Source organism: Stegostoma tigrinum, chromosome 45 (assembly GCF_030684315.1).
Source record: "Stegostoma tigrinum isolate sSteTig4 chromosome 45, sSteTig4.hap1, whole genome shotgun sequence".
Taxonomy (NCBI): domain Eukaryota; kingdom Metazoa; phylum Chordata; class Chondrichthyes; order Orectolobiformes; family Stegostomatidae; genus Stegostoma; species Stegostoma tigrinum.
In genome coordinates, this window is record NC_081398.1 from 3,395,133 (window position 1) to 3,454,564 (window position 59,432).

At 42.3% G+C, this 59,432-nt stretch overlaps 1 protein-coding gene across 1 annotated transcript; it reads left to right on the forward strand.

Annotated features, from left to right (window-relative positions):
• The first annotated feature begins 2,481 nt into the window (after positions 1-2,481).
• Positions 2,482-54,462, forward strand: LOC125448816 (eukaryotic translation initiation factor 4E type 2-like). The gene is made up of 7 exons (XM_048524364.2): positions 2,482-2,680; positions 14,926-15,040; positions 32,608-32,742; positions 38,892-38,996; positions 39,092-39,244; positions 44,680-44,816; positions 48,637-54,462. Exons 1-7 carry the CDS (start codon positions 2,661-2,663, stop codon positions 48,674-48,676), a joined length of 705 nt encoding a protein of 234 aa, XP_048380321.1. The 5' UTR covers positions 2,482-2,660; the 3' UTR covers positions 48,677-54,462.
• Positions 54,463-59,432: the final 4,970 nt, after the last annotated feature.

A 59,432-nucleotide genomic window follows, 5' to 3' on the forward strand; every position in this document is an offset into this window, starting at 1 on the left:
TGCAGGGATGGCAGTGGAACAACAATGGCAGGTATTTCTGGATATAATGCAGAAGGTGCAGGATCAGATCATTCCAAAGAGGAAGAAAGATCCTAAGGAGAGGCAGGGGCAGCCGTGGCTGACGAGGGAAGTTAAGGACTGTATAAAGATAAAAGAGAAGAAGTATAACAATAGCAAAGATGAGCGGGAAGTCGGAGGACTGGGAAGCTTTTAAAGAGCAACAGCAGATAACTAAAAAGGCAATACGCAGAGAAAAAATGAGCTATGAAGGAAAACTGACCAAAAATATAAAGGAGGATAGTAAAAGCTTTTTTAGGTACGTGAAAAGAAAAAATGGTTAAGACTAAAATTGGGCCCTTGAAGCCAGAAATGGATGAATTTATTATGGGGAACAAGGAAATGGCAGAAGAGTTGAATAGGTACTTTGGATCTGTCTTCACTGGGGAAGACACAAGCAATCTCCCAGATGTAATAGTGGCTGAAGGACCAAGGGTAATGGATGAACTGAAAGGAATTTATATTAGGCAGGAAATGGTGTTGGGTAGACTGTTAGGTCTGAAGGCTGATAATTCCCCAAGACCTGATGGTCTGCATCCCAGGGTACTTAAGGAGGTGGCTCTAGAAATCGTGGACGCATTGGTAATCATTTTCCAAGGTTCTATAGATTCAGGATCAGTTCCTGTGGATTGGAGGGTGGCTAATGTTGTCCCACTTTTCAAGAAAGGAGGGAGAGAGAAAACAGGAAATTATAGGCCAGTTAGCCTGACGTCAGTGGTGGGAAAGATGCTGGAGTCAATTATAAAAGATGAAATTACGTCTCAATTGGATAGCAGTAACAGGATAGGACAGAGTCAGCATGGATTTACAAAGGGGAAATCGTGCTTGACTAATCTTATGGAATTTTTTGAGGATGTATCTATGAAGATGGACAAGGGAGAACCAGTAGATGTAGTGTACCTGGACTTTCAGAATACCCCCATGGCAGATGGTGGAATTTGAATTCCTGATTAAAGAAATAAATATCTGAAATTAACAATCCAATCATGATTGTGAATCAATTGTCAGTTGTCAGAAAAACCCATCTGGTTCACTTAATGTACTTTAGGGAAGCAACTGCCATCCTTATCTGGTCTGGCCTGCATGTGACTCCACAGCAATGTGTTTGACTCTTAATTGCCCTTTGGACAATTAGGGGTTGACAATAAATGCTACCTAGCCAGTGACACTCTTATCCCATGAATGAGTAAATAAAGAAAAAAGGAACTCAGAAACCTAGGACTCGGCTCCCCTGTCTGCAACGGGATTCTTGACTTCCTGACTCTCAGCCTGCAATCTGTGTAAGGATAGATGACAACACCTCCTCCACAATAATCGTCAACGGCAGTGCTGGCAAGACTGGGTACTGAGCCCCTTATTATATTCATTACACACTCACAATGGGTCCCTTTCGGAATGGCAGGCGGTGACCAGGCCAAGTAGCTCAGGTTGAGGTTCTGGATGTGAGTTTGCTCGCTGAGCTGGAAGGTTAGTTTTCAGACATTTCGTCACCATTCTAGGTAACATCATCAGTGAGCCTCCAATGAAGCGCTGGTGTTATGTCCCGCTTTCTATTTATCTGGTTAGGTTTCCTTGGGTTGGTGATGTCATTTCCTGCATTAGTGATGTCATTTCCTGTTTTTTTCTCAGGGGGTGGTAGATGGGCTCCCAATCAATGTGTTTGTTGATGGAGTTCCGGCTGGAATGCCATGCTTCTAGGAATTCTCGTGCGTGTCTCTGTTTGGCTTGTCCTAGGATGGATGTGTTGTCCCAATCAAAGTGGTGTCCTTCCTCATCTGTGTGTAAGGATACGAGTGATAGTGGGTCATGTCGTTTTGTGGCGAGTTGATGTTCATGTATCCTGGTGGCTAGCTTTCTGCCTGTCTGCTGTGTTCATCCAGCCTCACGTTTTATTATCAAGGAAGGGGCTGGGGCTGGGTGGGACGTTCTTCAGAAAATCGGCGCAGACTCGATAGGCCGAATGACATCTTTCCAGAATACAGGGTTTTTACAGTTATATAAAAACAGGTGGTGGGGAAACCCAGCAGCATCTGCGGAGAGTAAACCAAGTTAACGTTTCAAATCCATGTCCTTTTCTCAGAACTGGACTCCAAACACGAACTATGTTTTATCTCCACAGATATTACCAGACCTGCAGAGTTTCTCCAACAGTTTTTCCTTCTCGTCCCCAACGGTTAAGGCCTAATATTGGAGTCCTGAAGACTGCAAGACCCCCCCCCCCCCCCGAAAGCGCGAAGCAGTGATGTACGTGTACTTTCCTCAATATAATCTTAACTGTATCAACTAGCCACGATGCGGTCTCCTCTACAAAGGAGACAAAACGCAGCTCGCTCCGACTGTAAAAGTAACCCCGAACCTCCCACGTTAGTGAAGATTTCGAAATCGCAATCTTTATCCTGTCCGCGTTTGACTCGAGGAGACCGCCGTAGCTCCGGCGCACGCGCAACTGACGGGACTGCCAGGGAGACGGCTTTCCCGTCACGAGTCTGGTATATGTTTTATTTTTTTTAAAAAACTATCCGATTTATTTCTTTGGAACATCCGGCAATTTAAAGAATTAGTCGTTTTCGTCATCTTGCTTTCTGTGGTAACTCCTTGGAGAAATGAACAATAAATTCCAAGCGTAAGTTTACCATCAGTTAACCGAGTAAAGAACTTTCCTGCGAGCGGTTGGCCGCTCGAGCTGAGGGAGCGGGGCAAGCGCCAGGAAGTCCCGCCCATCATCCTTCCGTTGATTGGCGAAGTGGCACAATGGTGGGCGGGATGATGGAGGCCCCTATGATTGGTCGGCAGCACGTCACTCGTCGTGTGCATGCTAAAGCGGCATGTTTGGTGTTGGGTGTGGCTGGAGTGAGAGGAGGGGTGTGAGGGAATGGGTTTGACTTGGAGATAGCGGGAACTGCAGAATCTGAGATAACAAGGTGCAGAGCTGGATGAGCACAGCAGGCCAAGCAGCATCAGTGGAGCAGGTAGGCTGACGTTTGTTTCTGAAGAAGGGTCTAGGACGGAAACATCAGCCTTCCTGCTCCTCTGATGCTGCTTGGCCTGCTGTGCTCATCCAGCTCTGCACCTTGTTATCACTTGATTTGCTTTATTATTGCCTTGTATACCTAGGTACAGGGAAATGTGTTTTGCATATAGTACAGGCAGATCGTACCGTGCAAAGTGCATAGAGTAATAGCACAGAGTGAAGAATATAATTTTACGGTTGCAGAGAAGGTTTGCAAAGAGGAAGGTCAACGGTAAATTTAAAATTTAAGAAGTCCATTCAGAAGTCTAAATAACAGCAGGGAAGAAGCTGTTATTAAATCTTTTGCTCCATTTATTTAAGTCTTTGTATCTTCTGCCTAATGGTAGAAGTTGGAAGATAGTATAACCAGGTTGGGAAAGGTATCTGAATATGTTGACTGCTTTTCCTGAGGTAGCGATAAGTATAGATGAAGTCACTGAATGGAAGGTTAGCTGTGTTTGCAAGTTTCTTACAGTTCTGGGTAGAGCAGTTTCCATAGCTAGCAGTGACGCATTGGGAGGGAGAAGAGAGAAGGGGCTGAGGTGGGCGAAGGGGGAGGGAGAAGAGAGAAGGGGCTGAGGTGGGCGAAGGGTGTTGGAGAAGAGAACGGGAGAGCATGAGCAGGCGAGGGATGAGGAGGAGGAAGAGGGAAGTGAAGGAACGGGGCTGATCTTATTGAAATATGCAAGAATCTGAGGAGATTTGACAGGGCAGATGAAACGATAGCTCCCTTGTAATATGAGATGAGAACTAGGGATAGAACATAGAACACTACAGGCTCTTCTGCCCTCGATATTGCACCGACCTGTGAAAACAAACGGAAGCCCATCTAACCTACACTATTCCATTATTATCCATATGTTTATCCAATGACCATTTAAATGCCCTTAAATTTTGGCAAATCTACTACTGTTGCAGGCAGGGCATTCCATGCCCTTACTACTCTCTGAGTAAAGAACCTACCTCTGACATCTGTCCTATATCTATCACCCCTCAATTTAAAGCTATGCCCCCTCGTGCTAGCCATCTCCATCCGAGGGGGAAAAAGGCTCTCACTGTCCAACCTATCTAATCCCCTGATCATCTTGTATGTCTCTATTAGGTCACCTCTTAACCTTCTCTCGAACGAAAACAGCCTCAAGTCCCTCCGCTTTTCCTCATAACACCTTCCCTCCATCCAGGCAACATCCTGGTAGATCTTCTCTGCACCCTTTCCAGTGCTTCCACATCCTTCCTATAATGCGGCGACCAGAACTGTATGCAATACTCCAAGTGTGGCCACACTGGAGTTTTGTACAGCTGCAACATGACCTCATGGCTCCGGAACTCAATCTTTCTCCCAATAAAACCTAACACACTGTACACCTCCTTAACAACCCTATCAACCTAGGTGGCAACTTTCAGGGATCTATGCACATGGACACTGCTCATCCACACTACCAAAAATCTTGCCGTTAGCCCAGCACTCCACCCAAAGTGAATCATCTCACACTTGTCCGCATCAAACTCCATTTGCCACCTCTCAGCCCATCTCTGCAGCTTATCTGTGTCCCTCTGTAACCTGCAACATCCTTCCGCACTATCCACAACTCCACTGACTTTAGTATCATCTGCAAATTTACTAACCCATCCTTCTACGCCCTCATCCAGGTCATTTATAAAAACGACAAACAGTAGTGGCCCCAAAACAGATCCTTGCGGTATACCACTAGTAACTGAACTACAGGATGAACATTTCCCATCAATGACCCCCCTGTGTCTTCTTCCAACTAGCCAATTTTTTTCCAAACCACTAAATCACCCTCAATCCCATGACTCTGTATTTTATGCAATAGCGTACCTTGGGGAACCTTATCAAATGCTTTACTAAAATCCATACACACCACATCAACCACTTTACCCTCATCCACCTGTTTGGTCACCTTCTCAAAGAACTCAATAAGGTTTGTGAGGCACGACCTAACCTTCACAAAACTGTGTTAACTATCCCTAATCAAATTATTCCTTTCTAGATGATTATAAATCCTATCTGTTATAATTCTTTCCAAGACTTTGCCCACAACTGAAGTAAGACTCACTGGTCTGTAATTACCAGGATTGTCCCTCCTCCCCTTCTTGAACAAGGGGACAACATTTGCTATCCTCCAGTCTTCTGGCACTATTCCCGAACATAATGATGACGTAAAGATCAAAGCCAAAGGCTCTGCAATCTCGTCCCTAGCTTCCCAGAGAATCCTAGGATACATCCCATCCGGCCCAGGGGACTTACCTATTTTCACACCTTCCAGAATTGCTAACGCCTCCTCCTTGTGAACCTCAATCCCATCTAATTTAATAGCCTCTATCTCAGTATTCTCCTCGACAACATTGTCTTTTTCCTGCATGAATACTGACGAAAAATATTCATTTAGCGCCTCTCCTATCTCTTCGGACTCCACACACAACTTCCCACTACTGTCCTTGACCGGCCCTAATCTTACCCCAGTCATTCTTTTGTTCCTGACATACCTATGGAAAGCATTAGGGTTTTCCTTGATCCTACCTTCCAAAGACTTCTCATGTCCCCTCCTGGCTCTTCTTAGCTCTCTCTTTAGGTCCTTGCTGGCTAACTTGTAATCCTCAAGCGCTCTAACTGAACCTTCATGCTTCATCTTTACATAAGCCTCCCTCTTCCTCTTGACAAGAGTTTCAAATTCTTTACTAAACGACGGTGCCCTCACTTGACCACTTCCTCCCTGCCTGAAAGGCACATGCTTATCAAGGACATGCATTAGCTGTTCCTTGAACAAGGTCCACATTTCAATTGTGCCCAACCCCTGTACTTTCCTTCTCCATCTTATGCATCCTAAATCTTGCCTAATTGCCTTTCCCCCAGCCATAACTCTTGCCCTGCAGTATATACCTATCCCTTTCCATTGCTAAAGTAAATGTAACCAAACAGTGGTCACTATCACCAAAGTGCACACCTATCTCCAAATCTAACACCTGCCTGATTCATTACCCAGAACCAAATCCAGAGTGGTCTCACCTCTTGTTGGCCTATCCACGTACTGTGTCAGGAAACTCTCCTGCACACATTGAACAAAAATTGACCCATCTAACGTACTCGACCTATTGCATTTCCAGTCAATGTTTCAAAAGTTAAAGTCCCCCATAACAACTACCCTGTTACCATCACTCCTTTCCAGAATCATCTTGGCAATCCTTGGATCACAATTTAAAAATAAGCGTGTTGTGTTTTAGAAGCAGACAAGGACTTTTCCCTCTCTGAGAGTCACGACTCTTTGAAACCAGCTTTCCCTGAAAGTGTTGGTGGCAACCAGCCTTTCAGAATCACAGAAGTCTTCTGGCACGGAAAAGAGACTATTCAGTTTGTCATAAGTCAACCAGCTCTTCTAATTATCTGGTTCTAATCTCTGTTGTTGGCTGAGGAGTGATGGATGGAGGTTAACTTAGATAAATATGAGGTGTTGCATTTCGGAAAAGAAAATCAAGCAGGACTAATGCACTTAATGATAAGGTTCAGGAGGGTGACTGAACAAAAAGACCTTGGAGTACAGATTCATAGTTTCTTGAAAATGGAGTCACACTGCCTTTATTGGTCAGTGCATTGAATATAGGAGTTGGAAGGCCATGTTGCGGCTACGTGGGACATTGGTTAGACTGCCATTGGAATACTGCGTGCAATTCTGGTCTCCCTGCTATAAGAAGGATGCTATGAAACTCCAAAGGGTTCAGAAAAGATTTACAAGGATGTTGCCAGAACTGGAGGGTTTGAGCTACAGGGAGAGGCTGAATAGACTGCGGCTGTTTTCCCTGAAACATCGGAGGCTGAGGGTTGATCTTATAGAGGTTTGTAAAATCATGATGGGCATGTACAGGGTAAATAGACACAGCCTTTTTCCTGGGTGCAGGGAGTTCAAACCTAGAGGGCATAAGTTCAAAGTGAGAGGAGAAAGATTTAAAAGGGACCTAAGGGGCAATTTTTTCACGCAGAAGATGGTGCATGTATAGAATGAGCTGCCAGAGGAAGTGGCGGAGACAAGTACAATTACAACATTTAAAATGCATCTGGATGGGTATATGAATAGGAAGGGGCGAGAGGAATATAGGCCAAATGCTGGCAAATGGGCCCACTTTTATTTAGGGTAGCTGATTGGCATAGAGGAGTTAGACTGAAGGGTCTGTTTCCGTGCTGCATATCTCTATGACTGTATGTCGTTATTTTTATCTAAATAATTGTTCAATGCCCTCTTGAACGCCCCAATTCAACATGTCTCCACTAGTGATCGCAACAATGTCAGTCGGGTGCAATTCATTAGAATATGAGTTCCCTAATTGACACTGTTAATCTGGTCCAATCAGGAAGTCTTGGCGGACAGATATCATGTGTCAGAAGTCCTGTTCTCTCTGAGAAACGTGGGTCAGTGTCAAGGACTCTCCACATGGAAATAAAGGGTGACTTGATGATGGGATACTGGCCTCTATGGAGTTATTTCATCCACTGCACTGCCAACAAGTACATTCTACACCCTAATGATTCAGTGAAAATGTTTTTTCTCATATTACCCTTGCTTTTATAAATTCCCTCTTGTTCGTGTTCCTTTTACAAGTGGAAACAGTTTACCCATTTTAGTTAATACTTTTAAGGCAAAAGTAGAAAATTCTTGACTAACAAGAAAGTCAGAGGGTGTTATGTAAGGGGCCATGTGTGGAAATGTAGGTTTGAGACTATAAGGAGTATAGCCTTGATCTTTCTGAATAGCAGAGCAGACTGGAGGGGCCAAATGGCTGCTCAGCCCTCCTAATTTTTATGTTCAAATCTGAGGTAACGAGTCATCTTCAGGTTCTGCCATATGCAGAGGAGATGGTGTTTTAAAGATTGAATAAATGGGTATTTTGGAGGTTTGTGATTTGTGCATAACCTGCACACCTGGATTCTGCCCCTACACATTCTGGACTAAATTCCATCTGCTTGGTGGAAGAGACACATTTTGCATCAGTCACGATCCAGTGTCTCCATCAACTGCTGGGTTTGTTTGACTTCTTCCTGAATATTTAGAGGGTGTAGCACTTGTAAGCCATTCAGATCTTCGGGCTTGCTGGTTGATTCAATAAGGTCATTGCTGATCTGCTTATGGTGTCCTGCAATGACTTGTTTCAGAGTAGGGCAGTTGCTCTAGTAGTCTACAAGTATGTCACCAAATAAGGCATGCTTGGATTTGGCTCCTGCAACATAGATTAATTTGTTTCCCCTTCTGAGCTATTATATGTTACGCAGGGGTAAAGGAATTTGTGAGAATCAAAGATTTATTTTAGAAACCCTTAGGTAAAATGTCAACAGAGTTCAGGCTATCACTCTGAATAGGGATAAGTTGACATTCGAGCAGAACTGAATGAATGCTGCATTGATGCCAGTGAACGAGGTGTCTTGTTTGGGTGAAGATCAGAAGATTTGCACAGCTTAAATCCATGTGATTACTCTTTGATTTGCAGTTGTTGGTTATGTAGGTGTAGATGTGAGTTCTTTCTCATTAACTTATATTGATCAAGCTGGTGAGGGGTTACATTATGTCCTGTTGGAGTGCAGTTAGTCATTAAATAGTTTCTGTATGAAAGAAGTCATTTGGTCCAGGTCAAAAAATAAGGTGTACGATTTTATTATCTTACAGCTCAGGCTAAGGTAATCTTAGATCAACAAATGAGAAAGCACGAATGTGACAGCTACTTCCTCTACAATCATATTATAATTATACACTTCAACTCTGACCAGCCGTGTTCTACATCAGCAAAGTAGACATTTTTCCAGTTAGTACTTAAAGTTGGCATTTTTTAAATTAGATTTTTTTCCTCAAATGAGTTTTGTGTGACATTATCTGTTTTTGGTTGTCTTACATCTTTTCTCCAACATTGTGGTAGAATTTGTTTTAGGTATCATTTATCATCTTGTGACTAAGCTCGCAGACACCTCCTTTTTCTGAAGAAGGGTCTAGGCCTGAAACATCAGCTTTCCTGCTCCTGAGATGCTGCTGGGCCTGCTGTGCTCATCCAGCACTATACCTTGTTATCTCATCATCTCTACACTGACCTTTTTTGGCTTGACATGCCTCAGGCCATTACAAAGCACCTACAGTGAAGGAGCCACATAAAACAAAATATTTGATTCTGACATTTGACACTACAACCAGACTCTTGTCACACACCACCATGATGCTTTTTCCTTCAGCTTCAGCTATTTATCCTATTTTATCCACATGAAAAATATCATGGTATGTTATGTGGATAAAATAGGATAAATAGCTGAAGCTGAAGGAAAAAGCATCATGGTGGTGTGTGACAAGAGTCTGGTTGTAGTGTCAAAACAAAATATTTGATTCTGACATTTATGTGGCTTCTTCACTGTAGGTGCTTTGTAGTGGCCTGAGACATGTCAAGCCAAAAAAGGTCAGTGTAGAGACGACAAGATAACAAGGTGTAGAGCTGGATGAACACAGCAGGCCCAGCAGCATCTCAGGAGCACGAAAGCTGATGTTTCAGGCCTAGGCTGTCTGATGAAGGGTCTAGGCCTGAAACGTCAGCTTTTGTGCTCCTGAGATGCTGCTGGGCCTGCTGTGTTCATCCAGCCTCATTTTATTTTCTTGGATTCTACAGCATCTGCAGTTCCCATTATCACTGTCTCCTAACTATAGTTTTGTTTCCCTGATATTATTCTGGTGAACCTAAACTGTATATTCTGTATGGCTTTTAGTCTACCTTCTGTAATGGTGCATCAGTACTACAGACTGTACTCTAACTGTGGTGTATCAAAATGTTTTGTACAAATTTATCATTAATTCTTTACCCTTGTACTCAGCACCCCTATTTATAAAGATCAAAACATCTTTAGATGTTTTTACGACTTAATGAAACTGATGCTTTGAAAAAGTGAAATATTTGAATCCCTACTGATTCTAGTGATCTGAGTATTCTGCTAGCTTCATCTGCATGTGAGATCTCATCTTTGCTAAGATTTAGATTCACAGATGTCTGCAACTATTTGACATTTTGCTCCATGCATCTGTTGTCTATGTATGCAGTTTGTTCCTGAAACCCTAAAACTAAGTCAGCTGCTAACTTCGTGATAACTGCCATTTTCAGCAGTGATTCATGAGTAAGGGTTAGGTATGTGAAGCCTGTGTGATTTGAAGATTTTAGCTGAAAAGGGTGGAGAGAGTCATGTCAATACTCCCATGCCAGCTCACCATCCAGGGACCCTACTAGAAAACATGCATGTACACACATTGGGCGAGGACAGGATCAGGCACTGTAATGAAACTTTGCATGTACCATACAAACCCGTATAATTGAAAGATCCCAGATGAAACAGAGTAGCCACGCGATATATTGTACAAGAGAATGAATGCCTTATGGAAGAAAGCTAGCAGATTATTCAGATTCAACACAAAGTCTGGGATGTTAGTCTATCATTGGCCCTTTTAATTGAAGGCATGGAAGCAAGTTCTCGAATGTATCTTCAAATGAAAGCAAAATACTGTATGTGCTGGGAATCTGAAGGTTTTTTGATTTGATAAGGTGCTGCACGAAAGGTTAGTATGCAAAGCAAGACCACATGCGATTAGAGGTAATTTACCTGCTTGGATAAAGGATTGACTAATAAACACAAAGCAGAGTTGGGATAAAGAACTCTTTCTGGTTGGCATGATGTTAAAAGTGGTGTTCATCAGGATTTAGCCCTGGGGGCCACAGTTATTGATAATCTATGTTAATGACTTTGATGTAGGGATGGAAGGTACTATAGTCAGATTTTTAATTAAAATAAAATAAATAGGAAAGTAAGTTGAGTTTCTTAGTTCTTTAATGCAAGTGGATATAGATAGGCTAGGTGAATGGATTAAAATTTGGCACGTGGGATTTAACATGGATAAGTAGGAGGGTATGCATTTGGTCAGAAGAATAGAAAGGAAACTTATTAACTGAATTAAAATCTTGACTGCTTTGGTGCAGAGGGATCTGGATTTTCTTGTCCATGAACTGCTGAAAACTAGTATGCAGGTACAGCAGGTAATGGAATTTTGGCATATATTACTAAAGAATATAAGGGTATAAAATCAGGAAAGCGTAGCAGCAACTGTACAAGGCTGCATCTTGCCTGCTGAGTTTTTCCAGCAATTTCTGTTTTTGTTTCAAGCAAGCCAAGCCTCTGTGGCGTTGAGGGAAGAATGTAAAAGAAATGGAGAACAAACACAATAAGATCATTTTCTGAAGTTGTGGGATTCGATGTTGAGACCTTGAGGCTGTAAAGCACCTAAGTGGAAAATGAGTTGTTGTTACCTGAATTTCTGTTACGCTTCATTGGAACATTGCAACAGGGCCAGGACAGGAATGCATTCTTGCTCTCATGCTAACACAGCAGTGACACAAATGTGCTTTGAGTGGAGGATTTCAATGTCCATTGCCAAAAATAGCTTGGCAATGCCACCACTGACTGAGCAGGCCAAATCCTAAAGATCATAGCTACTAGACTGGTCTGTGGCAGACAGTAAGGGAAGTAACTCAGGGGAGAAACGTACTTGACCTCACCAGTTTACTTGAGAGAGGTATCTAGTGATGACAGTATCGGTAAGAATGATTATGGCACAGTCATTGTGAAAAAATAAGTGCCATTGATTTGTGGCACTACGCCAAGCTACATGGGACAGACCTACTAACTCAAAACAGGTCCATGAGGCACTGGGCTACCAGTATTCAACCACATCTGTGAAGCCTGGCCTATTTGTGACACTTCCATTACTATCATGTTGGGACATGAACCCTGGTTCAATGAAGAGTGCAGAAGGGTGTGTCTGGAGCAACATGAGACTTACCAAAAAATGAGCTATCAACCTGGTGAATTTACAATGCAGGACTACTTGCATGCCTAACAGTGCAAGCAGTTGATATTAGACATGGCTAAACAATTTCAAAACCAACAGAACAGACTGAAGCTCCGTGCTTTTTCTACGGTCATGAATGGTGGTGGACAATTAACCAAATAACAAGGAGAGGCTCCACCAGGGTTCCCATCCTTAATGATGGCTGAGCCGTTACAGTGCAAAAGACAAGGCTAAACCATTTGCAATCAGCTTTAGCCAGAGCTGCAAAGTGGATGACATTTCTTGTGTCCTATACATCATGGATCCCAGTCTGCTGTCAATTTGATTCTTTTCCTGTGCCATCAAGAAATGGCTGATCGCTTTGGATACTACGAACACTATTGTCCATGACAACGTTTTCACAATATTACTGAAGATGGGCACTCTGGAACTAACTGATCTCTAAGCAAGCAGTCCTAATACACTTACAACACTGGCATCTATCCAACAATGTGGAATTTGCCCAGGGATGTCTTGCACACAAAAGGCAAGAAAAACCTGATTCGCCAGTTGCCTCCCCATCAGTCTGCCCCTGAACATCAAAGTAATGAAAGAGGTCATTGACAGAGCTGTCAAGCATTACTTAAAAAGAAATAAAATGCTTATTGGCTTTTATTTGGGATTATAGCCGTGCCATTCAGCTCTTGACTTCATAACAGCCTTGGTCCAAGCACAGACAAAAGAACTGAACTCCAGAGGTGAGGTGAGGTGAGGTGAGAGTCACTGCCCTTAAAATCAAGGTCGCATTTAACCAAGTGTGACATCAAGGAGCTGCATTGGAATCGGAAAACTCTTTACTGGGTTTGTAGTCATATGTAGCACAAAGATAGATGCTTCTAGTTAAGAATAGTTTCATAGGCTCAGTAATCTTCATATGCTTCATTGATGACGTTTCCTCCACCTCAGAAATAGTGATCCATGCTGAACATAATTATGCAACACTCAGCACCATTTGCGATTCCTCAGTTACTTAAGCATCTGGTGCAGTTTTGGTTACATCTGGAATATTGTATGCAGTTTTGGCCTCCTTAACTGAAGAAAGATGTTCCTGTTTGCGGAGAGAGTGCGGCGAAGGTTTAACAAGTTGATTCTGAGATAGCGGGACTGACCTATGAGAAGGGATTGAGTCAGTTAGGATTGTATACATTGGAGTTTAACAGAATGGAACCTAGAAAATTCTACCAACTAGACAAGTTAAACACATGAATGACATTCTGATCGTGAAGAAGTCCAAACTAACTCACTGAGCTGGCTTGTTCTTGTTCAAACATTTCATCACCATGCAAGATGACATCATCAGTGGAGCCTCCAATGAAGTGATGTTATTCTACCCCACTTGGAATTTAAACTGTCTAGTTTGTTATGGTGAGTAGTGTCATTCCTCATTTTAGCCTTATGGGTTTGTATATAGGGTCCAATTCTGTATGGAGGACAATGCCTCGCGGAATTTCTGCGCATGTCAATGTTTGGCTTGGGTTTCTATAGTTACCTTGTCCCAGTTAAGCTAATGGCCTTCATTGTCTGATTGTACCAATATTAAGGAGAGTTCATTGCATCGTATTCTGATGGCAAGTTTTCTTCCTGTCTGTTTGATGTAATGTTTGCGGCAGTCATTGCATGGTATTTTGTAAATCACATTGGTTCTGCATGTTGTAGGAATGGGGATTTTAGTTCTTGTAAGTATTTGTCGTAGAGTGGCTGTGGGCTTGTGGTCCATGATTCCAAGTTCTTAGAAGTTTTGTTGTCAGTTCTGATATGTTCTTGATGTAGGGCAGTGTTGCCAGTGTGTTAGGGCATACTGTGTCCTGTTGTTGTCTATTTAGTAGGCATCTACGGATGAAGTTGCGGGGATATCCATTTATAGGGAGGATTGTGTGTAGATTCTGTTCCTCTTCCCTGCGTAGTTCTGGAGTGTTGCAGTGGAGAACACAAGCTTTGTGTTCTCAAAATGGAGGTAGATATGGCTCTTGTGGCTAAAGAAATCAAAGTATTAGGGCAGAATTAGGGCTTTGAGCTCAGTGATCAGACATGATTATATCAAATGGCAGAGTAGGCTCAAGTGGCCTAATTCTGTTTCCATCTTGTGTGTTTTTATGTAGAGCATTCTGTATTGATAGACAGCAAGAGCTGGACTTTAACCAGGCTTGGACTGATAAGTGGCAAGTAACATTCACACGGTACAAGTGCCAGGCAATGACCATCTCCAATGACCAAGGGAGAATTTAACCAATGGCCCATGGTATTCAATGAGATTGCCATGACTGAATCTTTCACTGTCAAGATCCTGGGGTTACCATTCACCAGAAACTGAACTGCACCTGCCATTTAAAGGCTGTGACAACAGAGCAGGTCAGAGCTTTTGCAGCAAGTAACTCAATACCTATCCACTAACCTATCTACAAGTTTTACAACAGAAGTACGGTGGAACACTCTGTACTTACCTGGGTAGGCCAGTTCAACAGCACTCAAGAAACATGACACTATCCAGGAGAAAACATCCAGCTTGACTTCCACCCCATTAAGTACCTGTGCACAGTGGCAAAAATGTGTACTGTATACAAAATCCATTGCAGCAACTCACCAAGCTTCCTTCCATAGGACATTTTCAAATCTACAGCTCTTATATCTGTAAGGACATGGGCAGCAGATGCGTAGGAACATCACCATCTGCAAGTTCCCCTCTATGCAACTTAGCATCCTGACTAGAAAATAAATCACCATTCCTTCACTGTCATTAGGTCAAAACCCTGGAACTCCCTTCCTCCTAGCACTGTAGGTATCCCTGAGCCCCAAGGACTGTAGAGGTCAAAATGTCAGCTCATCACCATTCACCATTTTCTCCAGGCCGCAGCTGGCAATGCCCATATCCCATGGGAAAACAAACAATTCCCTCAATGTTTCACAGAAGATGTGATAATGAACCTTGTGTATGTTCTTTCATGGCAGCCTGAAAGATGACGATAGTGGAGACCATGAACATAGTGAAGACAATGAATTATTGAGAGAGCAGGAAACAGAAGTGTGTGATCAAGAAAAGATACAAAGCACAGCCAAACGAAAGGTAAGCATTTTCTCACACACTCTAAGATCAGAATAATCACTAATAACTGTAGAATGCAGTGAAATTATTATTTACCAACTGGCAAAGGTACTGAGCAAGAATTCTGTGCTGGTGGCAGATCTTGTGTGTAGCTTTCAAATATGTAGCACTAGATTGATATCACATTGATGTATATCTGTAATTCTGCAGCTATCAAGTCATCTGGGAGATTATCGAAGTGTCTAGTGTTAAGCCCAGACATTTCTCCCATATGAACAACTTATAGGTGTCATAAAGTCATACAGCACAGATGTGGAACTGCCGATGTTGAACTGGGGTGAACAATGTCAGAAATCACACAACATCCTCATCGGTGGTGTGAACCTTTGATCTTTTACTTGTAAATTCTGTGTCTGATACCACCTTTCTCACTAACACTTGGAGAAGGACAGAGGCTCTGAAAGCTTGTTTTCAAATAAATCTGTTAGACTACAACCTGGTGTCGTATGATTTCTGACCTCAAACGGCACAGAAACAGACCCTTTTGTCCAACTCATCCATGTTGACCAGGTTTCCCAAACTAAACTAGTCCTAATTGTCTGCATTTGGCCCATATCCCTCAAACCTTTTCTATTCATGTATCTATCCAAATGTCTTTTAAATGTTGTAGCTGTATCTGCATCTGCATCAACCACTTCCTCTGGCCGTTCATTTCATATATGTACCACCTTCTGTGTTAAAAAGTTGCCCCTTCGGTCCCTTTTAAATCTTTCCCCTCTCATCTTAAACCTATTCCCTTTAGTTTTTACCTCCCCTACCCTAGGGAAAAGATTCTTGCTACTTCTCAATGGTCCTCATGATTTTATTAACCCCTATAAGGTCACCCCTTAACCTCCTAGGCTTAAAGGGGAAAAAAGTACCAACCTATCCAACCCCTCCTTATAACTTAAATGTTCCAGACCAAGTAACAGCCTTGTAAATCTTTTCTGCATTCTCTTCAATTTAATGATATCCTTTGTATTGGCAAAGTGATAAAGAACTGTCTGCAGAGCCCTAAAAGTGCTCTTAGTGTCCTGTAAAACTGCAAAATGACATCCTATCTCCTATATGGGAGGCAATGGCCTAGTGGTGTTATCACTGGACTGTTAATCCAGAGATCTGGATGATATTCTAGGGACCTGCATTCGAATCCCACCATGGCAGATGGTGGAATTTGAATTCAGTAAAATACCTGGAATTAAGAATTTAATGATGACCAGGAATCCAATGTTGATTGTTACGGAAAACCCACCGGGTTCACTAATGTCCTTCAGGGAAGGAAACTGCAATCCTTACCTGATCTGGCCTACATGTGACTGCAGACCCATAGCAATGTGGTTGACTCTGAACTGCCCTCTGGGCAATTAGGGGTAGACAATAAATGCTGCCTAGCCAGCAACACCCTCATCCTGTTAAATGAATAAGGGAAAAAAGCTCAATACCCTGACCACTGAAGGCAGGCATTCCAAATGTCTTCTTGACAACCCTGTATATCTCTGACACCACTTATGTACAATTATGTACCTGGACCTCCTAGGTTGGTGTTTGACAACACTCCTCAGTACACTAAGTCCTACCTATTCATCTAATATAACACGCTGGACTTTAGAGGATATGTTTCCAGCACTAAGGCTCAGACCACATCGATGTACAGAAGTAGTGTAGGAACTTGCTTGATTTTTAAATTGTTTTGGAACACATACTGTCTGAAAAGAAAATGTTCTATCCATCAGCTGAATAAACTGCATAAAAGAAAAATGGAAAAGTTTGTATATTAATTAAACACAAATTAAACTTTTTCTAAAGTGAATAGTCACGACATTGAGATTAGAAACCAGTCAGCAGAATTCCATGCACCAACATGGTATATATACAGGCCATTCAGCATCATTCAAAATGATTTATTGTCAGCCAGCTCTGTGTAGCTTTTGACTGAGAAAATTATAGTTTCATACCTTATAGCAAAAATCAGCTGATGCTTTGGTACTGATGTGAGCTGATGCTTAAACTGAGGCTGTCTCAGTTCAGGTCTCAAGGTTGGATACATTTTGAAGGCCGATAAAGAACCTGTTCTACCATTCACGCAGATCAAGCACGATCTGTATCTTAATTCTATCCACCTTCTTGGCTCCACATTATTCAATATCTCGGCTAGCAATGGACTATGATTTCAAATTGAATATTATGTGTGAGGATGGTTGATACTGAACCCCTCTTAACATTTAAGATGTGTATTTTAGATGCGCACTTGCAATGCCAGATCGTACAAGGCTATGGCACAAGGTAACAAATTTAACAAACGTTAATTTTTAAAGAAAATATGAAATCAAAATCAAATAGTCTAGGAATGCGGGCATGGTCTAGGCATTGCGCAGGTGGTGAAAACCACCCTCTATCTTGCAAATGATGTGCGGTGTTAGACTGGGGTGGATGAGGTCAGGAGTAACTCAACACCAGATTAGTCCAACAGGTTCATTTGAATTCTCAAGGTTTCAGAGTGCTACTCCATCAGTTGAAGTCAAATCCACAAATAACTAATCTAGTATAATAATTCTTGCACCAAAATTCAAATACTCAGCCAAACTTAAACTTAGAAAAGCAATAAGTTTGACCAACCTGGAACATTCTGCATACAAGGGTTCAGTACAGCAGCATTAATCGTGGCATCTGTACAAATAAATCTCATTCAGAGTTTATAGCTACTGTATGCACTTGGACAACTTCAAATGTAAGATCCCACATTGCATTACAGGAACATTATTAATAGTCTGATGTACAATATAATGGGATTGGTGAAAGATAGAGATTATCCCGAGGCCAGTGATCTGAAAAAGTTTGCTCAACGTGTGGCTACAGTTGATCTTGATACCTCAGTGCTTTTCTTCACTGATGTTTTCTAAAAGCAAAAATGTTGGGAAGTTTGAATAGACTATAAATAGTACATTTCTAGTGTCAGATCCATGACAGGATAGACATCTGTAGCATAGCCACATATCATCCTATGTACAGGACCTAGTACTGATGAGTATAAGATCACTGGAAAGTTGCTGTAAATGCAGAGTAAAAATACCACTTTTGGTAAACAAGTGCAGTTGACAAAATTGAATGCAAGGCTCTGGGGAGTTCAAAGAAGATGTAAGGAAGTGGTTTATTTTTCTACTGCCCTCTCTATAAGAGTGGTTCATGCTCAAAAAAACAAGGAGCTAGCTGAGCATCTAATAATTGGTTATGATCTTTTGCAGTTTTAAATCTTATTTAATTTGGGAAGGTGAACATTACCTAGGTGGGAAATGAGGGTCACAGAAGAGATAGGGAAAACATTGAGTGGGTTCCAAATATTTGGGAATATGTTGCAGTCAGGGATACTAGGAACGTTAGAAAATGGAGACTGATGATAATTCTTCAATGTTGACTTGTTTTAGGGGATCAGGATGTAAAAATCACTAGTGGTAACTGTCCCTCTAGCCGTTAGATCTAATAGTGCTTTGTATTTTAACTATTTGGGCATGAAAGCTGAGCTATCATTAACATTGCACTGGCTTTTATTGTGAGAATATCTAAAAGACTATAACCCATAATTATCTAGTTGGGCAAAGCATGGTGGCTCAGTGGTTTGCACTGCTGCCTCAGGGACAGAGGTTCAATTCCAGTCTCAGGTGACAGTTACATTCTCCCTTTGTCTGCATGGGTTTCTTCTAGCTGCTTGGATTTCCTCCCGCAGTCCAAAGATATGCAGGTTAAGTGGATTGGCTGTGTGAAATACAGGGTGACAGGGATAGGGCAGCAGTCGGGTGGGTTGCTCAGAGAGTCAGTGTGGACTTGTTGGGCTGAATGGCCTGTCTCCACACTGTAGGGATACTGTCAGTGTGAAATGCTGCAGTATAGGGCATAGTGGCACAGTGATCAACACTGCTGTCTTCCAGTGCCATGGACTTGGCTTCAGTTCCAGCCTTGGGTGACTGTGTGGAGTTGATACATTCCTCTAACATCTACATGATGCCAGGGGCTCCGCCTTTCTCTCAGACCAAAAATGAGCAATTTAGGTGGATTGGCCATGGTAAATGTGGACTTATGGGAAAATCTGGGGGGTGGGTCTGGGAGAGATGCTGTTCAGTGGCCAGTGCAGATGTAATGGGCTAACTGGCTTCTTCTGCCCTGTAGGAATTCTATAGCACTATCAAGATGCTCTGTAATAACAGAGTCAGTCTCCTTTGACAACACATGTCAACAAATTCCCCTCCAAGCTTACACCATCCTGACTTGGAATCTTATGACCTTAAGACCATAAGCAATAGGAACAGGAGTATGCCATTTGGCCCCTCCTTACCTCAGTCTTAAATTGGTGCCCCTTTACTGAGACTGTGCCCTCTGGACCTAGACTCTCCCATGAAGGGAAACCTCTTCAGAGCAATTACCCTGGGGCATATGTTCACTTTGACCTCTTTCTTACATATTTAAAGAAGCTCTTATAGCCAGTTTTTGAATTCTTTACTTCTTTGCCCTTAGTTTATTTTCTGTGTCTTTATTATCTTTTTATTCCTCCTTTGCTGGATTCCAAATTATCCCAGTTTTCAGGGCTGGGATTGACTTTTGCCTGCTTTTACACTTTTCTTTCAGCATAATAACTCCTTAACATTCTTGGTAGGCCATAATTGGCCTATCTCTCACTTAGAAAGTTTTCCTCCTTGCTGGGATGTATTTTTGCTAAAAGTTGAGAATTACCTCCTAAAATGTCTGCCACTGCTTGTTACAGTTACTTGTGCTAATATATCCAGCCAGTTGACTTTAACTAGCTCTATTGTCATTTCATCATAATTACCTTTATTTAAGTTAAACACAGTTGTTTCCAACCAAATTTTCACAATGATTTGTATTGCTGTTTCTTCTGAGTCATAGGTTCATACAGCACAGAAACAGACCCTTCGGTCCAACCAATCCATAATCCCAAATGAAACTAGTCCCACCTGCCTGCACTTGGCTCATTACCCTTGAATGATTTCTTAGTTATGCACTTACCAAAATGCCTTTTAAAAGTTGTAACTGTACCCACATCCACTATTTTCTGTGGAAGTTCATGAACAGTAAAAAAAAATTGCCCTTACATGTTTTAAAATTTTTCTCCTCTCACCTTAAAAATATACCTCCCTAGTCTTGAAATCCCCCATCCTAGGATAAAGTGTTGTTGGGTCAACATTCTAGAACTCCCTGCCTAACAACTTTACTGGTATTGCTACATAACAAGGCCCAAAGCAGTTCAAAAAGATGACTCACCACTATTTTCTCCAGGGCAATTATGGATATTTAATTAAAGTATTTCCACAAAGGCTGCTCTCCTGTCATCAAGTCACCCTTTATTTACATATGCACAGTACATGGACTCTGACCAGCTAGGTCAGAGACCGTCCTTAGAGCAAGGGGAAGCCCTGAGATTCTTGTTTATAACTGTGAACCAGGACTCCCTGATTGGACCAGGTTAATAACTCCAATCAGGGATCTCATACTCAATGAGATCAACCTGGCTAACCTTTTCAAATCACTACATTAATAAATGCTGGCCAAGTTAACAATGCCCAAATGCCTAAGCAAATAAAAAGCAAAAGTCTCCACCTCCTCAACACCCCTTCCTACTGCCTAACCAATGGGTAGCTATCTGTCTCAGCAACAGGCAGCTTCCAGCTCCCACTACAGGTCTCAGCAAGAAGGTTATCTTCAGCCCTAGCTGTATAGCAGCAGGCTTCTATACCTTGCCACACCTCTTTCCATCACTCCCATACCAACCTCAGAAAGTGGCAACTGCCCTCTAGTCTTAGACACTGTTGCCCTCCCCAACTTATGAGGGTGACTTTTATCTGTTTATTTGCCCAGTGAACAAATTTTTCTTTGGTGTTTTGGCAATTTTTGTGGATGTATTTTCCACCAACCCCATATGTTTTGAACATTTGGAGGAGTAATTATTTACTGGGGCATTAATTGAAACCTATCCTCAAAATTGCTAAACTGCTATAATTCAAAACCTTGCATTGACTGATGCAACAACTGAAATAATGTTATCTTATTGATAAACACATGTCTTATTGTGAATCTCATACTCCTATTATTGTTTCAAACTCAAATTGTACTTCCGTGGGATCACCATACTGCATGCAATTTTATCTAAGTTAATCATTCACTTGAATTTTGTTAAACATGAAACCAACTAAATTTGATTCATCTGCAAATCAGATGCCAAAGTACATGGGTAAAATTGACATTCTTAAAATATATTTTGAAAATCGATGACAAATTGACATACTGCCAATTAAACAGGTGTTGAGCTAAGGGTGGAGATTTCCAAAGCCCTAGTTTATTGTGACCCAATGTACAGGTATTGCAGGATTGTCATCTGAGACCTGGCATGCCAGTTGACTCAATGCTTGATGCAGAACATGACCTGGATTATGGCCAAATCCCTGCATGATTAAATAGTTTTAAAACAGTATCTTCTTATCAGAGGGAACATGCACATTCTGTTTGCAGCTCTCTCCGTTCTTAACCACAAAGACACAGTATAAACACCAAGTTCATTTCCATGGTTTAAAACTTCTCTGTTTATCCATGAAAATTTTGATTAGAGTTACGAAAGTCCCAGGGAATCTTGCACAAAGTTTGAATTGTTAAACAGCATAGAACAGGCTGTTCAGTCTTAGTAGTCTATGTCATCATTTTTGTTCCACATAAGCTGCTTCCACCTCTATGTCTGATGCCATTAGGATATTCTGTATTCCTATTCCTCTCTTATGTGCGCATCTAACTTTCTCTTAAATTAACCCAGAGAATTCTCACCTCAGTGCAGTGTATTCAACATTCTCACACACTCTAGGTAAACAAGTGCCACCTGAATTTTTTTATCAGATTTATTGCTGACCAACTTGTCTAGTTCTGATTTCCTTGACAAGTGGAAACATCTCTCTAATATCAACTCTCTCAGACTTCTTCATAAATTTTGAAATATTTTTGAGTCACCTCACATTTTATAGATAAGAGTCCAAACTATTCAGCTTTTCCCTCTCAGTTCAGGTATCATCCAGGCAAATCTTGTTTGCACTTTTCCAGCACTTCTAATAATTTGGAAACTAGAACATTACTCTAAGAAGAGTAAGACTACGTTTAAGTGTAATCTTTTCATCTTCATATTCCAATAGAAATTAACCCAAGCACCTCTCTGTTTTCATTAATGACTGGATTAATCTACTAACTTCTGTTAGTGATTTCAGTAGGATCCCTTTGTTCCCTGTTCCAGTTTGTCTCTTATTATCCTCGCAATGTGTGATCTCTTATTGTTCTGCTTGCCCACATAAAAACTTATTACCAAAGTTTTGAACAAAAAAGAATGATTGTTTTGTGAGTTTGCTCATATTATTTAAGGTAGTGTTGCTGCACTTGAGCTGTTCACACTCTCATTGTCTGGTCATTGCAAGATGCCATTTGAAGTGATAGAACATAGATCAGTGCACTGAATTCCCAGAATGAGCTTGAGACACTGATCAGGGGTCAACTGCTTCCCCAAAGGAAAGTGTACGTGGCAAACTAACCTGTCCAGCTCTTGGATCTTTTATCCATACTATAGATAGTATAAAATTCCTGAAATAAAACAAAAAACCAAGAACAAGAGGCATTCAAACAGGCACCCTTGAAGGCCAGTATCCAGCTCTGAAAGCTGAAACAACTCACAGCTGTATTTATAGATTCATGGTAATTGCAAGGGAACTACAAGCAACTTGATCTCCTTGTTTGAGAAAGGCTGCTATAGCTATTGAGGGAGTTCAAAGAAGGTCGACCAGACTGATCCATGGGATGACAGCATTGATGTAGTGGGGGAGACTGGATCGGTTAGGACTGTATTGGCTGCAGTTTCGAAGATTGCAGCGATTGGTGGTTGGGGAATGTATGTGTGGAATCTCATAGATACCTACACAATTCCAACTGATTGGACAGCGTAGATGTTTTCAAGACCAGGGACTCCAGAACGAGGGGTCACAGAGGGCGGAGATGAGGAGAAATTTCCAGGAAATTGTTGAGGCCAAAAAATAAAGACTTTCAAGGAAGATGTAGATATAGTTCTTAGGCTTAAAGGGACCAAAGGATATGGGGTGAAAGTGGGAACAGGGTACTGAGTTGGTTTATCAGCCATAATCATGCTGAATGGTAGAGGAGTCTCAAAGGGCTGAATGACCTACTCCTACTCCTGTATTCAGTGCTTCTGTGTAACGTAAGGGGAAAAACTGGCACTGCCTGAAAGAGTGGTAAAAGCAGTGGGAGGTGATGGCCTAGTGGTACTATCACTGGACTGTTAATCCAGAGACCCGAGTAATGTTTTGGGGAGTCAAGTTTGAATCTTGCCATGCCAGATGGTGGAATTTGAATTCAATAAAAATCTGGAATCTGGAGTTTAATGATGACTGTGAATTACTGTCACTTGTTGGAAAGTTGAACAAAATTCCAATCTGGTTGACCATTGCCCTTGAGGGAAGAAAGCTGCCATTCCAGTCTGGTGACTCCAGACCGACAGCAATGTGGTTGTCACTTAACTGCTTTCTGATCAATAAAAATAGTGACATCCTCATCACATGAATGAAAAAAAAGGCTCAATGACGACCTTCAAAAGAGAATTAAATAAATGCATAGAATAGCGATGAAGCAGTAATATGGTCTATTGAGATTTTCTTGAGGGTGACTTCCAAAGGTAAGATGTTGCTAAACTTGAGAGGGTGCAGAAAAGATTTACAAGGATGTTGCTGGGACCAGAGGGTTTGAGTTACAGTGAGAGGCTTAATAGGCTGGGGCCATTTTCCCTGGAGCATAGCAAGCTGGAGGGTGACCTTATAGAGGTTTTTAAAATCATGAGGGCGTAGATAGGGTGAATAGCCAAAGTCTTTTTTCTATGGCAGGAATGTCTGAAACTAAAGGGCAGAGGCTTATGGTGAGGGAACAGATTTGAAAAGAACCTGAAGTGTAACTTTGTCACACAGGCATTGATGTATGAAGGAATGAGCTGCTAAGGGAAGTAGTGGAAGTGGGTACAATTCACATATTTAAAAGGCATCTGGATGGGTACATGATTAGAATGGATTTAGAGGGATATGAGCCAAATTCTGGCAAATGGAACTGGGACAGATTGGGATGTCTAGTTGGCGCAGACAAGTTGGACTGAAAGGTCTATTTCCATGCAGTATTACTCTGTGACTCAGTCTTAACCATTTCTGTGTTGTGTAAGAACTTTAAAAGGAATTAGTGAAAAACATTTTTAAAGAACAATACATTTAGTCCCACTCCTCTGATCTTTTCTCATATTCATGCAGTTGTTTTTGGTTTCTATATATTTATCCAATTTCCTTTTATTTAAAAGCTACTGTTGAATCTTTTTATCTTTTTACCCTACTAGGCAGCACTTTGCAAGTACTGCTCATTGTATAAAAATGTAACTCTCCTGTCACCACTTCTTGTTCTGCTAATTATCTTAAAGCTTTCTCCTTTGGCTATCCACCCTTCAACCGTTGGAAATAATAAAGAAAACTATCTAAACTCTTCATGATTTCAAACACTGCAGTATTCTTCTTTTTAATCCCTTCTGTTCAAAGGAGAACCCTAAATACTCCAATCTACCCACAACAGTAATGTCTCTTTACCAGAACAATCTACCAGGTTTCTTGTGTACTGTCTCTAAAACTTCCATGTACCTTCTAAAGTGGGGTGACCAGAACTGAACATAATACTCAATCTGGAACTAGGCTAGTATTTTATGTAGGACTTGTAAAACTTTCTTACTTTTGACTCTCTATGTGTAGTGATCAAAACCAGGTTGACCTCATTGACTACAAGGTCGTTGATTGGGGTTGTTAACCTGACCAAACTAACCTGGAGAAGTTTTAGAATCTCCTTGGCACAAAAAAAACCAAGAGATTAGAATCTCCTCAGTTCAGGAGACTGACTCCAAGCTGGCTGACCACAGCTAGTGTACTGTGCAGTAGAAAATAGAAAAGAAAAAAATATAACCAGGAGAAGATTTAGAATCTCTTTGGCCCAAAAAAATATATAACCAAGAGATTAGAATCTCCTCAGTTCAGGTGACTGACTCCGAGCTGGCTGACCACAGCTAGTGTACTGTGCACAAGGAAACAAAGGGTGACTTGGTGACAGGATTCTGGCCTCTGTGAGTTATTTCACTCAGATTTAATGAACAAAAATAATCAGGAGAAGATGTAGATTCTCCTTGGTCCCAAAAAACCCAGGAGATTAGAATCTCCTCAGTTCGCGTGACTGACTCCGAGCTGGCTGGCCATGGCCAGTATACTGTGCACAAGTAATAAAAGAGTGACTTGAGGATGGAACACTGGCTTCTGTGCAGTTATTTCAGTGGCAATGCGAGATACCAGGACATACCTAAAGAATATTCGCTTGCAACAGTCATCTTGGAATTAGAGTAAGTGTTTCCAACATCTTGCCTTTATTTGGGAAGCTTGACTCATTTGAGCATGCTGTCAAAGACTGGGCTCAGTATATTGGAAAGAATGCAATATTTTTTCCAGGGAAATGACATGGGGCAGATGAAAAGCAACGAGTCATCCTTCTGACTGCTTGCGGAATTGCAGGATTTTTGATTACAAGGGGCTTAACTTGCCTAGAGGCACCAGACACTAAAACTTTCCAAGAGTTGAATGGAGTTGGTTAAGAAATATTACGACTCCAAATCTAAGGCTGAGACATTAATGGTTTTATTCGGCTGTTTGGAGAACCAGGGAATTCATATTGGGATTTTTGACGAGGTTGAGACTACTGGCAGAGGCATGTGATTTTGGGTTAACACTGAGTAAGGTGCTGAGAGACTATTTGGATGTCAGATAATGACATAACCATGCAGAAGTGTCTACTAGCTGAAGCCCAATTGGACTTTAAACAGACATTACAACTGGTATTGTCATTAGAAAATGCAGCAAGTGGAGCGTGGGAGTTATAGGGCATACCAATGGAAGTGGACTCCATCACCCGTCCAGCTGAACTTGAGGAACACCATTTGAGTGTAGGCAATCAAGGAGCCTCATGCAGGGCATATCCTGATCAGAGAGACACCGGGCCAGCCTGCAGGAGAACCCCACAACAAAGCCGAGCTTCAGCCAAGTGGCTAAAATGTACTTCAGGAACTAGGCAGGCAAACCATTGTAGTTGCTGCCAGTGTGCAGACTCAAGACAGCAAAGTAGTCCTACATGATGTGACTTGAGTAAGAAAACTCACAGGCTGGTACCCAGGAGAGTGCATAACCTGGAAAGTTCCCCTACATGTGGTTTGGAACAATTGAATTGCTTAGTGACATCCAAATTGGAACTGATTTAAATTAATGTTTGGTGAAATAGTTACCCAGTTCCTATCGAGGTTGATACTGGTGCAGGTATATCTATGGTTGCAGAATCTCTCTTTAACAAGATTCTTGGGACTCCAACCCTTAAGTTTGCACAAGACCACAGCCAGACTGAGAACATTTAATGGGGAACCATTACAGATTAAGGGTACGACTTTTCAGTTCCGGTCTTCTATGAGAAGCAGTTGGTGCAGTAAAAGTCTTGGGCCCAAGCCGATTGAGGCGGAATTGGTTGAGAAAGATTTACTTAGATTGGTTCAACATTTTTCACTTAGAAAATCACTGCCTCAGTGCAATGCTAGTGAAATATGCGGGAGTATTTCAGGAAGGACTTCTGGGATTATCAAAGGGGCCGAGGTCACTTGTTGATCAGGAAACAATTCCAAAATTTTGCAAGGCCCGCTTGGTGCCATTTGCCTTGTGCGCAAAAGTAGAGGCAGAAATCAGGAGACTGGAGAGTAAAGGAATCTTCAAACCAGTGCCGTTTACAGAACAGATAGTACTGGTCATACTGATTATGAAGTGTGACCGTTTAGTTCGCCTTTGCAGGGATTTTAAGCAAATGGTAAGCCACTCCTTGCAGCTGGATAAGTACCCGATCCCTCACGTAGAGATTGTGTACGTATAGTTGGTGGGGAGGGCTATCCTTTACAAAGCTGGATGTGAGCTATGCCTATCTGCAATTGTGACTGGATGAGAAATCACAGAAGTATGCTACAAATAATACCCATGGGCTTATATCAATACACAAGACTGCCATTTGAGGTATTGTCAGCTTGCACCCTTTTCCAGCAGATCATAGAGAACATTTCACAAGGTGCTACCCCAGGTTGCCATTTACTGGATCATGTACCAGTAACAGGGAAGACTGGTAACTTGGACTGAGAACTTGGACATAGTGTTTAAATGTTTCTCCCAGGCGGGCATAAGCCTTAGAAGGGAAAAATGTGTGTTCCAGACATCCCAAGTGACCCACTTGGGATACATAGTTTACAAAACCAGGTTACACCTGTTGGAATGTAGAGTGAGGGCGATCAAAGGAGCTCTGGCTCCCATGCCTGTACTGGAGCGTAGGCCTTCCCTAGAGTTAGTGAATTATTACAGAAAGTTCATATATAACCTGGCCTCCATCTTGGCACCCTCACACCTGCTATTGAAAAGGGACAACCTTGGAAATGGTCATTAGCCAAGAAATAGTCTTTAGGGAAGTGGAAAAGCAGCTATTGTCATCTAAGGTGTTAGCTCACTGTGATCCAAAGCAAGAGGTAGTGCTGACATGAGATGCCTGCCTGTATGATATCGTGGTAATGGTGGCTCACCAGTGACCCAATAGCATATGCTTCCTGGACTTTGGCTGATGCTGAACACAAATATGCCCAGATAGAGAAGGAAGATGTGACGGTCATCTTTGGTGTGAGGAAATTCCACCAGTATCTTCACGGACAGGAATTTGTCATAGTTAAAGATTGTAAACCCCTGGTAGGGCTACTGAAGGAAGACGAGACGATGCTGCCCATAGCTTCCAGTAGAATTCAGTGGTCGTCCCTTATTCTCAGAGTGTACAAGTACAAGTTAGAACACCATCCCGGAAGCCAAGTGGTTAATGCAGATGCCTTGAGCTGTTTGCCACTGGCAGATATTCCACTGGTGGTGCCCCCTGTAAGAGCCTGTTTTGGCTTTAAACTTCCTGGACGTGCTTCCAGTCACCCCTGACAATATCTGACTGTGTACAAAAAATGATCCTGTCCTAGTAAAACTGAAACAGCTGGTAGTAATGGGGAAAATAGAATAGCCATTGCAATCAGGATTGAAACCTTTCTGGACCCAGAGAGACCAGATCACCATAAAAGACAGCATATTACTGTGGGGAGCAAGGGTGATTGTCCTGAGCAAAGGTTGTCGCCAGATGCTGACGGAACTCCACCAGGGTCATCTATAGGTTTCCAAAATGAAGATGCTAGCAAGAAGCTAATCTGGTATCTGTGGTTGGATGCCGACATAGGTACATTGGAGGGGCAGTTCCCAGAGTGCCTACAAGGACAAAAATTGCCACCAGTAATGTCCCCACATTTGTGGGAATAGCCAGCAAATCCTAGACACGATTGCATGTCGAGTACACTGGTCCTTTCATGGGCTGAATGTTCCTGGTCATTTAGATACCCATTCAAAGTGGTTGGATGTACATAAAGGTCTTTCAGGAAACTCAGGGTTGACGATTGAGAAGCTGCAAGCATCGTTCATGATACACAGACTCCCAGACATATTGATCAGGGACAATTGGACGCTATTTACCAGCAAGAAATTTGAATATTTCCAAAAGTCAAATCGCATTTGGCATGTAAGAACATCACCCAATGGTCTAGCAGTCCAAACATTGGAGGCAGGCTCAAAGAAGCAGCCTACAGAGTCAATTGTTATCAAACTGTTCCGGTTCCTGTGACAACAAGGTTAGCTCCAGCAGAGTTGCTGATGGGGAGAACACTCCACACCAGGGTAAATCTGATATTCCCAGACCTTGAGGTGGGAGTTGAAATGGCAGCAGGAATGCCAGTGCTGGGCACATTCCTCCTCTAAGTGAGAGAGAGGGTTTAATTCAGAGGATAAAGTTCGGTGCCGGAACCATGGAAATGGTTCTTGTATGGGTACGAGGCAAGGTTGGTGCAAGATCACCAGCAAAGTTCAGGTAGTGATACAGCTCTGAACAAACACATGGATCTCCTAAAAGCTGTTAGCTCATAAATGCACAGGAGCAAAACGTACCTGGCCCCTCAGAACATCCAGAACGCCTGTCGGAAACTATAGGTTCTCCCCCTCCGTCTTGTGTCAATAAAACCTCAGAGTCCAAGATGTATACAGCCTTGGTACCATTACTGTGAGGAGAAGAGGAGGAAACTCTCCTGAGATGTTCCGGATGCAAGAGGCAGGCTGTGGTCTGGTACATGCTGCTCGTCTCAGTGTCCAAATCAGAGGAACCGGACTCAGGGCAAAAATGTTGCAGGAGAAGCTACAAACGAAAGACAAAGCCTACATCCCGGATTTGGGGGTAGGGATGTAGTGATTGGAACCAGGTTGACCTTGTTGACTATGAGATTGGTGCCTGTTAACAGCTTCAATCAACACTCAGGCTAACCAATATTAATGGGAGATTTAGTGCCACCTCAGTTCAGGTGACTGACTCCGAGCTGGCTCGCCACAGCCGGTGTACTATGCACAAATAAACAGAGGGTGACTTGGTGACAGGATACCAGCCTCTGTGCAGTTATTTTGCTATGCCTTACTTATTAATAGCATGATCATATAAGTGTTATTAACTCCCTTGTTAGCCTGCCCTGCTACTTCAAAGGTTAGGCACAAAGAATCCAATCTCCATATGTTCTTATATCCCCTGCAAAATGGAGAAGACACAAGCCAACTTAATTGGTACAATGTTCCTAACAAAATGTATCAAGCCCAATGGAGGAAAACATTCAGGATTATAGGTAAAGAGCTGGGAAAATTGACTAATTGGCAGCTTTTTAAAAGAGCCAACATGAGCAGACAGGGCAAAAGGCCTTTCATTTGTTCTCTGTATTTCTGTCTTTCTTATTCATGTTTCACTTTTTTTTGGAATATGGCCTAGACTCCTGCTTCATTGGTATTTGAAACAGTCAAGGATACAATCATCTTCTAATACCTGGGGGAAGTGATGGCCTACTGGTATTATAAGTAGACTGTTAATCCAATGACCTAGGTAATGTCCTGTGGACCAGGATTCAAATCCTGCCACTGCAGATGATGGAAATTGAATTTTTTTAAAATTAAGAATCTAACGATGACCATTAATCCATAGTTGATTGTTGGAAAAAACCCATCTGAACACAGAACATAGAAGACTATAGCACACTACAGGCCTTTCGGCTCACAATGTTGTGCCAACCTATTATCCTACTAAGATCAGTCTACCCTGCATACTCTACATTTTACTATCCTCCACGTGCCTATCCAAGAGTCGCTTAAAAGTCTCGAAGGTAACCGACTTCACTGCCACTGCCCACCACTCTCTGTGTGAAAAATCTACCTCTGACATCTCCCTTATACCTTCCTCCAATAACTTTAAAATTATGCCCCCTTATAATAGTCATTTCTGCCCTGGGAAAGAGTCTGTGACTATCCGCTCTGTCTATGCCTTTCATCATCTTGTATACCACTATCAAGTCACCTCTCATCCTTCTTCGCTCCATTGAGAAAAGCCCTAGCTCCCTCAACCTTTCCTCATAAGACCTGCCCTCCAGCCCAGGCAGCTTCCTGGTAAATCTCCTCTGTACCCTGTCTAAAGTTTCCACATCTTTCATGTAACGAGATGACCGGAACTGAACACAATATTCTAAGTGTGGTCTAGCCAGAGTTTTATAGAGCTGCAGCATAACTGTGCAGCTCTTAAACTCAATTCCCCACTAATGAAAGCCAACACACCACATGCCTTCTTTACAACCCTATCAACTTGGGTCCCAACTTTGAAGGATGTATGGACGTGGACCCCAAAATTCCTTCTGTTCCTCCAAATTGCCGAGAATCCTGCCATTAACCATGTATCCTGCGTTCAAATTTGACCTTCCAGAATGAATCACTTCACACTTTTCTGGGTTGAATTCCATCTGCCACTTCTTTGCCTGGCTCTGCATCCTGTCAATGTCCCGTTGCAACCCACAACAGGCCTCCACACTGTCCACAACTCAACCAACTTTCATGTCATCAGCAAACTTGCTAACCCACCCTTCCACTTCATCATCCAAGTCATTTATAATGATCACAAAGAGCAGAGGTCCCAGAACAGATCCCTGCGGCACACCACTGGACACCGAGCTCCAAGCTAAATACTTTCCATCTACTACCACCCTGTGTCTTCTATTGGACAGCCAGTTTTGTACCCAGACAGCCAAATTTCCCTGATCCCATGCCTCCTTACATACTGATGACTCTACCATGTGGAATTGTACTGAATGCCTTGCTAAAACCCATGTACACCACATCCACTGCTCTACCTTCATCAATGTGTTTTGTCACATTCTCAAAGAATTCACTAAGACTTGTGAGGCATGACCTGCCCCTCACAAAGCCATGTTGACTATTTCTAATCAAACTGTGCTTTTCCAAATAATCATAAATACTATCTCTCAGAATCCTCTCCTATAATTTGCCCATCACAGAAGTAAGACTGACTGGTTTGTAATTTCCAGGATTATCGCTATTCCCTTTTTTGAACAAAATAATGACATTTGCCATCCTCCAATCATCTGGTACTACTCCAGTGGACAGTGAAGACGCAAGGATCAGTGCCAAAGGGGCAGCAGTCTCTTCCCTCACTTCCCATAGTAACCTTGGGTATATCCCGCCTGGCCCAGGGGAAGGGGCTGAAGAAGAGTTTAGGCTCGAAACATCAGCCTTCCTGCTCCTCTGATGCTGCTTGGCTGCTGTGCTATTCCAGCTCTACACCTTGTTATCTCAAACTTATGTATCCTCATGTTTTTCAAGATTTCTAGCACATCCTCCTTCCTAACGTCAACCTGTCCTCACAAATGTCAAGGTCCCTCTCACTGGTGAATACTGAAGCAAAGTATTCATTAAGGACCTCCCCTACCGCCTCCTACTCCGCACACATGTTCTCTCCACTATCCCTGATTAGCCCTACCCTCACTCTGGCCATCCTCTTGTTGCTCACGTAAGTATAGAACGCCTTGGAGTTTTCTTTGATCCTACCCGCCAAGGTTTTCTCATTCCCACTTCTAGTTCTCCTAAGTCCATTCTTCAGTTCCTTCCTGGCTACCTTGTAGACCTCTACATCCTGGTCCAATACTTGCTTCCTCAACCTCAAGTAAGCTTCTTTCTTCCTCTTGATTTAAGTTTGGTTCACTAATTTCCTTCAGGGAAGGAAACTGTCATGCATACCAGGTTTGACAGACATGTGACTCCAGACCCACAGCAATATGCTTGATTCTTAAATTAGTGATGGGCTATGAATGCTAGCGTGAATGTATGAAAAGAAACCTGTGGTTTGAGATGTATACATACATTGTGTACAGGACCACAGGGTTCTGTGATACACAATTAAAGTCTGTGTGGAAAGGAGGTAAAATTTAAAGTGCTGTTGATTAGTTTTGCTGATTATGGTTTATACAGGCAGTGACACCTGGAGCTGGTGAGCATCCTCTACAGTATAACTATACCTTCTGGTACTCCAGGCGAACACCAAGCAGGCCAGCCAACACTCAGAGCTATGAACAGAACATTAAACAGATTGGAACAGTCGCATCAGTAAGTAAGCTATTAAGTCATAAAAAGTAGAATTTTATTCATTATAAATGCAATGACATCCATCATATGGAAATCATTGTAAGCTAATATTAAGGATGTTATAACAGAGTATTTTGGTAAGTTTAAGGTAATCAAGCAGAGCCAACATGGTTTTGACAAATGGAAATCATGTAATTTATTGGAGTTCATTGAAGAAGGAGAATCTGTGAATGTACTGTACTTAGATTTCCTGAGGAATTTGATAATGTGCCACATCAAAGGTTATTGTGGAAAATAAAAGCTCATTGTGTAGGGGGTAACATATTGGCATGGATAGATGATTGGCTTGCAAACAGTTAACAGTAAGTAGGAATAAGTGGTGTGCCATCAGGAATGGTGCTGGTCGTCAACTTTTTAGATCTTGTATAAATGATTTGGCTGATGGGGCTGAAAGTATGGCATGACACAATGGTAGGCAGGAAATTGTGTGGTGAAGAGGAAGGGAACCTACAAAGTGATAGAGATAGGCTGTGAGTGGGCAACAATCTGGCAAATGGGGTACAGTGTGGGAAAGTGTGAAATTGTCCATTTTGGTGGAAAGAAAAAGAACATATTATCTGAATGTTGGGAGGTTGCTTAGAGATCTGGCTGTCCTAGTGCAAGCATCAAACAATATTAGAATGCAGGCACAGTAAGTATTCAGGAAAACTAATAGAATGTTATGTTTTTATTGTGAGGGGTATTGAATGCAAGAGTAGAGAGATTATGTTTAAGTCATACAAGGCATTGATGAGACCACATCTGAACTACTGTGTGCGGTGCTGGTCACCGTACTTAACGAAGGATGTTAATGTATTGGAAGCGGCTCTGAGAATCAAGGGCTATGAGGAGAGTGCAGGGAAGTGGAGTTGAAATGCCCATCAGCCATGATTAAATGGCGGAGTGGACTCGATGGGCCGAATGGCCTTACTTCCACTCCCATGTCTTACGGTCTTAAGATTTATTAGATCAGTAACTAGTATAATCAGATTGTCTTATGAGGAAAGGCTGGAAATACTATGGAGTTTGGCGTCAGTGGTGACTTAATTGAAATATATAAAATTCTGGGCGGTCTTGATTGGGTGGGTGTCAAAAGGACATTTCCTCTTGTGGGACAATCTAGAACTAGGCATAATAATTTGAAAATAACGGGTTGCCCATTTAGAAATTAGAGTCATTGTCGTCTTACCAGACCATAGGGCTGCTTTCTCATTAAAGGGAGATGACTGGTAGTGGGTTAACCTGAGGGCCAACCCAGGTAAGGCAAAGGGAGAGGTTGAGAAGGAGAGCCCTTCATGGTATCCTCCCTTAGCGCAGGAGTTGAACCCACACTGTTAGCGTCACTCTGTAACAAGCTAGCCATCCAGCTAACTGAGCTAACTGGACCCCAATTAAAGCAGAAGAAATAGCTTTCATTCAGAGGGATGAGAGTCTTTGGAATTCCCTTCCTCAAAAGGCATTGGATGCAGAATCTATAAATATTTTTACTAAGGAGATGAAAGATTATCACAGATGTGCAGGAATGTGGAGATGGTTTTAAAATCAGATCAGCCACGGTCTTATTGAATGGCGGAGCAGGCTTCAAAGGCCAAATACCTACTCTTGTTCCTTGCTTGTTTTATTAGGAACAGGAAGAGGGAATCAACACACTCATCTGTAGTAAATTGTGTGACAAATTATGCCAAATCTGATGACTCATGGTTAAATTCTGGGTTTGATTTTGAGACCTTAATCAGTGACATGTCTTTGAACTTAAATAAACAACTCATATTGACTGAAGGAAGCAGAATTCTCTTGTCAGAGTCAAAAAGTTTAACTCTTATTAAGAGTAACATGTCATAATATATACTTTAACGAAATACTGATATGCCATACCTTCTAATCTGGTACACTTGGGTAGCGATGAGCTAATGGTTGAATTGCCTCCTTGCAATGATGAATTGAACCGTGGTAGCATCCTCCGGAAGCCCCCAGCATCACAGAACCAGTCTTCATCCAATATGCTCCACATAATATGAAGAAATAACTGCAGGCTCTTGATACTGTAGAGGCCGTGACAACATTTCAGCAATAAATATTGTTGACATGCTCCAGAACTCGTTGTACCCCACCCAAGCTATTCCAGCTACAGTAGAATGTGGAAAATTATTCTGGTATATCCTGTACACACAGGACAGGACAAATCTAATTCAGGCAATTCCCAAACAATCATCTACCCTTGATCATCAGTAAAGTGATGGAAGGTGTCATCAACAGCATGTCTTTAACAATAATCTGAGCACTAACATTCGGTTTGTGATCAGCCAGGGCCACTCAGCCCCTGACCCCATTACAGCAGTGGTTTGAAAATGGACAAGAGAATAGAATTTCAGAGGTAAGGTGAGAGTGACTGCTCTTCAGATCAAACAGTACTTGACCAGATATAGCATTAAGGAACCCAAGCAAAATTTGCATCAATTGGAATTCAGGGTTGGTTGGGGGGTGGCGGTTGGCGGTAGGATGGGTGGGGGTGAGGAATTGCTCTGCTGGTTGGAGTCATATCTGTCACAAAGGAAGATGGCTGGAGGTTACTCATCTCGGCTCTAGGACATCACTGCAGAATATTCTGAGGATAGTATCCCAGGCCCAGCCATCTTCAACTGCTTCATTAATGACCTTCTCTCCATCATAAGGTCAGAAGTGGAAATATTTGCTGGTTAAATGTTCAACCCTACTATCATCTCTACTGATACTGAAGCAGTCTGTGTCCAAATAGAACAAGACCTGGACAATGTCCAAATTGGAGCTCACAAGTGCTAAGTAACAGTTGGGTCACACAAGCACTGTACCGTGGCAGTCTGCAATAAGAGAGAATCTAATCGTCGCCTTTTTGTTTTCGATGGCATTTATCATATCTGAATGTCCCGCTGCCATAACCAGGGTGAGGTGGGGGGGTGGTGCAGTGTGCTTAGTGGTGGTGGGGTTTACCACTGACAAATAAATTGAACCAACAATATAAAACTGTGGCAAAAAGAGCAGGTAAAAGTCTAGGAATCCAGCAGTGACTAACTCACTTCCTGACTACCCAAAACCTTTCCACGATCAACAAAGCACAATTCAGGAAAGTGATGGAATACTCCCACTTGCCTGGATGAGTGCAGATCTAGCAATGCTCAAGAAACTTCACACCATCCAGAATAAAGCAGCACACCTGATTAGCATCACATCCAGAAGCCACATTCAATCCTTCCACCACTGATACTCAGCAGTAGCCACAAGATGGGCTGAAGAAATTCAACATGGTTCTTTCCAAATCCATGACCACCACTATATAGGATAAGGGCAGCAGACAAACATTAACACCACCATTTTAAGTTCCCTTTCAAGCCATTCACATCTAGAACATAGAACATAGAACAGTACAGCACAGAACGGGCCCTTCAGCTCACAATGTTGTGCCGACCATTGATCCTCATGTATGCACCCTCAAATTTCTGTGACCATGTACATGTCCAGCAGTCTCTTAAATGACCCCAATGACCTTGCTTCCACAACTGCTGCTGGCAACGCATTCCATGCTCTCACAACTCTCTGCGTAAAGAACCTGCCTCTGACATCCCCTCTATACTTTCCACCAACCAGCTTAAAACTATGACCCCTCGTGCTAGCCATTTCTGCCCTGGGAAATAGTCTCTGGCTATCAACTCTATCTATGCCTCTCATTATCTTGTATACCTCAATTAGGTCCCCTCTCCTCCTCCTTTTCTCCAATGAAAAGAGACCGAGCTCAGTCAACCTCTCTTCATAAGATAAGCCCTCCAGTCCAGGCAGCATCCTGGTAAACCTCCTCTGAACCCTCTCCAAAGCATCCACATCTTTCCTATAATAGGGCGCCCAGAACTGGACGCAACATCTGTTGCGAAGTTGGGAATAGTACTTATGGACTAGAAGGTAGGACATTAGAATTTGTAAAATGATAGGTGGGAAGAGAGTATGGTCCCTTTAAAAGATGACACTTCTTTTTCTAGGCTTGGAGATTAATTTAAAAATGTGTGCAGGTATCAGCAGATGCTCAGAGAGTTCTTGAAATTGAAATGTTTCAAAAGGCTATACTGAAGCAGGCAAAGCAGTATTTTTACTAAGACAACTGGTTTTTGAGATTTGCCAATTAATTTAAACTAGTCCCTAGATACCAAAGCTCAACTTAATTTAAGTCTGATGGTTTTGACAATCTCGGACCAATCCTATTGTAAGAAGTTAGTAGGCCGTCAAGGGTGTAAAAGAAGAGGGCATTTGAAAATCAGTTTGATAGTCAGCTATCATCTGCCAAGAGAACAGCCATAAAAGAAAGAATCACTGGTTCTCACAGAAATCTCTAAGCTCCAAGAGTAAGCATCATTGAAATAAAAGTACTATGGCAGCCTTAGCTAATGTTCCAGCCACAAGAATTCAATGGAGAAAGGTGTTCCTGATGAGGATGGCAGAGAACATTCCGGAAATTTTTTTCTGACTGTAATTTTAAGAAATTAATTTTTTTTATGTTAAGTTTGTTTACACAAGAGGGAGTTGTATCTATTGGAACAGCATGCCTTTAGAATTTTGTTTTATTTGGGAATAGTTGGTGTTAAGTGGGAATTATTCAGTTTGTTAGTAGTTCTGTAATTTGTTTGTTGTTAGATAAATAAATTGTTATTTGTTGATTGTAGACTGACTGCTGGGAGTTCTTTCATTTAACCTCCCCTCCCTAACACATCCAGACTTGGATATACATTGCCATTCCTTCTGGGTCAAAACCCTGAAGCTCCATTCCAAATGGCACTTTAGGTCAAACTATACGAAATGGACAGCAGTAGTTCAAGAAAGACAGCTCATCACCACATTCTCAAAGGCAACAAGAGATGGGCAAAAAATGCTGGCCCAGTCAGTGAAGTCCCCATCCCATTAATTAATATAATAAGATCTTCACAGTGGATTCCTGAATAGGTGTCTAAAGCAGAAAGGATGGGTGAACAATTCTTGACCCTTTTATAAAAACAAATGGAAGTTTGAGGATATTCAACAAATAAGAGAAGAGAACAACGTGTTCCCATTTGCAGAAAATATTTGATTCTTTACTGCTCCCAGAAATTATTTTGATTAATGTCCCATGATGAAAATTATCTTTGCAGATTTTTAATTTTGTTCTTCTGGCTGCTTGAGACAAATGAAATTGATTATGGTTAAAGAGACGAAAGGTTGTGACCCTGAGAATTTAAGTTCTTGTATTTGCAAGGGATGCAAGTGTTTGTGCAGCCGACCAATTTGACCTGGGAAGAGGTGTGGGAGGTGCTGTGGTTGTTTGGAAATAAATCTGAATAGCAGAGTATTTTTGAGAGACCCCAAGAAATTTAGTGCTTTTATGAGAAAGTGGCAGATGAAGAAATTGGAAACATGAAAGATCTCCATCACCTTATGTATATTGGCTTGCGTAGATTTACAGCCTATCTTTGCTTCACTGTTGGCAGAAATGTTTAAAACTGTCTGGCACCTGAGCTCTGGAACATTCCTCTCTCCCTCAATCATACTTTAAGATGTCCTGTAAGCTTTTGCTGAGCTTACATCTGTTTATTATGTCTTTTTGTGGCTCAGTGTCAGGTTTTGTTTCACCTTGGGACTTTTTACTATTTTATTTGGGAGATTATTTTTCTGTGGAGAGAAGGACACAAATAACATCCCAAAAATGTTGGAGAGCTCAGGGTCCAGTGAGAGAGAGGATCTTAAGGAAATCAGTGCAAGTATGGATCAGAGATCCAGCCCCACACTTGATTATCATGCAAGTATGGATATTGTGTTGGGGAAATTGATGGGATTAAAGTCCAACAAATCCTTGGGGTCGAATAATCTAGATCTCAGAGTACTGTAGAAAGTGGCTATAGAAATAATGAATGGTCATCTTTCAAAGATTCCATCGACTTTGGAACTTGGGCTGAATGTCATATTCCTGCTCCTCCTTTCTATGCTTCCATGTTTAACATTACAGCAGCTTGCGTTTGCAAGTGTCGATTGGGATTAGCTAGCTATTCCTTTTTACGCTGTTACTACACGTATCTGATTCAGTAGACTATATAAATGTCATTTAGTATTGATTATTTACTGGCAACTTCTTCGTCCAGGTAGAACAGTTCTGGAGGTTCTACAGTCATTTGGTGAGGCCGGGTGACTTGACAGGTCACAGTGACTTCCACCTCTTCAAAGAGGGCATCAAACCCATGTGGGAGGTGAGTAGGATGGATCAAAGGTTTTAACCATTGCCTTTGTTTCATTGGCATCCAAGACAAAAGCCACATACAATATCTGATTTATCTAATTACAGGATGAGGCCAATAAGAATGGTGGAAAATGGATAATACGTTTACGCAAAGGCCTGGCATCCCGTTTCTGGGAGAATATCATCCTGGCAATGTTGGGAGAGCAGTTTATGGTTGGAGAAGAGATCTGTGGTGTTGTGGTGTCGATCCGGTTTCAGGTGCATACTTGGTGATAATGGGTTGGTTGTGGGTAAATCACCTCAAGTTACCTTTTCGACTGCTTAATAAGAAATCTCACAGACAATCAAGTGCTGAAACAATTATTTAAACTTTATTGTATGTAGCAACCAAAAAAAGGACTCCTCAAGTAAGCAAGGGAAGCCTCACAATCCAACTTGGCTATTACCCAATCAGTGAAGGAATCTAGCCAGGATTCCACCAACAGCAGTTTGCCTTTGGAAGTGCTTAGAGTTCAATCTTTATATAAAGTTGTTCTCCAGCATTCCGCAAAGGTGGAGTTTTGCTGTTTGATTCTTATATAATTTTCTCTCGTTCAAGTTTATGATGTGACATTATGTCGATTCAATAGATTCTTTTGTCCCCAATATCAATTACTTTCCTGGAGATCTCAAGCCTGTAGCTTACCTTCTTTCCAGAAGTAGTTCCCCTGTTCCTCGCTACATTTGTCCTTAACTGTCTGTTGAAAGGCACAGTTTTCCCTTGATTAACTCATTATATTCTTCAGCAGGGCAATCCTTGTCCTTTATGGCAATAAAGCATCCAGTTTATCATACAGGTATCAAAGCAGATTTGTTTATGTAATCTGACCAAGACATGGCTAATTGCTTTCAATCTCTGTGTAACAGTTTGTCTTTGTCCCTTTCATCTTGAGAAATAGTTTGTTCTAGAAAGAATTATTGCTTAATCTTTCAATCCATGAAGGTATTAAAGTTCTGTAGTCTAAAATATCAAAGGGTATTTAAGTATCGGGGTATGTGACATAATTTGAACTGCTTTGCAAGCAGACGCAACTTTTTATAGCAAACTCCACTGGAACTTCGCAGTGAGGTTAAAATAGTATCAGAGATAATGGGGACTGCAGATGCTGGAGATTCCAAGATAATAAAATGTGAGGCTGGATGAACACAGCAGGCCAAGCAGCATCTCAGGAGCACAAAAGCTGACGTTTCGGGCCTAGACCCTTCATCAGAGAGGGGGATGGGGGGAGGGAACTGGAATAAATAGGGAGAGAGGGGGAGGCGGACCGAAGATGGAGAGTAAAGAAGATAGGTGGAGAGAGTGTAGGTGGGGAGGTAGGGAGGGGATAGGTCAGTCCAGGGAAGACGGACAGGTCAAGGAGGTGGGATGAGGTTAGTAGGTAGCGGGGGGTGCGGCTTGGGGTGGGAGGAAGGGATGGGTGAGAGGAAGAACCGGTTAGGGAGGCAGAGACCGGTTGGACTGGTTTTGGGATGCAGTGGGTGGGGGGGAAGAGCTGGGCTGGTTGTGTGGTGCAGTGGGGGGAGGGGACGAACTGGGCTGGTTGAGGGATGCAGTAGGGGAAGGGGAGATTTTGAAACTGGTGAAGTCCACATTGATACCATATGGCTGCAGGGTTCCCAGGCGGAATATGAGTTGCTGTTCCTGCAACCTTCGGGTGGCATCATTGTGGCAGTGCAGGAGGCCAATGATGGACATGTCATCAAGAGAATGGGAGGGGGAGTGGAAATGGTTTGCGACTGGGAGGTGCAGTTGTTTTTTGCGAACTGAGCGGAGGTGTTCTGCAAAGCGGTCCCCAAGCCTCCGCTTGGTTTCCCCAATGTAGAGGAAGCCGCACCGGGTACAGTGGATGCAGTATACCACATTGGTAGATGTGCAGGTGAACCTCTGCTTGATGTGGAATGTCATCTTGGGGCCTGGGATGGGGGTGAGGGAGGAGGTGTGGGGACAAGTGTAGCATTTCCTGCGGTTGCAGGGGAAGGTGCCGGGTGTGGTGGGGTTGGAGGGCAGTGTGGAGCGAACAAGGGAGTCGCGGAGAGAGTGGTCTCTCCGGAAAGCAGACAGGGGAGGGGATGGAAAAATGTCTTGGGTGGTGGGGTCGGATTGTAAATGGCGGAAGTGTCGGAGGATAATGCGTTGTATCCGGAGGTTGGTAGGGTGGTGTGTGAGAACGAGGGGGATCCTCTTGGGGCGGTTGTGGCGGGGGCGGGGTGTGAGGGATGTGTCGCGGGAAATGCGGGAGACGCGGTCAAGGGCGTTCTCGATCACTGTGGGGGGAAAGTTGCGGTCCTTAAAGAACTTGGACATCTGGGATGTGCGGGAGTGGAATGTCTTGTCGTGGGAGCAGATGCGGCGGAGGCGGAGGAATTGGGAATAGGGGATGGAATTTTTGCAGGAGGGTGGGTGGGAGGAGGTGTATTCTAGGTAGCTGTGGGAGTCGGTGGGCTTGAAGTGGACATCAGTTACAAGCTGGTTGCCTGAGATGGAGACTGAGAGGTCCAGGAAGGTGAGGGATGTGCTGGAGATGGCCCAGGTGAACTGAAGGTTGGGGTGGAAGGTGTTGGTGAAGTGGATGAACTGTTCGAGCTCCTCTGGGGAGCAAGAGGCGGCGCCGATACAGTCATCAATGTACCGGAGGAAGAGGTGGGGTTTGGGGCCTGTGTAGGTGCGGAAGAGGGACTGTTCCACGTAAAGAGGTGGGGTTTGGGGCCTGTGTAGGTGCGGAAGAGGGACTGTTCCACGTAACCTACAAAGAGGCAGGCATAGCTGGGGCCCATGCGGGTGCCCATGGCCACCCCCTTAGTCTGTAGGAAGTGGGAGGAGTCAAAAGAGAAGTTGTTGAGTGTGAGGACGAGTTCAGCTAGGCGGATGAGAGTGTCGGTGGAGGGGGACTGGTCGGGCCTGGAACTCCCTGATTTTCTCACAAAAAGGCTTTGGACAACAGTTCACAGTTTAAAACACGATTGGGAGTGACTTTAGCAGGTGAACCTTGCCAACTTCAAAAATATGTTTCGCGTTAAACTGTTTCTAAAAATTAGTTAAAATCAAGAACTTGCCTTCATATCATAGTGCAGAAAGGGGCCAAATGTCCCATTGTGCTGGGGTTTGTAGTAACTAGTTAGCTACTTACTGTCTGTATTTGTAAAGCCAAATATCCTGTATGTCTTTTTTAACAATTTGCACTGCCACCTTCAAAGCTGATGTACTGTACATATCAGACCTCTGTGCCCTTACAATAGTTTATAATGTGTTATTTCGTACAAAGTTCCAAGAGAAAGCAAAGAAATAGATGCCAAGGTCACTACAGGAGAGGCTTAATGGGGTGTAGAAATGTTATGAGATCTGACATGTAGGTGCTAAAAAGACCTGCTTTACATTTGGCCCCTGGGCAGATTTCACCATCATGCCTCAAATTAAACATTCTTTGGTACAAGCAATTTGAGGTCCCACCGAGATAGCTTAATGGGGCAGTCTGAAAGGCTTTCAGGAGAGACTAGCAATGCACTGTTAAAAGTGGATGGATGCATTGAGGGAATTCAGGACAGTTTTGATTTTGGTGGATTCATGATCACAGTCACTTAATAAAGGCAATTGATAATTTGCAGCAGTTTTCTGTTGGCTTATTGAGAAACAGCAGGGTAGATCTCTTCATTAGTTAATTAGCCAAAGATAGCTAACATGAGATCAGAGATAATGGGAACTGCAGATGCTGGAGAATCCAAGATAACAAAGTGTGAAGCTGGATGAACACAGCAGGCTAAACAGCATCTCAGGAGCGCAAAAGCTGACGTTTCGGGCCTAGACCCTTCATCAGAGAGGGGGATGGGGAGAGGGTTCTGAAATAAATAGGGAGAGAGGGAGAGGCGGACCGAAGATGGATAGAGGAGAAGATAGGTGGAGAGGAGAGTATAGGTGGGGAGGGGATACGTCAGTCCAGGGAGGACAGACTGGTCAAGGAGACGGGATGAAGTTTGTAGGTGGGAAATGGAGGAGCGGCTTGAGTTAGGAGGAGGGGATAGGTGAGAGGAAGAACAGGTTTGGGATGAGCTGGCTGGTTTTGTGATGCAGTGGGGGGAGGGGACGAGCTCAGCTGGTTTTGGGATGCAGTGGGGGAGGGGGAGATTTTGAAGCTTGTGAAGTCCACATTGATACAATTGGGCTGCAGGGTTCCCAAGCGGAATATGAGTTGCTGTTCCTGCAACCTTCGGGTGGCATCATTGTGGCACTGCAGGAGGCCCATGATGGACATGTCATCTGAGGTGTGGGAGGGGGAGTTAAAATGGCTCGCGACCAGGAGGTGCAGTTGTTTATTGCGAACCGAGCGGAGGTGTTCTGCAAAGCAGTCCCCAAGCCTCCGCTTGGTTTCCCAAATGTAGAGGAAGCCACACCGGGTACAATGGAAACAGTATACCACATTGGCAGATGTGCAGGTGAACATCTGCTTAATATGGAAAGTCATCTTGGAGCCTGGGATAGGGGTGAGGGAGGAGGTGTGGGGGCAAGTGTAGCATTTCCTGCGGTTGCAGGGGAAGGTGCTGGGTGTGGTGGGGTTGGAGGGGAGTCACGGAGAGGACAAGGGAGTCATGGAGAGAGTGGTCTCTCCGGAAGGCAGACAAGGGTGGGGATGGAAAAATGTCTTGGGTGGTGGGGTCGGATTGTAGATGACGGAAGTGTCGGAGGATGATGCGTTGTATCCGGAGGTTAGTGGGGTGGTATGTGAGGACGAGGGGGATTCTTTTAGGGCGGTGGTTGCGGGGGCGGGGTGTGAGGGATGTGTTGCGGCAAATGTAGGAGACACAGTCAAGGGCGTTCTGGACCACTGCGGGGGGAAAGTTGCGGTCCTTGAAGAACGTGGACATCTGAGATGTGCGGGAGTGGAATGCCTCATCCTGGGAGCAGATGCGGCGGAGGCGAAGGAATTGGGAATAGGGAATGGAATTTTTGCAGGTGGCAGGGTGGGAGGATGTAGGTAACATACTACCTGTGACAGTTGAAAATGGATCTCAGATCCTGAATCCATACTGTAAAATAGAGGAGTAGAGGTAGCGCACTCCCATATCTCAGATGACTCGGTAGTCTTTGGTAGCAGCTTCTGTGTCCTTCCCTTCAGCTAATGAAAGGGAATTTCTGGTCTTCCCTCAAAAAGTTGGTGGCTCATCCCCCCTGCTGTTGTTTATAACCCTCTGTCTCCACCTATCCCTGGTGATATATGTTATTATGGGGGCTGCCCATTGCTGCTGTTTCAATCACTTGTCCAAATCCTTCCAGCCATTGACCATGTCAGGATGACTGTTATCTCCTTGCCCATCTTCACTTGAATCTTGGTTTCCATTTCTTCTGTTTTGTTTAATTCAGTTGAATGTAAGAGACCCTGTGACAGTATCTGACAATGAACAAAAGAGTTTTTCCAATTTCCTGGGCAACAAATGTTCTGTAGCAATATGCTAAAACAAATTAAGTGGCCAATGCCAAACTGCTACCTTTGAGATTTTTTTTTGCCCTTAGCTTAGTGATTGCACTTCAGAAAATACTTAATTGACTGTAAATCATTTTGGGATTTGAGGTCATGAAGGAAAGCTTTTGTCTATGGGAAATCCCGTTTGGAAAATTAACTAATTTGGGAAAAATGTTCCAATTTTAATTTATCCATTGGCAGGAAGACATAATTTCAGTGTGGAACAAAACAGCCAGTGATCAAGCAACTACTGCTCGGATACGTGACACTTTGCGCCGCGTGTTGAACCTACCACCAAGCACAATCATGGAATACAAGACGCACACAGACAGTATCAAGTAAGATTGGCTCAATGTGGATTTTTACTGAGAATTGAATGGTGGCTAACTTACTAAAAGCTTCCCTGCAGCCCTGAGTGACCTCACTGCCCCAGTAGATACTAAGCTTTGTTGATTAAACAGGCCTCTGATATCATTTCCAGTCCGAGCTAAGTTAAACTGAAGTCATCCAGAATGCTACAGTGCTCTTGAGGTATGTAAAATGGAATGTTATTCAAGGTTTCCACCCCTTAATATACTGTGTAGAATTTCTGACTGAACTGTAAGATTTTGAGGTTTGAGACCACTGTGGCCTAATAATGTCTGTTGACCAATCGGAATAAATTTCAGAGAGTTTTATTCTCTAAAATGCAGCAGGTTAGATATGGTACTATAATTAAATAGAAAAGTATATGAGCCATAACAGATTGAGCATAACAGATTTTTTGATCTTCAGCTGAAGGGCTCCTTTTTCCTCTTCTTTAAGTCAAACTTCCATCTGAAAACGACAACTGACTGATGAGGATTGCTCCCAGCTCTGAGCACGTGTTGATATGCCCAGTTTCTAGGGTATTGCAGTTTATGCCATGTCAATCACTCAGGACACATGGGACAGCTATGCACAACTTCAGAATGACCATTGCCCCCTTGCCCGCCCACATCTTAAGATTAGTTTTCATTCTTCTTGGAAACAAAACCATTGTTTTCCTTAACATTGCATTGACAATTTGGTATATATGGTGCCAGATAGTTCTTTGGCTTCAGGTCCTTGGAGCATGGTGGCCATGGAGATCTTGGTGGCTTTTCTGTCACCTTCTCATCGTCATTGATTTTCGGAGCTTGTTTATGTTCAGGCAAAGAAGATAACTGCTGTGTCAGTAGTCGTATAAAATCTTACGCTATTCACTTTGTCCTAGTTGCAATGGTGATTCAGCTGTAGCAGTTTGCCTGCCATGCGGGAGACTTGGGTTTGCTTCTCGGCCAATGCATAGCATTCCTTTCCTTCCCTTATTAGCCGCTATAGTGCAGAGGTGATGACCCTGCCTCTGAGCCAGAGAGTCCTGTGTTCAAGTTCCACCTGTTCTGGAGCTGTGTAATGACATCTCTGAACAGAGTGATTAAGAAATAGTTCAGATATGAAAATAACAGGGTTGTTGTGGTGGGTGATTTTAACTTCCACTATATTGACTGGAACTCCCTTAGTCCGGAGGTTTGGATAGGGTGCAATGTGTTTGCTGTGTTAAGGAAGGGTTTATTGAAACAGTATGTGGATAGTCCAATGAGGGAGGGCCATACTGGACCTGGTATTGGGAAATGAGCTTAGCCAGTGATTAAAGTTTCAGTAGGGGAGCATTTTGGGAATAGTGACCATAATTTTGTAAGTTTTTGTATACTTATGGATAAAGACAAAAGTGAACCTTGGATGAAGGTACTAAGTTGGTGGGAAGGCCAACTATAACCAAATTAGGCAAGAATTAGAAAATGTAAACTGGGAGCTGCTGCTTGTCAGTAAATCCACATCTCAAATGTGGGAGCCTTTTGAAGACCAGTCGATTAGAGTGCAAGTTCGGTATGTTCCTGTGAAAATTAAAGACAGGAATGGCAGGATTCAGGAAATTTGGATGACTGGGGAAATTATCAGCTCAGTCAAAAATAGAGGAAGCGTACCTAAGGTCTAGACAGCTAAAAACGGACAAAGTCCTTGAAAAATACAGAGAAGGTGGGAAGGAGCTCAAATGGAGAGTTAGGAGGGCTAAAAGGGGCTATGAAATGTACTTGGTCAGCAGGGTGAAGGAGAATCCCAAGGCATTTTATACATAAATTAAAAGCAAGAGGGTAGCTAGGAAAAGAGTAGGCCCACTCAAGGATAAAGGAGAGAGGTTATGTGTGGAGCCAGAGGAAATGGATGAGATCCTTAATAAGTACTTTACATTGGTTTTCACCGAAGAGAGGGACATGAGGGATGTTCAGGTCAGGGAAAGGTGTGTGAATGCTCTCAGACAGGTCAACATCATGAAGGAGGAATTGTTGGGTATTTTGAAATGCATGAAGGGATCTATCCCAGAATATAGTGGGAGGCAAGGAAGAAATTAGCTGCAGCCTTAACAGATATCTTTGCATCCTCCTTGGCCTGAGGCAAGGTTGCTGAGGACTGGAGAATGGCCAGTGTTGTTCCTTTGTTTGAGAAGGGAACAGATAATCCAGCTGGTCAGCCCAATGTCAGTAGTGAGGAAGCTGTTGGAGAAGATACTGAGAGACAGAACTTATTCACATTTGGAAGCAAATGGACTTGTTAGTCATAGGCAGCAGGGGTTTGTGCCGAGAAGGTCATGTCTCACCAACTTGTCTGAGTTTTTTGAGGAGGTGACAAGAATGATTGATGAGGGAAGAGCAATGGTTGTTGTCTATTTAGTAAGGCATTTGATAAGGTACCTGATGACAGGCTGGTATAAAAGATAGAGTCTCATGGGATCTGCAGTGTGCTGGACAGATGGATACAAAACTGGCTTTGTCATAGAAGACAGTGAATGGGCATTGCCAGAGAACTGATAAAACCTTTAGTCATCTCCGGGCAGTGACTCGTAAAAAGCTCTGAAATTTGCAAATTAATCCTTTCTAACTGATTAAAGATTTAACAGACATCTTATGTTTGTTCAACATTATTCGTGCTTGCTGTATGACCCTTTGATCTTTTGCTTATAAATTCTGTGTCTGATGTCACTCCTCTCACTGACACTTGAAGAAGGAACAAGGCACCAAAAACTTGTACCTTCAAATAAACCCGTTGGACTATAACCTGGTGTTGTGTGATTTTTGACCTTGTCCACCCCAATCCAACACCAGCACCTCCACAGAATTATGGGAGGCATGGACAGGGTGGATAGTCTGACACTTGTTCCCCAATGGAAAAGGCAACTACAAAAAGGCACAGGTTCAAGGTGAAAAGGGGAAAGTTTACGGGAGAAGTGTGGAGAAAAATTTTTCTCACAGAGGCTGGTGGTTGCCAAGAATGCACTGCCAGTGGAAGTGGTGGAAGCAGGTGTGTTAGCAGTATTTAAGGCATATCTTGATAGACACATGAACAGGAGGTGAACAGAGGGATAGAAACCTTGAATGGGCATAGTTAGTGGGTCTAGATAAGGATTAGGAACCAGAGCGGACTTGTTGAGCTGAAGGCGTGTTCCTGTGTTGTTTCATATTGTAGAACATACTAGGAAACATTACCAAATTTTTGGCTTTAAATGGGATATTAATTTCAATCAGACCTTCCCTGAGACAGTCAAAACCAAACCAGAAGCTCATTAGACTGAATTTTATCTTGAAATGGTATTTTTATTTCATTGAAATGGTGTTTTATTTTGTGCAACGTCGAACATAATTGCCTAATTAACAAGGGAGTATACAAGTTTACACTGCACTTCTAAAGCAGAAATCAAACAGATTAAGGATCTAGTGTATTTTGGTTTATTGCTAACCTTATTTGGAACCTATTATTTGTTACTGCTTGTCACCAGATCAGCTCTTCATAATCTGCTAATGACTCCTAGTTCTCCTTTAATCAATATCTAGTTGCTTATGACTGCCTAGTGCTGTGTGATCAGTGTTTCATACTCACCTGTTGCTCAGGCAGATGTTCTTTCCAGATGCTGTGTGCAAATGTGAATGATTCTTAGTAAATAGCTGTTAATGCTTTCTGAGCAATCACTTCCAGTTCACCTAGTACTACCTGAGTGATTTTTTTCAATCACCACCAGAGTAAATGATCACATGATAGGTCACTGAATCGTTTCATTGTTTTTCTCGACTTTGCCTTGAATCACTGTTGCCTCTGTCATTTCAGGGACAACTCCAGCTTCCGGAACACAAAGATTGCAGTATAATGTAGAATTCCATGGAGCGCTACGCCTCAGTCTGGCACAACATTTCGACAACAGCAGTGGAATGTCAAAAGGCATAGTAATGGCAGATTGGTGTTAGACACCTGGTCACTATGAATTTATTTTATTGCCTATTGGGCAATTGCAAGTACAAACAAAAAACATTTTATTTCTGTGGCAGATCTTTTCCCTCTGTGGAGGGCAACTGTTTATTGTGAAACCTTTAGTGGGTTTCTTGCCAGCCATATAAGAGTTGGAAGGCACGCCTAGCGAATGGCTGCTGTTGCAGAATTTTGACTGTCACTATCCATTCTCTTCTGCTTCCATTGGCAGATCCTGACTTGATTTATCGCCACGGAGTCTGATTAGTTTTTTCAGCTTAATCCTTCAATTGCTGGGCATTTAAATTTTCAGTTTCTGTGATGAAAGGAAGATTAAAATGCATATGGTCTTTTAGAAATATATTTTCTAAAGTGCTTGAAATTATGCTATGTAGGTATTTTGTGAAAGGACTTTACAAGTTAGTATTAAAGTTCTTGTCCCTGGAGATCTGCTTACCCATTTAAGATAAATAATTTACCACTTTATTTACTGAACAAAGGATTGGGTATTACCAAGTTAAGCCTTTGTTTCCATAAGGTAATTTCAATGCCACTGTATCCCTCCAAAAGTTACATAATTATTGTATTGCTGCAATAAAAGAAAGTGACATTCTCCCCCGGTTAACATTTTTCTGATGCAGATTTTCTGTGCCACCATTCTTCAGTGACTTGTATTGAAGATTACAATCCCAGTCTGGTTCACAGCCAGTCTCCGCAGCATTCAATTTATACAACAGAGTCAAGGGCCTAAACTCTGGATTTTTAATTTTCCATCATCTAAATGACAATTCAAGACCAGCTAGTTCCTTAAAGTCCTCTTGCTACCTTTACCTGGGAGATGACATCAAGGTAAGGACTGTTATTAGGAGCAATCAATAATGAAAAAAGGACCATTCTGGATCTTGGCTCTGGTAACATGGATAAAATACAAAAGTACAGGATCACGAGGACCACATGAAAATGATTTGGGCCACAAGTGATGCTTGAGCCATTCTATGAACAGCAGCATTATCCAAAATTACAGATGCCCCTGCACTTGGTTGTGCAAACTATTAGAGTTTGACACGCATTGTCCTCCATCCTTAACCCCGTCCAATCCATCGTTTACTCCTTTGTAACAGTTATTTTATTTGATGCTGGTAGGACTGGCATTTATTGCTAATCCATTATTGCCCTGAAAAGGTGTTAGTGAACTTTCTTCTTGAACTGCAGTCACCCTTGTTCTGCTGTTGCTCCAAGTCAAGGTATTTTGTGATTTGAAAAGAAATTTGGAGATGACAATGTTCCCTTGACGCTGCTATTTTATCTTTCTGTGAAAAGGAGGTGTTGTCAATGTAACATTGTTCTGAGGAAGGGTCATTCGACCCGAAATGTTAACTCTGATTCTCTTCACAGATGCTGCCAGATCTCCTGAGCTTTTCCAGCAATTTGTATTTTGAACAGCACAGAAGGAAGCAATTTGGATTGTCAAGTCCATGCCAACTCTTTATCAAGTAATCCCAGCAGTCTCTTTTCCCTCCCTTTAACATTATAGTCTTGCAAGTTTTTATCCCCTTAAATGCCTTTTAACATGACTCACTGGAATAGTGAACTCGAAGTCAAGCCCCACTATTCCCAAAATCATCGTAAATGTGAAAATTTGACTCGGCTTAGAATTACTCAGTTCTATCTAACTGTCTGTTTCGGGTTAAAAGAATATGCACAGCAGGCTTTTCTATTCTGGGAGTAAGTAAATAACTATTTATTGCAGACAAATTGTTTTTAACCAATGGCAAAAAAGAAGCATGGATTGCTGACTTATGACTCCATAACTTGAATTCTACCCCTTTTAAAAATCCCCATACACTGAAGCAAAACATGGATATAAAAAGAAAAAATTGTAAACAGTTTGATTGCACTGGTTTGGACCACAGGCATCTAAGTTGTTTTCTTTTTGTTCCTTTTGATTTCTTCTGACTCTTTGTTAATGACAAGAGGTTGTGGATATACCTATTCCTAGTCTTCATTCAGTGGTTGTGGATTTGCCTTTTCAGCGAACAGGGTTTGAGCGAATATCAACCCAGCTCGGGTGCTGGTTGTAGATGTTGGTGTATTCACCGAACTAGGAGGTTTGATAACAGACATTTCGACACCTTTCAGGGTGACACCCTCAGAGGCTCAAAGCCTCCTATGAAACGCTGTTGTCTTATGCCGATTCAAATTTATGTGGTTGGTTTTTGCTGCTTCCGGTAGGTGCTGGTTCCAGTTGCACATTGTAATGATTGGTATATCGGGTCTAATTCCATGTGTTTGTTGATGGAGTCCGCAGTTGAATGCCAAGCCTCATAGAATTCCCTGGCTGTCCTCTGTTTGGCTTGTTCCATGATGGTAGCGTTGACCCAGTTGAAAGTGTTTTTTCTCATCTGTGCATTGAAACCAAGGACATCTGGTTGTGTGATTTAGTTGCTAGCTGGTGTTCATGGACGCAAGTTGCTAGTTGTCTGCCTGTTTGTCCCACTTGGTCTTTTATGCAGCGTCTGTATGGTATCTCATAAATTACATTCATCCTGTCCATGGTATCTATTGGATCTTTAACCCTGGTTAGTTGCTGTCTTAGTGTGGCTACCGATTTGTGTGCTGTCATGATTCCTAGCGGTCTGAGTAATCTGCTGTCAGTTCTGAGGTGTTTTTTGTATATTGTGTGGTAGTTATTGTTTCGGGTTTTGGTGTGTCCGGGTTGTGCATCGTTGGATGAAGCTGTGAGGATAAAGACCTTGTAGAAGTGTTCTTCTTCCTTCTGTAGATCAGGTGTGCTGCAGTGTATCTTTATTCATTCATGGGATGAGGGCGTCACTGGTCAGTCAGCATTTATGGCCCATCCCTCATTGCCCAGAGGGCAGTTCAGAGTCAGCCACATTGTTGTGGGTCTGGAGTCACATGTAGGCCACACCAGATAAGGATGTCAGTTTCCTTCCTTAAAGGACATTAGTGAACCAGATGGGTTTTTTCCCCGACAATCAGCAATGGGTTCATGGTCATCATTGGATTCTTATTTCCAGATATTTATTGAATTCCATGGCGGGATTCGAACCCAGATCCCCCGGATATTACCTGGGTCTCTGGATTAACAGTGCTGTGATATACCACTAGGCCATTGCCTCCCTGAGTGTAGTAGCCCTTTTGAACAGTTCCTCTTATGTGAGTTGTCGGTTGCTGTGATAGTTTAAAACCTGGTCAGTATGTGTAGATTTCCTGTATATTTTTGTAGCGAAGTTACAGTCTTTCTTCTTCCCGCCGTCACGTCCACGAAAAGGAGTTTGTTGTTGTTTTCCTCCTCTCTTGAAAATTTGGTCCCTTGTGAGTATGGTGTCAATGAGTCAGTGGGTGTTATCAATTTCTGTTCTTTTTATAACTACAGTAGCTTCGCCCAGCAGAACTCATCAAGAGCTTAGGTTTGATCTGTGGGGGTCTGCTTATTCCAGCCTTTGCATGACCGTCTCACCTATCAGTCCAGAGATGGGTGAGCCCATGTGGGAGTCCCTATGATCTGCTCATATATCCTGCAGTTGAATATGAAGTGGATTGTTAAGCATTAGTCCAGTAGTTTAAGTGTGCAGTGTTTGTTGATCTATTCCTCGTTCTGTCGTCTGTTGTGTTTGTCTAGTAAGTTGGATATGGTTTCTTTGGCTAGTCTGTTGGTTGATGTAAACAATGCTGTTACATCAAATGAGACCATCACTTCTTTGTATATTTTTGTGTTCTTGATGTTGTTTCCTTGTTTGCTTTAGCGTCTCATGTCCATAGGTGTGTTCAGAGTTTGAGTGAAGATTTGTAGTTTGGCTGCTAGTTGTAGTTGATGTGTTCGCCGAGCTCTTTCAGTGAGCCTGAAAGTGACATTTTCCCCTTTCTCTTTTACCGGGATTTACAGAGCAAGTGGCTAATAGAGGAAGCACGAGGGAGAAACCTAATTTTACAGGATTTTTCTTCTGTTTTTCTAACCACAGGAAGGAGATAAAGAAAGATGGATGCTTTCTCTTTGCTGGCTCAAAGTTTCTGCTGCATTGTCAAATATGAGGCAGTTGCCACCTGCCCAAGAACCAATCAAGAAATTGATACTATGTTGAGCTCTCCTGATAACCGGTATCAATTGAAAAGCCAATCAAAAGACTCTCTCTGGGCAGAATCACCATGAACACACTGTTGGTGTGATCTGTCTAGAGCTTTCCATCATTGTTTCAATAAGGCAATATCGCATATACAGCTGATATTGTGCTCCAGTAACTTATTTCTTAAACTATAAGCATCTTCTTACACAGGTTCCTTGGTTTAAAGGCAGCATTTTTTTCCTAATTCAGCCCAGAGCCCAAATGAAAAAGCGTTTCTCACATTACTCAATTGCCTTTGAAAGCATTGATCACTTCCATCACCCTCATAGACAATTATTCTGCTTTTGAAAAATGTTCTTCCTTGAACTGGATGCCACACTGGTTGTCATCCGCTGAGATCTTCACAAATGCACAAATTAGGAGAAGAAGACCACTCGACCTTTAAGCCTTTCTGTACTATTCAATGAGATTTATTCCAATAGCCTTAGATTGTGGTCATGTGAGATAATCAATCTACCTTTTCATAGCGTTATAAGGGATTTAGATTGTATATATTTTTGTATGTACAACAGACACTGCAGTAATAACAGAAGAGATGCTCTTGTTTTGAGTGTGCCAATCTATCAAACTCCTAAATCCCACATGGTTTTGGTCATTTAATGTTATTGTGGCTGCACTGTCCAGGTAAATAGTGAGTTACACATCTGATTCAAGGGAAATGAGCCTGTCATCCAGCAAGTTCTGTCCTTGTTTTGAGACTACTGATATGGCTGAACTAGTTAAACTGATTAGTGTTGTTGAGACTTTTGGCAATTAGGTGGAACATATTGAGATCACTATTAACTGACACCTGTGTAAACCAGTGTCACATATCATTCGGCAGCTCAAACCTGGGTATTAATCAGCGCTTGATGACCTGGGCTGCGTTATTACAGAAGGGTTTATGATTGGAGCTGAACATTGGAGTTATCACTAAACATGCTGTATTTCTGGTCTTATTTGCTGTATGGCAAAGGAAAGGTCATTGACCATAAGGCCATGGAAGCAGACATTCAGCTATTTGACCCTCGAGTTTGTTCCGCTGTTCAATCATGGCTGATATGTTTCTCAACCTCATCCTCCCACTTTCTCCCTGTAATCTTTGATCCCCTTGACAATCAAGAACCTATCTATCTCTGTCTTAAATGTACTCCGTGACCTGGGCACCACAGCCTTCATGGCAATGAATTGATGAAGCAGTTGAAGATGGTTGAGCTGGAGACCTCTTGGAGTGATGTTTTCAGATTTTGATGATTCCTATCTGCAGCTGCACTATTTTGTGCCAGATATGTCTTGAAGAAGGATTTCCATTTGAACTCTAATGAGTTTCGAGCAGCAGTTCTAACCTGCCTCCTTGTAGTTTCGATTGTCTATAAAACATTTAGTTTCATTTTAGTGCGTAGATAAAGAATGCGTTTGTAGTAATAATATATTTGAAATACAACATCAGAAAAAATTTAAAGCTTATTGAAGGTCAAATGAACCAAAGTATTGACATGAGCTGTCACTATAGAAAACTAGTTTGATGTAACCAATAAAGTTCTATCTTTCCATTTTTTTCAAACTCGTGATCATGACTTTCAGACATTTATATTGTTTCTAACTTAAACTAATCCATAGGCTCTCATGTCCATAATTATTTCACTATATTTTAGTACTAAGTTTATTATCAAAGTGTTCCAGGTGTGCTAAATATTTGTCTCTTCTTAAGATTTAAAAATTTCACAGGAAAGCATCAATGTTAAGAGTTAACAAGGCAGTCAAGGAAGCATATTACCCAATATTTGTTATTAAGTTATTGAAATCTCCAGTTAATGACAAAGTGATGTGCCCTTGGAGAAAGTGGAACCAGTTAGCTGAAGCTAAGACATTCACAACGATTCTAAATATTACTGTTAATTAAGCTTATGGAAGTCACAGCAAATTATTGACCACGTTAGGAGACTTGTGAGACAGTTTAAAGTAGTTAAGACATTAAGCATGTACTCAAATTTAGCAAAATTAACTTGTGAACACCAAAGGATCTGGACTAGGGCCTCAACTGTTGAATATATTTATTAATGACCCATGAAACACAATAGATACAAAAGAAAGTGAACCCACGGCAGTACTCCCAAGATTTAGGGATTGCAAGAATTAAGTTTTATTTTCTTTTTTCCTGAGATTACAATGATTTTTGGTCTTATGCGAAGTGCTAGATTTTGTTGATAACCAATGATTCTTGAAAGGGAGACGGGTTTAAAAAATCAGGGTGATTTAGAAGTGTTTATAATCTTAATTTTTTGTGCAAAATCTTCCCAGCCCCCAAACAACGCAGGCATTGCTGGGTCAGTTGGAACATCAAGGTGAATTTGGTTGAAATTAGATTTTCAATGCCAAGAGGAAAATGTCCGATTCTTCAACCAAGTTTTGAACGATGATGCAAGAATCTCACTAGTGAGCGACGAGAGGCCTATTTGCATGTGTTAATCCCTAAACTGCAGATTTCTATCCAAACCTGGATGGGACCTAGACAGAGAGAGATCCCAACATGAAAGTCGGAAGTGGGTACCTGGTGACTCCTGCTCACTGCTTGCTTTTAGAGTCATCGAGTCATGGAGATATACAGCACGAAAACAGACTCTTCAGTCCAACTCGTCCATGCCAACCAAATATCCTAGATAAATCCAGTCTCATCTGCCAGTTTTTGGCCCATGTCCCTCCAAACTATTCCAGTTCATATATCCATCCAGATGTCTTTTAAATGTTGAAATTGTACCAGCTTCTTGTGGCAGCTCATTTCATACACACACCGCCCTCCGCATTAAAAGGTTGCCTCTTAGGTCCCTCTCATCTTAAACTGATGCCCTGTAGTTTTTGACTCCCTTGCCCCCATGATTTTATAAACCTTATTAAGGTCACCCCTCAACCTCCGACACTCTCGAGAAAATAGCCCCAGTCTATTCAGCCTGCCCCATAGCTCAAACCCTCCAGCCCTTGGTAACAACCTTGTAAACCTTTACTGAACCCTTTCAAGTTTCACAACATTTTTCCTGTAGCAGGGAGACCAGAATTGTGCACAGTACGCCATAAATGACCTAAACAATGTCCTGTATGGCTTTAACATGACCTCCCGACTCCTTTACTCAATGCACTGACCAATAAAGGCAAGCGTACCAAATACCTTTTTCACTGTCCTATGTACCTGCATCTCCACTTTCAAAGAACTGGGCCTCCATCTTGAACAGCAATCACCAGCATCTCATGACAGGTACTGTGCACACCAGAGACACACCCACCTAATCCACAGAGTTTGGCATCAGCCACTTACCAAGCACTCCACAATCTAATGCACTTGTTTTGGCTCATGTACAATACAGTTCTGCACTTCAATACTGCACTTTGGAGCTCACTAGCACGTATCGTTGTAATACTTTTACCCAGGATGTGTTGCGTGCAGTTCCAGGCACCCAAGTCATGGATTGAATCAGGGTTCATCTCAGGGCTCCTCCCTGGACCTCCTGGTGTTTACTTGCTTTGCATCTGCTTCAGTGCTCACAACATAGCTGCCTTGTCTTGTTTTGGCCTTATGTACTTTACATCCAAACTTAAATACTAACAGTACATCTCTTGCTTTCTAATGCAGAATGTGCCAGATAGTGTGTCATGGTTGTCAGCAATAATCAGTCAAGGGTGATCATGTTCCAGTATAGTACCATGCTCTATCAATATCACACTTGCAGCATATGCCAGCAGCTACTTAGCAAATGCACTGAATTTTACCCAAAAGCCATTTCTGAAAGTGTAAGGGTAGTAGTCTTCAGTAAGGTAAGAGGGTCAGAGAGTCCCAACATAGTAAGGGCTGCTTCTGATATCTTTTCCAGGGTCAAGAGCATGGTCAAATGGAAGACTACTCAGAGTATTCAGGGTAGAATAGTCCATGTACTACAGACCTAGGAATGGATCATGGCTGGTGCAACCTGTCTGGGGAGTAATGATAAGTCAGTTAGGGAGCTGCACACAGATCATTCAGGGCTCCTGTAGCAGACCAGTTGGAGCTGTCCATCCAAGTTAGTCAAGAGGCATTGCCCTGGTAGGGAAGTTGGTGAAGTCTGTTCAGGGGATTGGAGGCACCAGGGTGATATGCAGAATAGACAGTAATTGTGAAGGGGATAACTCAATACATGGGGAGGGGAGGGGAAAGAGATGATTATGGATTGAACAAGATGGGTTATCAGCGGTTACAACCACCCCAGCTTTAACTGGAGATAATGCAGTACAATGTTTGGCATGACTAACCTGTGAGGGGGGAGGGGTGTGCTCAGGTGTGACATTATAATGAAGTTATAATTCAGGAAATGTGAGTGGGAGCACTTGGAAGCTCAGAATTAATGGTTTCAACTGGTACTGTATTGCAAAGAAGAAAGGAACGTGGAGGATTGGAGAACTCTTAAACTACCAGCCTGAATCTGCGAGTCACTGCCAGGCACAATCTGCATTGCCTTCCATATTCATGTGAGTCATAAATGAGAACTGGAAATGGAAAACAACTGTGACTAGAGTAGATGGAGTATTCTTTTCAGTCTGAACCTGTGGGCTGTACTTGTGAGTAATGTGAAAGCATTGCACTGCTGCCTTTCTTAGGTCATTTGCAGTTGACAGACAAGGTTTCACCAATCATTCCAAACTTGCAACCCAGTAATTAAGTTCTATTGCTTGGAGGATCTTGGGGCATTGCATTACACCCCACATACCCTGAGCCACATAGCTGTAAATATGCTGCACTTTGCACAACTAAAGCAGGCAACGAGGGGATATGATGGATGCTAAAGAGCTGAGAGAGCAACAGCAGTCTTCCAAGAAAGATGAAGTTATTGAGCATGCTAGAGTGCTGCATCATTGACCACAACAAGACTTAATTGTCAAAAAATAACAAAGAACTCCAAATGTTGGAAATCAGAAACAAAAGCAGAAATTGCTGGAAAAACTCAGCAGGTCTGGCAACATTTTTGAAGAGAAAGTAGCGTTAAGGCCCAGTGATTCTGGAAGAGTCACTGGACCCAAAATGTTAAGACTGAATTGACCCCTGGTTACAGTTAGTGTACACTGGGTGCTATGATCGCTCATTGACTAAATTTATTGTTGCTGGAAACTCAAGCAGTCCTTGTCCACTGCCAGAGGCCAATGCAGTTTCTGTTTTTTCTCTTTGCTTTTGCTGTTGTTGAAAGTAAGTGAGTGCTTTCAACCATTTGAAAGGCTTTCCATTATGTTATGCTCCCACACTGAACAGTGAGAAAATATTAGAATTCACCAGTATTTCTGGAAATACTCTTTTAAGACAGATAGTAGGAACTGCCAAAGGTGAAGTCTGAGATAACAAGGTGTAGCACTGGATGAAGACAGCAGGCCAAGCAGGAAAGCTGATGTTTCGGGTCTGGACCCTTCTTCAGAAATCGCTCTTTTATACAAGCTTTTAAAATGGTATTTTACTAAGGATGGGTAACCTGTGTAGCTTGTTTCTTTAATAGTAATACCTCTACTAATGTGAACTTCTTTTTGCAATGAAATGTCAGCCTATGTACTTTGAGAATCATTTGTCTTTGGATCTGCTCCCATCATATGCACGGTGAAGAGCAACTTGCAATGTCAGCACTTGTTCTGGTCGTAACTGGAGATTAAAAGTGGCACCAGTACTAGGATATAAGGATGTCCCAGCAATAGCAAGTACTTCTACTTCTGACAAGGGGGAATGTAGGACAAGTGGGGTGGCATGAATGCATGGTGCAAAGTAGAGAGGGAAGTTTTGGAGAATAGCATTTTGAAATCTCACAGCGAGAAACCCTCCACAGAACTCACAGAAGTTGACTGTTAGCTGATTTTGTTAAAATTCAGCCCTTTTTTTTCTGTGTGGTAAGGTGTGAGTTGTTGAAATATCATCAAAGATGATCCCATTTTACCATTTTTCAGCATCAAACTTTGTTAGATTGCAATTAATATTAGTTTCCGATCTACATGTTTATTAATATTGTTTCTCTTGTGTTAAAATTGAAGAAAGTATTTTGCCTGTTTATTTATAGTTAGAAATCCATCCTTCACACTCGGTTGACTTATCAAACAGAGAACCAAAAATAAGCACATTAAAGCCTTTTCCTAAAAATGAAAAGCAGGAAAGGAATACCCAAGCGTTTTGTCTGACCACAGAACTCTGCTTTGAGATAACTGATTTGTCTGGATGAATATGTTATCAGCATGATTGCAGAATGGGTTACATCTTCTACCTAAAGGACAACAACAAGTTATTTAATTCTCAATTAATTTTTGTAAACTACTGATCAAATACAGTAATGCTCTGAGTCTCAATTAAAAATTGCATCATAACCTTTAATAGGATGGAATCAGCTTCAAACTATTGAACGTAGAATCTAAAGGGACTTCTGATTTATTAGAAAGAGCCACATATCTATGGTTTCTGATAATATTAAGTTTGGGGTGTACACAGTGCAGAGAGAAGCATTAACTGTCGATGAAAGCAGTAAATTACAAAGATTGTTAGAG

Coding starts and splice junctions, on each gene's coding strand:
- LOC125448816 (XM_048524364.2), top strand. CDS start 2,661: ATGAACAATAAATTCCAAGC. Junction 15,041..32,607: donor AAAGCACAGCCAAACGAAAG/GTAAGCATTTTC, acceptor TGGTTTATACAG/GCAGTGACACCTGGAGCTGG. Junction 38,997..39,091: donor GCATCAAACCCATGTGGGAG/GTGAGTAGGATG, acceptor ATCTAATTACAG/GATGAGGCCAATAAGAATGG.